Raw genomic sequence first — 61,350 nt, forward strand, 5'->3', positions numbered from 1 at the left:
TGAACACAGTGTCAGTGAATCTTTTTTCTTTTTTTTTAGAAGAAGAAGAATGCGCTACAAATTTTGGAACAGCTCGGTACGATAACAATTACTCAGAATAGAAGTTACCTAAGCCAACTTTTCTTGTATCATCATCTGAATTTGGGGGGGGGGTGGGACCAAAGAGGGACAAGATCAATGGTATGGAAATGGAACCCTTGGAAGTTTGTGGGTGCTACGATTTTCCCCCCTTTTTTCCCCCGATTTTCTCTTGACGAGCACCTGTGTATCTTGTTACCCACTTCCTACCTACGACACATCGAGACTAACATTACTTCAGGAAAGACCTCAAAGTCTAGATAGAAAAGTATATATTATATACTTCATATATTCCAAATGACAATAAGACCCCCGTTGCACAAAAAAAAAAAAAAAAAAAAAAAAAATTGCAGTGCCCCGGGCCAGCCTTGGGCTTGCTTATATTTTTGGTATAGGCCTAAATGCACACAGGACCAAATGTGGGACCAAATTCATAATGAGAGATGAGGCATGATGCCAGTGTATGCCAGCGCATGAACCACATGCACTCCAGCTGTCCTCATACTCATGCACCGCTGCATGCAGAATTCCCTTTGTTTTAAACATATCAATATTTCGAGATATTGTAGCTAAAAAAAAGAAATTAATTAGTTTTATACTGTTCTGTGAGAGACATTTCATCAATTAATGTGGGTTGTTATATTTTCCACTTTTTTAACTTGACACCAGTGTGAAAATTACATTAGTAAATTACTGTCCCATGCACCCGTTTTCATTACATGTCAAATGAAATTTCAATGAATGTTGCTATTCCTGGATCAATTTTACAAAGATTTTGCGAAAGCACCATTACAAATTTTTTCATTTACATGTAGGTTGGCCCCAAATCACCAGTGTAAATGCACAATTTGCAGGCCTGAGTACACACTTTGGGCTGGCCTGGCAGTGTAAACAGGATCTACAAGTGTATGTGCCATTAAAAGCAGTCATCTTAATATGATGTCAACCCGCATTCTACACAATTATCAGTTTTTCATTTGCATGTTTGTCAATAACTGCCTGAAAACCTATGCTGATGGTTGCAATAGCTTGGTAATGCTTCTTTTTCAAAAATACAAAGTCTCTTGAAAGAAACACTAATATTTGCAGGTACACAGAACACATACATTTATACATCCTATACACACAGACAGACATTCAAAACATACAGGATGTATGCATTAGATAATTCATGTTCTATGAGGAACCCTATAATGTTCCACAAAAACAAGAAGGAGATCACACTTATTCGCATTCCTGCATTGCCAAACCTGGCAGCAGTTGAGTTGAGTTGATTTATTGAAATTTACAGGAGTTTGCATAACACAAAGAAAGCAGTACTAGTACTACAACTGAAAATGCACAAATGGCAAGAAGGGAACTAATTGAAGAGTGGCAAGAATAATTTCTCGTGGAAAATGCTCAAAATAAGTTTACCCAAGACATAAAACTAGTTCAAGTAGAGGCCCACTGAGAATATCTTTAAGCGTGGGAAAATATTCTCGTAGACCCATCATGTTTCACTTACCAAATATGACTTGAGGAAGTCATACATTTGTTCAAAACATCAATCGTAAATGGGTGCACTTCCTGCACGAGGAATGGAGGGCAGAAAAGGGAGCTCTTACAACACACAACTCACAGGTGGTTATAATTATCCAACAGCTCCTCAGATGTCAACTTGCCAGCTACTGTGTCACGAATGGCCAGCTCCTTTAGGGATGTGCGCTAGATAAGAAAAACAATAATACACTGCACCTGCTTCCGTCAGGAGGAACCCCAGAGGAACACGTAATCATCCTCCGTCTTGAGAGCTTGCTTTCTCGCCTTGTGGTGGCGATACGTCCGTGTGCGGCGAAAAGGACACCCAGCGAGATTGTGGCTCAGCCTGGTTACATAAGCCCCATATACCTTCCTCTTCAGATAATGAGCATTAAATCTCTACCACTGGACTCTATCCCGCTACCAACTCCGTGGAGGTCACACAATCAGCTATAATGCATTGTCTTCTCTTCCACCTTACAGGGAATCTATACTGGCTGGGGGAAGTGGAAAGTATTGATCTGCGGCCATATGGCCCATTTCACAGAACACAGTCTTTAAGGACACTCTCATATACACCTTGGCATTCAGTGGTATTTGACAAGTCCCTCCTTTTGTTTGAGAAGGAAAATAATACACAGTCTTGTGGCGACACCCAAATCAATATCTAGCAGTATGCAAGCTGTTACGTTTCTTTGCGAGGACAAAGGTTAGCTGGTTACAGAATTTTACATGCACATTTACATGATCAAAGAAAGGATGCAAAGAGACTGCTCAGTGTTGAATACTCGGTTATAACTCTACCCTCTGCCAGAAAAATTACAATTCATAACTTATCAAGCAAGCAAAAAAAGAAAAAAGAAAAAAAAAGTAGTACATATCCTGAAACACAAAAGAAATGCAGAGTACAATGAAAGCTGCTTTTGTTTTCGTTGAATCTCCTCACTTTCTGTCTTGTAGAACTGTTGTTTAGAGAGCCTTATTCATACCCTTATGAAACAACCGACTATCTTATGTTATAACGTAATTGCCACATCAACAGTACGCAAAGTCTTACAATGCCGCTTATCAAGACAGGGAAATTAAACAGCCATGTAGGAGTCAGCAGTATTCCTAAACAAATACAACTTTCACTGCAACTGAACATTGACAAGGTTGTAACAGATAGGCCCTATATCCCCCACTACCAATGTAATCATGATAGAACATGAGATCTCCACTGAGCCGAGCACTGCTATATATACCTGTATAAATGATTGGCTGTATAGAATCATCCACGTTTCCAGATCCTTGATAATCTCGGTTCTTATGAAATCCTTGCATCTATAGACTGTAAACAGAAATGCCGGCACAGATGTTCCTGCTCAGCTCATTTGCATTTTAATCACCTTCAAGAGAAGTTGGCACAGCATACCATCACGCTCAGGGAGACACTCTCAAGTTCCGATCAATAGGTACTGATTTTTTTTTCCCCTCCCTGTTTCTATGCATCATGTCTAATTGCCTAGAGATCCAGATCGGTGCTAACAAGAGTAGGGAAATAAAGTGTCCTTTGATAAGTACAAAAGAAATCAGAGTAATCAGCAAAACATAAACTTCACTATGCCTTGCTCAACTTTGTGTCTCATTGAACTGCTGTATAATGAGCTGTTTTGTTCTTCTTCCTTTTATTTTCTCTTTGTGCATAGTGCACAAACATAGAAATGCTTTTAGATATCTATTCTTAAGCTGCATCTGATATCTGTGGTCTTTTACTTATAAAGCGAATTATCTTATCAACCATTAAGAAAGCAATGCTCAGCCAGGTCATCAGTATAAATGTATTCCTTGCTTTTCAAGTATTAAACTAAATTTAAGACTTGCTTGCACTGTGCTTCCTCTCCTTTGTCTTCTGTTTCTATAGTTCTACTTAACAATGCACATACACAATTATAAAATGTGCATGATCACATAATTTTTCAGCACATGATAACAATACAGAAATAAATGTATATATAAGGTACAGAGTATGACCTAAAGCACATAAGCCAAAGTAGTAAACAAATTTACATAGCACAGAAGTAGATTTAAACAATTAAAAGTGGATGAGAGGAAACAATGCTTTGTATGCTAATCATCAGAGAAAAAAAGTTAATGTTGAGCCCTGACTAGAGCATATAATGCATGTTGGGCCACAAATATTTATGTGTGCCACAAGACATATCAGTGTGCACATTTTATGATTAACTATGATATCCTAGTACTAAATCACAAACATTTAAACTGAGACAATGGTCAAGTAAGGGATTTGAAGAATAAAAAAAAAGAGACTGTTATCAAAATTTGAGTTAGATATTTACTGGGCTTTTGTCCAATTTTCAAAGTGTAAGGATGATTCAAAGTGATTGAAGCACCTTGACTACCTCTAAAAGTGACTATTCTCTAAAAACTGTGTTTTTGTGATGGTCTATTCTTATGGTCAAATATCACAAACATTGTGAGACAATTAATAAAATAATAATAATAATAATGAGATATTGTTGGAGAGCTTAGAGCATGGAGAATTCACATATGCTGAATTCTTATCTTAATATGTGTCATGTTTGTCTGAATAATATCCAATGAACTTTATGATATATGAGTCTACAAAATTTAGTCAATGCTGAAGCAAGGATCTCTTTTATAGAGGTCAAATTCTATCTTAAGTTGATTCCAACTGTGACATTGAGTTTCTTGCACTGTAGCCTTACTCAAGTTGTTCTACTTAGCTGTGCTTTCATTTTCAAACTAAATCTTTAAGATATCAAAATCCCCATAACCAATCTCAATCATCTTAATCTTGAGACTTATGGCTGCGCTTTACGATACAACCCTTCTGAAAAAACAAGAAACAAAATCAAACAAGCCAAACACAAGTGACACCTCACCTCATATCGCAATTTGTGACTGTAGTGTTTGTCAATGCATTAAGTTCATTGACCTTTCGACCTTTGACCTGGTTGGCTTCACCACTATTTGAACTTGACTCGCATCTTTAGGTGATGTACCTGTGGTGTGAATTTGGTGGTTATAGCTCAAAGCTGTGAAAACTTTTGAACAGTACACCACAATACTATGAGTACAGTGATTAGGTAAAGTTCATTGACCTTTTGACCATTGACCTTGATGGACTTCACCAATAGTCCAGCTTGACCAGATAGGTGATGTACCTGTGGTGTGAATTTAGCTCAAAGCAATGGAAAATTATTAAGAGTACACCATAACACTGTGAGCAAAGTGCTTATAATCAGGGAAAGTTCAGTGACCTTTTGACCTTTGACCTTGTATGACTTGCATTTTAAGTTATGTACCGATGGCATGAGATTGGCGGTCATAGTTCAAAGCTGTAGAAAGTTATTGAGAGTACAACAAATTGTTGAAAACGCTGCTGCCAATGCGACGACAGTGACAATGACTGAAAAGTGATGCCTGTTTCTAGCTTCCACTACACAGGCAAGACAAAATGAAAAATACAATAACAAACAAGAGACCTGGGGTCTTGCAGTCACCTGAGTATTGCAACATCACCTTCCACACATTCTTGCTGACTATTACCCAAGAAGAATACAACAAACTTGGATGGACATTTGAACAAATCTAGATGCTATCACTTTAGGGATGCTACAATACTTGCAAAGTTTGGTGAACTCCATTATGGAGTTTTCAAGAAGAAGCTGAAAATTGCCCTTGCAGACTCGAGAATGATATCTATCTAAATAGTTTCATATCTTTGTCAGCAAAAGAAAAAAAAATATATCAGGGACCTTCATCTGTATTTCAATTATTGCACACAAATGTACAGAGCCCCACATACAAGAATCTCTTTTTCTTAATCTGTCCTTGGAATGAGGAGACATGACAGTAGGTCCAAACTGCTTTCATGTTTATTCAGACTAAGATCTCTGATTATTGTTTTATTCTCTTTTGTATTGCACAATTCTTTTATATTCTGCTTGTTTGCAGTCTGACTGAACTGTAGTGGAGAGCTCGACTCAGATTTGCGGCATTTCCTCCAATCGCTCTGGGGCTTAGCCCCACTCAATAAGAAGTCTGATGACTCCAGATGTTCTAAACGGCAGATCAATACACATCCAGGACAAGGAACACTCCCAAACCTTTCCACGTCTCAATAATTACCAGAGTCCATTAAACCCAGTTTGCTAATCAATACGTGAGTAAGATTCCGACACGCGACAGCTGCCCTACGACTCACAGTATGCGATTCATCTCTTCATGACCCTCTAGAACAAATTCAATATTTTCATTGTGTCCACCCAACAACTCAACTGCATGTTTCACAGACTTTTTATCCTGTGAACATTGCTTGGAGCTAAACACAATTTACCTAAGAATAAACTTCTTTTACTACATCATCTGCAGAGATAAACTTTTTCAACCACATCACTTTGTCTTTATGACCATAGCATACTAAGGTACAATAATCATTATCAGAACAGGCTGCTCCCTACCCCTTGCTTTGTTATGAAGAAAATCATCCTAATAATAGACAGTTGTTACGGCAGAATTGATGCAACCAATCAGAGAAAGTCTGCATGAGGTCTGATTCTGAAGCTATTACCGCACCTTGAGGGGGAGTGAATTCAATCCAGCGGGGATGTCAGAGTGGCTGTGTTGGTCTAATAGCCATGCTTTCACTTGCATGGAATTTCTGATTGTACAATGAGACCAAAATATGAACTTTCTCCACTTTTGTATAAAAGCCATCACAAGTTTTCTACAGGGAGAATACATAATAACACAAAACATTTAATATTCATTTGTACCTCAGCAGGGAAAAAACAAAAACAAAAAAATATACCTTTGAATAAACACTGGAAAGTAGGGACATTTTTTCCATGGAACAAAATGCAGAGTTACTTATTACATAAGAGAGGCCATAAACACATCTACAATCATATCACTCTTTCAAAGTGGCCACAAAAATCAATATTCAAAGATTTTAACATGGACATTTGCAAACATCATAAATTTGTCAATACTTGCCATGTATTCTCAAAGTTATAAGTCTGCTTTTTTTGTCAGAAGAATATTAAGTGGTTTTTTTTCTGTATAGGACATATTTTCCTTCAATGAAACAGACTGGCTAGAAAGACTGGACAGATATGCGTGGATACTCATATTTATTTTCTTTGTAGATTACTTCTTCTTCTTTTTTTTTGCATTTTGTCAGTTCATATGATTTCATGTAACATAATCTAGGATATTGCAAATAATTATGTTCCTCTTTTTTTACCTTTGTGCCCTTCTTGTTTATTCTTTTTGCCAGTATGTTCTTTCTATTATTGTGAATAGTACTGTATCATGTGCTATTCTATTCTGTAAATCAATGCACCAAACCTCTGAAAAACAGCCCTGAGGCTGATAGTGGTTATTCTTTTTTAACTGTATCAAAATGAATAAAACAAAACAAACAACAAAGTCACACTTCAGTTGCCAAAGAAGAAAAATATATGTTGCTTTAGAACATCTTCGCTAAAAATCAGTTTGTGTGCTAACATTCACTCACACTCATGACTAGAGCGTGAGATTTGCATTGGGATCACTGGGGCTAAGTTACAGAGTAGTGACTTAAAATCCTAATATGAAATCATTTTTTTTTTTCAAAATGTAATCCACTTTGACCTGCTGCAACAGTCTACAAGGCAGAGTTTCCTGATACAGCGGCTTGAGTTTAGCTAGGTAAGATTTCAACAGACGGATTGCCGTGAATGGATGCTGTGTCAGACGCGGGAGATGATTAATGACGAGTCTGTGACTCACTTTCTAAGATGTACACGGAGAGCGAACACTCTGCTCGATCCTCTCAAAGACTGTCCCGCCTGATTGCAAGTAGCAACTCGTCGTTTTTCCAACCTCTGCCACTCTGACCTCCTGCGTGACAAAGTGCCGCTGCAGCATGCTCCAAGACAGCTGCTGAGGTTTAGACGACGACACCTTTCCACTTAGCTGGTGAGGACGAATGACGACACACCTGTCTCACAGCCACCCTTGCTGGCAGGAAGGCCCCTCCCCACCTTCCATTTACTTCATTTCTCCCAAATTTCTTCCTTTACATCCAGTTTGAAGCAACCTCAGAGTATCTAATATAGTGGCTTCTCTCTTCTGAGTAAGTCATTAATACATCTCCACATTTTTCACATGGCTTTTCATATTTTTTTTTTCTTTCAAGGAAAGGGAAAGCTGTGCTTCTCTCCGAGAAAGGGATACGCCCTCCTTCTAAATGGACAACCAGAAGTCAGGAAGCTGTATATTTACGGTTATAAAGGAGATAAACCATGGCACTTTAACTTTCACATGTGACACATCATGATGGACTTACTATGAAAATCATTGTGGCTAAATAGGAAGAATACGGTAACATCCATCTAATTTGTTGAGCAACAGATGCTAGCTAGAGATTTACTTAGCCTAAACTGTTATCCTGAAAATAAGTGGGCTGTAGTGCCAATCTGCCAGAAATTTGTCATAATCAAGGATTTTTTTTTTTTGAATGACAGCTGCAAAATAATGCACCTGGATGGTTCAGCTTTGAGCACAATGAAAATTTCTTCACAAGTATGATATGGCATTGGTATCTCAATACTATTGTCTAATACACATTGTGACATACAGATTGTATGACCTACAGATATATCATGATTGAAACACCAAAAACCTGGCACCCAATGCTGGTCATTAAAAAAAAATACTAAAATGGCAATTATTCAAGTATATTTCATAAAATCACTTGGCATAATTCTACCCTGAGCATGACAAGGTTGCCATCTTCTGACAAATCTTCAAAGAAAAAAAGCGTAAAGGAAGAATACGATCTTATAATAGATGACAAAGCATAATCATTCTTTCATGTAAAAAAACTCAGTGTCAATCAAGCAATTTTCTAGAAACTCAGAACTGGTAGTTTTGTCATGTGATGGAGACTTTACCTTGAGGTACTGAAATAACGCCATAACTATTCAATGATTATGTGACTGACAGAAAATTTGTGAGACTATTCTGATTAACTTTCAAACTTTGCTGACATAAATCTTGCTTCTATTCCAGGGGTTTCTTACCAAACCAAGGGACTGTATCTTATAGTAATGGTACCAGTGGAGTGAAATTTCACACAAAATAGTGAGTACTTCTTGTATAAAATTTGGTATGTCCACAAATGGAAGGTGGTGAGTACAGGCAGTGCAATATAAAATGAGTACGATTGAGGGAAATGCCGAGTCACATTGGAGAGTAAAGAGATGGTGTTAGGATCTCATTAAATGTTTTAATTGACAATATTTTACAACACTCCATCGTATGATGCAGTCCTGATTAGCCAGAATTGCACATATTACTGAACACTGTGACTCGCTCTTGGCCTTGCATCTGAACATCTTATCAGGTTGTTCATATATCATGTAATTTGAAGCATCGTCTTTTCAGTCTGTTTTACAGCAATGTTAAAAAAAACTATTAAAAAAAAAAAAACAAATACTTGAATACCAGCAAGTCAGAGTGACAACATATGGTGAAACCATGAGAGCTCTAGCTAACTCCATGAAAACATTTCTCATGAGACCTCTCATTCATTTTCCACATGAAATGTCACCACTGCTACATGTACAACTTGTATTACATACATGCATATGTTTATGTTTATATGTCATATAATAATCTCTGATATAATCTGCTCACAGTTTAACAACATATTGCTCTAACAAACTCTGCAAGACAATCTGCAAGACACAAAAGTAAAAATTACAGTGATGATCTCTATATTATGTGAACAAACTAAATTAGAAGTACTATGTGAAGCACATGATAGTTTTGCTTGCATGTGATTTTAGAAATACGTACACTAAAATCTTCCCACGGGATGGCCATGTGATAACATTTATCATAATATGGACCATTGTACTTTCCGTTTCCTCACTGTAATTTTTCTGTATCTTTGTTGATCTGGTGCATTTATGCTCAAAGCAACTTTCTCTTTCATGCAGGTTTCTCATTTCTGGTATCAGTATGCCAAACAAAAACAAAAAACTGTCAGTCCGGTAGAATGTACAGTACATTTCAATTTAATGAAATCTTTCCCAATTTACCCTTTACCCCTGACCTTTGCTGTATTTTCCTCCACATCAATTCATTTCATTTCCCTGTAATATTTCATTCTTGTGCTGACTTTCACCAAACCAAGAAGCATACCCTGATGTCCATGTGTTAAGGAAAAAGAAAAAAAAATTGAACATTTAGACAGACAAATGCTAATTGGGCCTCTTGAAAATACATGTTGGTAGCTGACAAACTAAAATTAATGGGAATTTCTCTGGTTGGCACATATACTTGTACACTTTGCATATAGAATACCTGGTCATAGCATCAATGCAATTCATCATAGGACTTTTTAAAATGACAAATGGTTAAATGAACAGACGACTATAATGCCTCTCATAACCTTTGGGGGCTAGAGATATATGAAAATATAGTGATTTCAAATTCTTTTGATTGCAGTAACTTAAAGAAAATGGCAAAAATGAAAGGTTATGGATTTAATGAAGCACTGTGAGATATAATCACAAAAAAAGAATACTCATAGTATATGTATATATATAGATATATACATATAGTTAGTTGTATTTCTTTGTTCTGTATGGCATTACTTTGTATAAATGATACACACATAGTGATAAAGACATTACCTGAGACAGGGTTGCCCAAGTGTGAGTGAACACTCCGCTATCTTTCTTCCGTAAAGTATGCAACGATTACAGTTCCAATGTTGCTATCAAACACAGGGAAGCAGCAGATATACTACAGGTCTACAACACTTTGTTCTATCTCGACTACAATACACACAATCCTTACACTCATTTCATTTCAAGAGCATTTATCAGGAAGTTCACATGATATGGATTCACATGAAATATAACAATTTATCAATAAGACATTATAATCCTTGATCTTCTTCAAAAGATCCTTCACAGAAAGAAAGAGTGGGAACAAAAGATCCCATGCCGCTAACCTTGAGATTTAAATCCTCCTTTTGCATCATTCATACTGCACAAAAGAGATTTCAATCACTTCTTTGCATCAGTAATGGAAGTTTCCATGGTGCCTGCCTTTGCATTTTTTGCAGATGAATTTACCGGTAATTGAAGTCAAGAAGACTTCTGAAATGTCACATCATACTTCATAAGCTGCAGTCCTGCATCATTTGCTGATCTTTCTAATCAGAATCACACTGTCATTACAATGAATCTTTCAGATCATAAACAAAATTGCATTTTAGCAGCTATTTCTATCTATCTATAGTTAATCTGTCTATCTATCTATCTATCTATCTATCTATCTATCTATCTATCTATTTATCTATCTATCTATTGATCTTTTTTGATTTGAGATTTACTGGTAGATGCAGAAGTTGTCATTATTACCATTTTCATTGACTATATTTACCATTATCATTTATCATCATTATTATTTTGACTGTTGTTATTGCTACTATTTGTATCACTTCTATTACTGTGTTAGGCAGAAACTCTCAAAGCTATATTCATTTTGCAGGACATGTCCTATATAAAACCTTTTTTTTCTAATTATGAAGTAAAGGTCAAGCTCAAGTATTTAAAAAGCCTTTCAGGGCATTTTTCTTGTCTGTTACTATTTTTCCACTTGTACAAATGAAATCATTATGACAAAATCAACAACTTTCACATCAAAATATAAACAATCTTGAGTTGTCAGAAGAAATAGATATAATTACTTGTATGTATGTATATATATATATTATTATGTACATACACTTCATCGTATCTATACAGGTGGAGGAGACTGTTATTTATTAGTAATTTGCTTGACTTGGGTAATGAACGGCCTCTAGGCGGTATAGCATCCGGTAATTCTCCTCTCAAAGGAAATAAATCAAAAGTATCCAAAGTTGCATTGAGTGAAGTCTTGGTATCTTGGAAAACAAAAATCTTACTTTGTTTACCATCTACTTTGTAGAATTAATTGTTAACATCGATTTATGAATGAATGAAACATGAGCTGTAAGCAGTGACTTGATGTTCTTGGAACATATAAAGACATAAGACACTGCAGTACAACAATTTCTAATCTTTATTTTTAAATCTATATTTTTAATTTGCAAACAGCATTTTCAGACATCACGGCATTCAAAACTTGCCCTCATTTTTAATTATATGATATAAAATGTAACATCATTGACTGAAAATGAAATTTTGACATTCAATGGGACTTGTATAAAAATCAGCATAATTATCTCAATTATAATCATACATTTATAAATTAAGCATGTTATTGTATGAATTCTTAGAAAGCTGAGGAAAAGGGATAGTGCTTATCACATCAACCAAATAAGGAATCATTCAATCATATGTGGTAGAATGTAGCCCCTTGCTATGCACTTCTGCTGTTTTGGTCTTGACCAGTCATATGTAATTACTCACACATTGCATTGCTCTGTACATTATTTCTGCATATGCTTTTAAACAGTTGTTACTCAAATTCTTAAACCTTGCTGTGCTTTCTTGACCAATTCGCATGATAACGGAGTGCTTAATTTCTTTGCTGATTGGAGCTAACAGCTGGAAACTAAATATCAATGAATAGAGATTACCTAATCCCCTAATCCCTATTCTATTGCCACCATTGACTTTCCTGTTGGACTGAGGCATATTGTCACTCCTGAGTGGGCTTGCCAACTTTACAATTACCAAGGTAGGTCAAGTATGGATGGATTACGGAATGATGATGAAAAGCTTGGCTAGTTAACTCATTCCTTACAGGAATCTGGTATACCAGGTTCTAAAAATGTAGACAGGAGTGTCTGTGACCTATATTTGTGACCTATCAATATATTATGCTTGTGTTATGCTGACCAGAGAATGACTTTGATCAAAAGATTAGAGTTTCTTCTAGTGATGCTTTTTTTTTTCTGTACTATCAAAACTGTGTATTTTTGTCTAATTTACCTTTTCAGCCATAGAATTGTGCCTGATTTACTCTGAAATTTATAAGTAGACATATATAGCAATTAAGGCTGAGCTCATTAGATTTTGACTTTAGCTGACCCCATTTGGGTTCACTTATAGTGAACGTATAACGAAAGGAGTTTGCAAGCCCATCAGTGCATGCTTTGTTCATAATCTCACATCCGTTCAATATTTCCCATTGTTTGATGGTACATGTACAGTTTAACTGCTTTTGCAGAGGCAGACTACCAACCTACCCATTCCTTGTCAATGGGCAAGAAGAATCTCATTTGGTAGCCTTGAAGGTTCTTGGAGAATTGCGGAAGGAACGGGTTAAGCTAAGTGACGTACTTGGGCATATGTGACTGTGCACCTCAAAACGAACATAAAGTCGCACACACTGATTTTGCGTGAGGACTGAAAATAAGTGAAATGGGTCAACCTAGCCGAACTTGACTTTTTCAGATTTTCTGAAAGAGCGGGTCTTCTTTTATATTATACTAAAATTTGGTATCATAAAACGGGCAGGAAAGTGTGTTTTTTTTAGCAGTTTATCTCGAACTTTTTTGGTAGAATAGTGTGATTAGGTGTGTCTTTAGAATCCTTTTTTCATTTCTGAAAAACCTTGTCCACACTCTTCACTTTCAACTCTAATAACTTTTGAAAATATAGTGCTACTGCTTTGAAAGTTGGCATTGATTATGGACAGAATGTGTTAATGAGGCATGCTCAATTTCAGTTTAATCTAATAATCTCTTCATTGTTGTTACTCTGGTGGTTGGCTTCCTGTTTTTTTGTCCCATTCATCGCACAGCCAGCACGGTTTGGTAAAGATTAAGCGCTTGAATAGACACTGTACTTCAGAGCCTCTTTTCTCAGTTCACACTTTTCCTGAGTTTGTGCTTTCTTTCCAATATTTAGATAGGTTAGGAGAGTCCATTTGATTTGAGTTATACATCATTTTAAAGCTTAAAGTCTGCTCTTTCAGAATATGGTCTTAATTAAAAATTCATGTCTGGCGACTTTTTGTTTGTTTTGAGGTGCAGGGTCACATATTAAGAGTTTAATATAAAAACAGGCTGACACTAGACAATGTGATTTTTTTTTTTTTTTTTTAATCAGAGCGATATGTTTGACACTTTTTGTATCGCTCCTGATATTAGGTGAGATAGATTATCATGAAATCAAATGGCACCACATCCCATCCCCCTTTAGCTGGGCAGAAGCCTTAAAATAATAAAAGTCAGATCCTAGATGGACCCGTTTGTAAGGTGTGAGAGATTAGATGTTGATTGCAGCATCTAATTCTCATGCATTTATGGCATTACATCCGGTACTACGGTGCTTTAGACACAAGAATTAAGGTCATGTAATCTTCTTTAATGGCATTAGTCATTACCGAATGAAGTGGTTCACAACACTTTACATGTCAGCAGTCTACTTGGAATCTATGTTGATTGTACGACATCAATCTCATTCATTTCAATGATGCCCTTGCCGCCGGGCAAGTCAAAATGCGTAGACGAAGATTTGGCACTTCAATAATGCTAATTCTGCAGCTGAAGTTTGAAACTCAAGCACAGAGAGAGGTGGATAGACTGTCTTTGTGGACTCAAGTGGAGAGCTGACTGGGTCTTCGCGTCAAGCGAACGATGGATTGAACGCAAGTGACTCCGTCGTCGCCCGACCGAGCGAGACCGAGAGGATCCACTAGGAACGAGTAGAGTCGAGTCGAGACAGACAGCGAGCGCGCGGCGCACAGCATGCGGCAGAGAGAAAAAGGGGGTAAAATGTAGGGTACACCGTCCATTATTTCTCGTCGACAGGGAAAGGTTTCATCACAATATAAAAAGGAGAACATACAATATCAGTTAACAGTTTAGAAGATCACACTTCACACATACTTCAATATCGAGGCAAAACTTTATACTACTCTTACTTGTTTACAGCCAGCAGGCAGAGGTAGTAGGTAGACAAAGTACCGCGCATGTCGTTCTTTTCCGTCCAGTCGTAGGGGAAACCAAAGCCGATTTACTGTGAGTGTGTGTACGTGTAGTGTGAGTGTGTGTACAATGTGTTGATAACCACGTGCGCGGGCGCAGACTGGTGTTTACAAAATGATCGCGACGTGCTATTTGTTTTTGTTTTGTTTTTCTCTGTTTTTCCTTTTTCAAGAACTCGGTACTTTTCTACTCTGTAGCTGAATGGGAGGGTGGGGTAAGTCAATGAGCCATTTAGAAGGAGGAGGAAGATGAAGAAGAGGAGGAGGGCCAGAGCAGGGAGAAAAAGACGAGGAGGGAGGAGGAGATAGGAAGCCGAGGAGAGGGGAGGGGAGATGAGGCGCAGAGGACGAGGGAGCGGGATTCAATCCTTTGAGGAAGACGGGCGGGGAGGAATCATGAGAGGGAGAGGCGTTTGGAGATCAGTCTTTGGCCACCTTAAAACAAAACAGAGAAATAATATATTATGTTGAGTTTGGCTCTTTCCTTCAATTGTCTATTCAGTGCTTCTGCTTCTTACTGAACCATGCATGGCAGGATCAAATGCCGCGGAAAGTTGTTGTTGTTGGTGGTGGTGTTTTGCTGTTTGTTTGTTTTTTTTTTTTTGGGGGGGGGGGGCGCTGCACCGTCGGGATGGGTGCAAACTCTGGATGGGTCAAGCAGGGTCACGTTTCATAAAACCAGGGAAGTGGAAAGAGCACACCTCCCTGATAAAACTAATTGTTATCAGTGACAACTGCCAAATTTCTGTGACAAATTTGCTCTTAGCCAATCAGATGCAAGGATTTCAGTAGCTTATAACAGCCATGACAACTTGTCACTGCATATGATAACAAGTTTTATGAAATGGGGCCCTGGTCATCTATGGTAGGCGTAACTCCTACCCCCTCCCGAGTTGACGGAAAACAATCTCCGGATGGAATCCTCTGGAAGGTTGTTTTTTTTTTTTTTTTTGCTCCTTAAAAACAGGAAGGGGGAAAATTACATAAAACCAACCTATAAACGCAAATAAAAGACCATGACTCTCTCAGCGTTTCTCCAAAGGTGGGGGTGGTATGATTGATCCCTGACGCCCCTCCATTGGCCATAGCCCTCCCCACCCTCCCACAAAAAAAAAAAAAAAAAATCCAACTGTAGATGTTATTGGCGTTTTGATCATCCACCTTTCCGACAAAAGTTTTTGTCCGGGTACCAGTTTTCCTGCCCTCTTGCTACTCTTCCTTATTACTTTTTTGTTTTTCTTTGATTCATCGCACTGTTTTCATTTTCTTGGGTATACTGTGTCGGCTTCCCGATGAATCGATGTCGCGTCGCGAGATGGACGAGGACGTTCCTTTTTTTATATGAATATTTTATTCTTCATCAATGGAAACATAATATACAAATAAATTTATACAAAATTCTCCGGACCAATTGTATAATCCTTTACATCAATGAATACAAAACTGATACCCTGGTACCAAAACTTTACATCAGTTTAACATTTCTGTGGTTTTGACACACTCTGGTACATTTTTTTCACAATCCATATACATAATCCATATATAAACATCTCTTCTTTTCTAGTTTTACATTACTAATTCCTCAATCTCTTAACAATTTTTTTCTTTCATCACATAATAAATACTATTAACCTAATCACTTACCCAAAAAATAATTTCTTTCCAGCTTTCATTCAATCCAACCTAAAATATCCCGTTCGTTGTAATCGATAATAAATTTACAATCGATATATATTAGACTTTTTAACCACGAGGATTTTCGTCTTTCGCAGATTATTTATCCGCACAATATCGGTACTTGTATACTAACAGTGTGATTAGAGACTAATGTGAAAAATATCCATAATCGATCTGCTTATAGAACTTCTAATTAAATATTTTTTATTATACTATATATCTTTTTCAAACCCTTAAACCTATCTCATATAATTTATTTATTCTTTTGCTATTAAAAATCTTATATTTGGCAGTTTGATATTGCTCATCAATCGGTAATTTAAGCCAATAGCGCATGGGGGATATGCATTACCAAATTGGCAGCTGAAAACCGGCGAGATGGCGATGTTGTCGGCTAACATTTTGCGACGGATTACGCGATTTCATCCTAATCGTGTTACATTTTCAGCAAATCAGGTATATTTCTGTTTGAATGTACTTCAAGTGGTATGTCAGTATGTCAATTATATGTGAATCCACATCAGTAACGAAGTCTTACTTTCATTTATTACACCCTTCCGATCCCTCATAATCATCAAATGGTCATAGTCGTACATAGTCCGTACAGCATATTACTGGCAATGCATACAGACTGTGTAGGCTGATATTGTGTGCACACAATACACAGTCACAGTAAATTTTACAGTATGGCTAATCGTTGATGTTGAGGGGTCTAGAGGCAGAGCTCTAACGTTATCGCGCACGAAAGTTTGTGACGCTCTTATAATAGAATTATTCCACTATCATACCTGAATTTCTCCATGAATATCACGAAAATGCAGAAAAATCACCTCCCAGAATCTCCTGATGATACGATGACGGAGTACCCGAGTAGTTTCTAGTTCTACTCGAGTAGTGCGCTGTCGCCGTTTGTATGTCAGACTTGAATTTCTGTGTTCAATTCTCGGGGTAAATTTATAAATGTCCCGCAACTGCCCTATGTTAGTTTCATGTGCGAAAGTGTCTGCCCCTCTGCGGCTGTAACGTGCTTCGGCTTTCGTAGAATATTATAAACATCAATCAAACAAATTACGAATTCTATCGGCTATGAACTGATGAACGAGACAAGCGAGACGACACGTCTAGGCTACAACATCCTTAATCGGCTTATAAAACAGATTTTAAGCTATGGTTGGTAAATTACAAGGTAAAAAATTGGAAATTTAGTGAAAAAGTTGTTCGAAATAAAGATTTCTTACCTGCTTCCGTCTCATGTTTAGCGGTTGTCAGGTATGTTTATTCCATGGGCGTATCGGCAAATTTTATGCTTAGTCCCACGTGTAATATCAGTTCGGGAAACCCACTCACAAGGGGGGCCCCTCCTTGTAAGTAACCCGTCCCCCTTATAAGTAACGGAGACTTTCATTCATTCAGGTGGATGCCACCTCAATGAACGAAAGTCTCGGTACTCAGTCGCCACGTCTGCACTCAAGCATTGCCGCGCCGCCGCGCCTGGCGACACTCACGCCAGTAATCGCTCGCATTTCAGCATTCGCATGGGTCGTTTGACATCGCATTTAAATCCATGATTTTAGATATGATGCCTCGAACCGATTTTGCTCAAATTTCGTGAGTAACTAGGAAACTTGTGAAGCTTTATGGACATAATCAAGCGAATTGCCGCAGTCCTTTCATTTTCGCGTTGCATTGCAAAAAAGCGTGGAGACTCCTTATAAGGGGTGCCCCGGGGGTTACTTATAAGGGGGACGGGTTACTTATAAGGAGGGGCCCCCCTTGTGAGTGGGTTTCCCGAACTGATATTGCTTGCTATACGCAGTTTCGCGATGCGCGACCATTAAGTCCCTGTGCGAGATCTAATCCCCTTACTTAATAATACTATACACGCACGGCCACAAGATCAACTTCACTTCGGCTGTTATTTTGTGAAGTTGTAATGTGGGTTTTGTCATGCCTGTATACGGCATAGCATAACGTTAGTTCCGGTGTAGAGAAATGGGCATACTCGTGAAATAGGCCCCACCGCTGTGTGGCCGTACTAAATACAACCCTACCTAACCCTAACTTAACCTTGCTTGCCTGCTAACATACGGGTACACGCGCACTGCGGTGGGGCCTATTTCATGATTTTGCCGATAAATGATCCCTACAGATAGCTTGACTGGAGTCTATCTATCACCACAGTGGCACAGACTGTCATGTAGATCTAGACTTCTACCTAGTTCTAATTTTACTAGCTTACCGTACTAGTGGTGACATCAGTGGTGTATATTGCCATTGATTAAGTTCCAACCGTGTACTGAGCACTACTGTTTGACTGCCGTATGCCATGTACACAGTTTAAGCAGCGCCTCAGTCAACACAGCGCAAGCGCAGATCCCCGAAATGCATACTGTAAAACGAGGAATTTTTGCGTGCACTTTAATTTCGTGAATTTCGCGAGCGCCAAGATTCGCGAATTAAAATGCACGCGAAAGTCATTGTTTACACTATTATGCATTGAACGCCAGTGGCACTTGGCGAAAATTTCATGTCACGAAGAAGGCTGCTGGTTCCAATTCGCGAAAAATTCTTGCTGCGAATATATCATGTTTTACAGTAATTCATGTCGCCCCAGAACCCACTGAGAATGCCTGCCGCTCCACCACTCAACTCCCGATTGCGTACAGAATATTGTTATCTCGACTATCGGCTGTGCGATCGCAGCAAGGAGAGAGCTAAAAAGATCTTGGCCTCTTCTCTCTTGGGCTCTCTCCGCTCCGCGATGCGCTTACCAGGTCTTACCTCATTGCTGATTGGCTGAGCCACCCACGACTGCATTGGCCGTGTGTATTGTGAGCACTGTGTCTCGCTTGCTGCATCGCTAGCATGCACAGCGCGTGTAGGCACTGTACACTATCCCGCTCTCGTAACCCGTTTGTATGTACTCTAACAGCCTCGCAGCACACCGCTGGTATTGGGTAGGTCGCTTGCTACAGAAATCAAACATTTTCAACATTGATTTATATGTGCACTTCAAACATCCTCACACATACATTGCACATACTCGCACACGGTAAAAGTAGTATCAAAACACAGATAAATCGCTGGAGAATTCAAGACAAAATATCACGAGGATGAAAAAAAATTGCATGTATGACCAAAACTACTCCTTTGATGACATATTCCTGGCACAGATAGAGGGAAAATTCCATAATATAGGGCGAAATTATACGGAAAATTTACATTGTTTTCCAATAAGCCATGGAGGTGTACATGGTATCAACGTAAAGCTCATGAATGGGAGAAAGTGATGATGTCATTTTCGGAAGGCATTATGGGAGAGCAAGCCGACCAATGAGGGAAAACCTTTCATAGTTGAAAGCGATAGCAAACCGATCATCAACCGATACTAGCTTGCCGTCGTCTGCTATGGTGGGTTTCATGGCATGGTGCGTGCAGTGCGCTGAGCGAGACATGACGTCATCGCTCGTGAACGGTGGGAGTGCAAACTGTAGTGCTGAGTGATGAAATGGCGGAGTACGTAGCCGTAGACTGAGAATATGATGGGTCTACTGAGCAAGTGTCAGTACATTGCATAATAGTGTAAAGTGTGACACTGCACTGTCACTGTGGCCTGTGTATTAGCGTTGTAGTTAGACCCCCTACGCATTGACCACTTTTTGATTAAATACCTTGTATTTTAGAAAATATCTCTCAGTTTCATCTTTGATATACTCATTTCACTCAAATGGTCAAGCAAGGAAGGCAGAAAATACCGCAGATTCATATCCTGGGCTTGCCTTTAGATTGTTGGCTTGTAGACAACTAGTCGAAAGTGCAGAATTCTTGATGACAAATGCAAGTAACATCTTTTTACTGCACGCTGCTGGTGCAAGCTCATTTTAAATGACTGCCCACTCTCCCATTGATAAAGTGAATGGCAAAGACATGTTAACAATGCAATTTAATTATGTGTATTAGCCTATTACTAATGAGGGTTTTCTTTAGTCCTTTTTCCTATTGTTTCTTTGGGTTATGTACCTGTAAAGCAAGCTGCCCATGATTCGACCATAACGCCGTCCAAAATTTGACTGCCTGCTACATGTAAAACATATAGCGTGTGGTCGAATGTTGGCTCGGGAGGGGGGGGGGGTGGTCGAACCTTGGCATTTTTGCTTTATCACCCTAATTTCTCTTGTTTTGTATTCATGTTCGAATATTCCAGCATATTGCACTCCGTCCCAAATGTATTTTTTATTTTAAATGCAAAAAAAGCCAATGTGCGAGGGTCATCGATCTAAATACATTTTGTACATGTACGTGTAGGTGGTCGATGAGTAGTAGACTTTCTATAATGTAAAATTGATCAGCATTAGATCGGGCTCGATGCAGGAACTAAAAATCAATGTGCAATGGTTTTGGCAATTTAAAGAAGTTCAAAATTTGAAGAAAAAAATGCATATAAATGTGTTTGTCTGCCTGTGTGTGTCAGTCTTTATGTGCGTGGTCTTGTGCAATCAAGGACCTGCATGTCTATCCAACTTCATTCAACTTGCCATAAATCATTTTGTTGTACGATGTTTTTTTTTTTTTTTTTTTTTTTGGTTTTTTGTTTCTCCTGGTTTCTTGAAAGGGTTGTTGTATGGCTAATGGCTAATGGCAATGTTACATGGCTAACAGTTTCAGATAGTGCAGGCAGTGTACACGGAGATCGCTGGTATTTGTAAACTAAAAAGCGAGTTGTTTTAAGTGACGACATGAAAGTCAACGTCTATATTGACACTACCCAATGACTGATTTAGTTCAAAATTACGTGAGTGACTGCAAATTACAATGTACAAAATAAGCTGTTAAGTATATCATGTGATTTTTAATTTTGGTGCAATTGGGTTTCTGGAATTTGAGATATCTACCTGGATCCGAAAGTTCATTAGCGCTGGTTCTATTCCAGTTCAAGACTGCAGGCACAAAATGTAGGCTTCTACTTGGGGTTTGTTACTGGGTAAATTCCAATAATTTAGGGTAATACTCCAGGTTTGTATCTAGTCTATGGAATTACATGGAATGACATGTTTGCAGCTGCAGCTGGCTGGTGCCTTCTTCCATATTTATGATTTATTACTGCAATCCTTGTCTACTTTGCAGTTGTGTAATAATTGTACAAATTCAATACTTTAGTATGTTATTTAATACTTTGTTAGTTCTTGATAAAATTATAAATGTCATAAGCAATGCTGTTATGCAGGATGCATGCAGTGTATGTGGATATGCACACACACACACATACAAAAAAAAAAAGAAAATAGGTATGCTACACACTGCAGTATACTCCCTGCCTGTGGGCATTTTGAAGTTCGCTAATTATTCAGGAAAAGGTTTTTGACAGCCAATATGAATATGCAAATAGTGAAGTGATGATGTTATCCCCTGAAAACTTGCAATGTGATTTATACATACAAACTTTTGTAAAATTTCCAGTTTTTCATTCAAATGCTAGTACGCTCCAATATAAATTCCTGATATCTAATTGATCATCATTCTGAAGTTATTCAACCAGAAATTACATGTACAAATTATGTTTAGCAATTTACAACAGAAACATTGAATTTATATATATATTTTTTTGTACATGATCAATGGAAAATTGTGAGGTTATTACAGTTGTACATCATCAGCTCACTAATTTGCATATTCATATCATCTTTACAAGAACTGTTCTACAGAAATTAGGGAAATTCTACAAAATCATAACGTCCCTAATTCTTATCCAATATTGATTAAATACTCACTGTTACACTCATAAGATTTACTCTTTCTTAGGGCAAGTCCAAGATAAGGTCCCCTCAGAAGGCAAAATTTCATCTTTGCTCAATATTAACATGTTTGGTATCATTTTGAAGCTTATGAGTTGAAGTTTTGATTTCCGTGGCGGAAAAAATGATATTATGTAAATTTATGCAAATTTCAAGGGCTTCATTTGCATATATGTGAAACATAGCGTTACGTATGGGACATTTATAAAAATTCATATTAATTCAAAGGAAAGCAACTAATATTTGATTACAGTATGGACATAAGAAGTTCATCACATAGTTTAACGTGGTATGAAAATGTAGGGATTATGCAAATGATTATGCAAATTAGCTCGTGTCCTATCATGAGATGTCCCATACGTAACAAAATGAGGTCATTTTTTTAGGTTTTTTCTGAAATTGCTAAGGTTATTTTAATGCCCTTTTGGAAAGTTCTAATTTATTGCTTAGAGAAATTAAATTCCAGAGAAAAAAGAAAAAAAAGTAGAAGAAATATTTTTTATGAGGCATTGAAATAATGTTACGTATGGGACAAATGCGTTACGTATGGGACATCCTCATACATATTGCATGTGAATGCATGTAGCTAGCTGGGAAGGTCTCTCAGTACACAAATGGTCAATCATCCTGAAGAAAGCATCCCAACATTGTAGCTACTTTTTGAGTTATAGACACTTGAAACAATACATGAACTTGACTGAACAATTTTCAGAAAGGGGGAGGGGGGAATGGCAAAATACGCAATGAAAAGTCAGCATTAAAGGGATGGTACAGTTTTTTGTAGAAATGGGGATTCAGTTTTCAACATTTAAAGAGATGATTGGAAGCCAATTATATGAATTACTTAAGAGCATAAAATCCTAAGACTAGAGGAATCCAAAGTTCATGTGATGGAGATCCAATTTGAAATGGTTGTGATATATATATTAAAAAAAAAGTAAAATGATTTTTTTTTTTAAATTGCAAGTGATACACAAATTGTCCTTATTCAGTTTTCAGTAGTAGCCACAACAAAATTCATGGGTATACATACTGAGGTGTGACTCGAATCAATGACCTGACTGCTAGACAGACATCATATATCTACTCGATCACTGGGGTTCCACGCAGCAGGTATTGCTTATTTATTAAACTTAATATTTCTTGTGTCAAGTTGTTTTTTATTGAAACTAAATGACAAACTGCCCTTCATCAATGGAAGTAAACACTTTAAACTACCAGGTATTCAATTTTTCAGTAGTAACTATCCTAATAAAAATAGGGCATACATACTCAGGTTGGTCATAAAAAATATAGAATATGATTGAATGTGATTATGATGGTAAACATCTGGGGAATATTGTTCCCTTGTCAATCTGGATCAGTATTTGAGTAGTTTCAACTGATTCTACTTCAATGATTATGCAAAATACCCATAAACATGGTTCTTCACACACTAAATCAATGGGGGACAAACTGTCCCATACGTAACTGTCCCATACGTAACACGTCATGTCTGTCTTTAATTAGAACCTGTAATTAGAGCTTTTTGCCTAATGACATGAAACTTACCTGTGATAATCTTGAGTGTTGTGACTTTCATCACAGTGAGTTACAAGTTGTAGAATGATGTACTTTCAGAGAGTTTTGAGGTTGGAAAAAATGTTAAAAAAAACAAAATTTTTCTGGTCCCATACGTAACGGCACATATTTTCCCTTCTAGAATATAATTGTCATGGTCATTTTTCTCAATTTTTTACATGATTATACTTCTCCTAGATATCAATCACCATGATGAAGTTCAATATGATCAAAGGCCATTAATGCTATTTTTCAGGTCATAAAAGTCTCTAAATGTCCCATACGTAACGTGCGCGTTATCTTGGACTTGCCCCTTATCAGACTAACTTATAACTGGACTGAAATTCCTCTTTAAAGATCCAGTAGCATGGAGACACCATGGAAATGGATTTGGAAGGCTGGCTGGCTGGGATATATATATTTGAGAATGCCTTTAGCAAAGTGTGTACTGCTTTCTCGCTGATCTCTCTGTATTACACACACAGCCAAAGAATCTCAACTGGAGTCGACTGATACCAATAGAGCGTACGCTTTAATGCACATGCAATTGCTGATAGGCACTGTATGTGTTTTTTAGCTGAATGTGAAAATTTCACGCATTAGTGATTAAAGATGAAATACTTGATGTAAAAAATTAATACATTATCAGGCTTTATTTTGCACAGAGCTGTTTGAAGTTGAAATTAGAATTAGGGAGGAAGAGTATCGCTGTTCTGTTCTTGTACTGGAAAATTTTTTCTAGATAAAAATCATGAAAAAAAAATGATATAAGTCAAGGGTATACCTGCTCTGTTCCTGTTGGGGAAAATTTTATGTGGATAAAAATCATGGGTGTAATTGTGTGTGGCATTATCCCATATATACCACAAGAACAGTAATCACAGTTTAATAAATTGATATGAATTGATTCATATTCCATGATTCATTCAAATTAGTTCAAAGGGTGATCAGTGATAACCCCGACCATATGCTAATGAGATCTTATTTTGAATGTCAGAGACGCATGAGCAATGTAAGTAGAAAATAGTGTCTTTTCACTTTTAACATGATCGTCTGCATTTTCTAATCAGTGTGATTTATTTTAGCTTTTAAACCTTGCTAATTGAAACTCATGGATTATTTGCAAGGCTGGAAATAGTGTGCAGTTTAAAATCACTTATAAAAAAAAAAAATCTCTGAAATGATCAAGCTAGTGCTCTTGTGACTTACACCCTACAGTTTAGAAGCAAGTTTTGATAATTTGTGTATCATTAAGATGCACAAACAGATGAAAGTCATGCACGGAATTTATAATAATATACCTGACAAATTAAAATGCCATCAATTATCTCGGTTTTCTCTTTACAAAAATCTTAGCCATGCCATAGACATTTCGTGTAGCATGTGTGTGTGTGTGTGTGTGTGTGTGTGTGTGTGTGTGTTTAGAACAAAACAGATGAAGAAAAGTCTTCCGTAGCCTAGAGATGCCCTTTACATTTCAATAACTATGGGATTCTGATGAAACTCCCACAATTCTGTTGATTTTATTTGATTCTACCAAAACAGCAAAAGCATGACAGTGAATTGCATCTTACCAGTTGCGACACAGGAAACCTTTAAGTTGCCATGGATTGCTCAATTTCTCATTTTCTGTTTTGTCTTTGCAGACTTGCTTGCCAAGGACCATTCAGAAGGAACTTGGTAAGTACAGGACAGCTGTGAGTAGTTTTTATGCCTCCGCCACTAAGTGGTGCCGGAGGCATTATGTTTTTGGGTTGTCCGTCCGTCCGTCGGTCTGTCCTTCTGTCCGTCCGTAATGAATTTTGTGGACAGCGTAATTAAGAAACTTTTTGAGGTATCTTAATGAAACTTGGCATGTATGTGTATTAGGGGGTGAAGTTGTGCCTATCAACTTTTGGGTGCACATGCTCAAGGCCAAATGTCGAAAGGTCAAGGTCAAATACGTAAAATTTGACTATTTCCACCATATCTATGCAATGCTTGAAGATATTTTCTTGAAACTTAGTGTATACATGTATTACCTAATTAAGATTCTCTGGTGAAAATTTGGGGACATTAGGTCAAAGGTCAAAAGGTCAAGTAAAAATATTAAAACTTCACTTTTTTCTCTGTAACTTGGAAATTGTTCAAGGTATCTTCATGGAACATAGTATATATACATGTACTAACTGGCAGTAATCATCTAGAGAATGAAGGGTTCATGGGGTCAAAGGTCAGGGGTCAAAGGTCAAGGGCAACTCTTCAAAATTTTACTATTTCCCTCATATTTATGCAATGCCAGCAGGATTATTTTTTTTACACTTGGTGTATGCATGTTTAACCTAATAGAGATTCTCTGGAAACTTCTTTTGTTTTTTCTTTTTTCGTTTTTTTTTGCCTCGAAGGTCAAAAGGTCAAAGATCAAGGGAAAGTGCTGAACTCACTTTTTCCTCCATATCTCGGAAGTGGCTCAAGTTATCTTGAAACTTTCTATATGTACATATTTATGGGCAATTCCGCAGTTAGGTGGACATGACATGGATAAAAGAAATGTGCCTCTTTATCTTACTCTTTAATTTAGGTATTAACTAATGCCATGGATGTTCACCAATCACTAAGGTCTTTCAAATTCAGTAGATTTTATTTTTCATATTCATTGATTTTGCGAGATCTAAAACCATCATTTAAAATGTACATGTGGGACTGGGGATGCTGAAATTCACTTAAATGCAAATTACAGTGGGTTGCTTTGAAATTTTTTCCTCAAATTTTTGCTAAAAGGTAAAAGATGAATACATTTAAATACTCCAGAAGTCATGTGACATTTTGTTGATTACAAAAGGGTGAAATGACCTGCGGAATTACTCCGGACAAATGTAACGTTACTAACCGTAACATTACTAACCATGCATTTGGGGTCTAGCTAATAAATCATCGGTCGAACTGCTAAAAATATTTGTGTGAACATTTGTCATGATGCAATAATTGAAATTAATGCAACATTTTGTTTTAAGTAACTTGAAATTTTGCACACTTTTTGTTTTAAGACATTGATTTTTTTGTCATGTCCTTTTTTCGTAACGTTACTAACCAGCCCTTTTAGTTGCCATAGCAATTCTAATATTTATTGGATTGTACTCATTCTTTTCTATATCATAGACCTAGGAAGGATGAACATGTTTTAAAATGATTTTGACTTGAAATGAATAAATGGTGATTTAGTAGTAAAAATAAATATCTAAATTTCTTTAAATGTAACGTTACTAACCGCGGAATTGCCCTTATGCATGTTCTGCCTGACAGTGATTATCCTATGAATTCTAGGGTCAAAGGCCAGATGAAAATGGTAATAATGTACTTTTCAATACAGAAATTGCACTTTTTCTCCACACCTTGAAAATTGCTCAGTACATAAACTTATGAATGGGTCAAAGTCAAGTTAAAGTCCTTAAATCCCCAAATACATGCTCTCCTATTCATCCAGTTAAATCTAGGTCAAGGAAGGTGAACATTCAATACATTTGTGACAAACTTTTCATTTTAATATTTTGCCAATTTTGTGAAAATGTTATCACACATTGTCCACATGTACTATAGATCTATTAGGAGAATCATGCATTATGGCGGAGGCATACCAGTCGCCTTAGCGACATTTCTAGTTAGCCATAGTTTACACAGTATTCAAATCCGCAACATGACTTAACTTGGAGATAATTAAGTAGACTTCTCTCAAGCAGCATTGAGATGTCATATTTGCAAGTGATGGTAAACTACAGCTGAATTACAAGTAGTGTTCTGATCATTAGATGTCAGAAATAATTATTGCCATCAATGTGAAATCTTTTAAAATGTAACATTCTTTTGTACCTTTCAGCAGTGGCAAGAAGAAACAATAGTTCTTGTCTCTATTATAGTATCCTATGAGGGTTTTAGGCTCACGAAATGCATGATCTTGACTTGTGAAGCTTACATGTACAATGCATGCATGTATAGTTCTCATAGATGGGTGTGGATAAAATGTTCTCCAAAGCAAAAACATCCTCAAATAACCGTATTGATGTCAAAGACCAAGTAAGTTAAATCTATTGTCAATCTGGCAAGAAGGTACAGACATATCAACAATGTAGGTTAATGTGCATTGTAATTATAAATTTGTGTTCAGCGATTGACTACTTAAATTCTTAAGTATTGGCAAAATAAAACTGAATGAAATGGACTTGTGTATGGGGAAGATTAGAATTGTTCCGTTCTGCTCTTTCATCATAAAGTTAATGTTATCTATGACCAAATAGCTTACGCACGATGATATCATAGGTATTTAATACTATGAAGAATATTTATGATGATAACTTTGTTTGATACTGATTGTTTTAGAATTAGGTAATTGATTAAATGGGAAGTAGCAACATTCTTGTCCAAATTTCATGTGCCTGTACATTGTACATCATGATTTATATACTATGTACATGACATTTTCTGTGATATCATCAAAAATATGTGTGAAGACAACAAAGTTATGGTGATTTTGGATAGCTTCAGGCAAAGACTACCCTGTGCTCCAAAGCATACTTCTGCCAATTCATTTGCACAAAGTGCAGGTTGATATTTTTATGGGTGATTATACTATGGTACATGTATGTTGTGATGTCCTTGACTATAGAAGGATCTATGTAAAATTTGATGATGAAGAGATGTTTTATAAGCAATTTGGAAGAGAAGCCAGAAGGTCACACTGCTACAGTATGTATTACATTACTCTTTTACTGTTGCAAATCATTTATACTGTTAGGACGATACAACTGTATTTTATCTCAAATAAGAAGTTGTGATGGATTCCATTGATAATGATTAACTTCAGTGGTTTCAGATAAAAATGAAAAGAAGTTTGTGAAAAACAAATTGGCAAATAATAGAAGTGATGCCATTTAAATGACATTACATTGTATTTAAAAACAAAGAATGTGAGATTTCTGTTTTCTTAGATTTTTTTTTTTAATGGACTTTTCCTCTCTGTCTTGGAGGATTATAACAACTTCATTGTTATCAAGCCATACAGAACATGTGAAAGCAGCCTTAGTTTGTATGCTCAGATTTTATTTGATATTGCTTACCTTTCTAACTTACTGCAGTCATTAGAAATTACTTTTACATGAGAGTATTTTTCCCCTGATAGAATGTCAATACATGACTATCGAGCATTATACGATTTTGGTCATGTACATTTCAACATTGTGAATGTTGTGTGATAAACTGCACTGACTTTATGCTCAAATGCGGATGTTACTATTGTTACTATTGTTACTACTGTATTTTGATTCATTTTCAAATGTTATGCATGACCAGAATGAATATATTAATGGAATATTAGAAGTAAATATGAGTTGCATAGATTTTTTTCTCCCCTCTAGAACAACATCAGACAAAGGAAAAAGGATATTGAGTGTTATTTTGTAAACATATGAGGCAAGGTTTAATGCAGTATGAAAGTTGCTGCAACCAAGAGTAGTGGAATGAGAATGATTCATTGAGAATTTGAGATTCGTAGAGAAAATGTGAATTATCTATGTAACTTTCTCAGTATTTTTTCTATTTTGCTCAAATTTTCGCATTTCACTGCTCTGCCTGCACAGAATTGTATTTATTTGTTTGTTTATTTGTGTTTGCTTGGGAGGTGTGGGGGGGGGGATATATTCTTATTTAAAAGTGGCCAAAACATTCTCGCATTTGTCTGCATTGCCTTGAGTTTGCTATACTTTTGATGAGGTATGAAACTCCCTGGACAACAAAATTAGTCCTATCTTTTGCTTTGTTACAAGACAAATGTATTCCCCTCTCTTTTATCTTTCCATCACTACTTGGCGATATGCAGAAGTGCATATTTTACACATTGTTTTCATTGTGAGAATAACAATTTGTCTCTCTTGCTCTGCCCGGGGCAGGCTCTGATGGCTGCCCAGGAAGATTCTACAGCAGACACTGCCAGCAGTCTCTAAGGTAGGTAGACCACAGTCTTACCCCATCCTCTCTCCCTCGCCACGGCCGAGCGTCTTTTCATGCTGGCTCTTAATTTCACCCCCCAGTAACCACATTAACGGTGCTGACGGGCGACTTGTTGCTTTCCATTCACTGGCTGCACAAAGGATCCCCCCTACCACCGATTGTTGGTAGCTTTATTGATCGCAAGAGTATGGAAACTTGGGGTCCTTCATTTCCATTCTTACAATCATATTGATATGGATCATTAATAACGAAAGAAGGCCACAGCGGGAGTACAAATTGTCTCGCGCATGGCGGATTATGAATAATTCACACCCCTGCTTGGATGCATTAAGAAGATCAACAAGACGACAATAAAATAAGGGAGTTTTATTGATGCCCTCTTTCCCAGTCAGATGAAATAGAATGATATTAATTTCCATCTCTCTCTTTCTCTCTTGGTGTGCTGTTATGCAACGAAGCATGGACAAGTGATGGGGCACTCTTGTGTGGCAGGATAAGCAGAAAGGATGCTGCTCATCTTGCAAGTTGGTCAGAAATGGGCAGAACTCGGGGGAGAGACAATGCAAATATTGTAGCTCTCATGAATGAAATACAAATCAGTCATCAAAATGGAATCGGTTGTCATCGGAAATGAATGAATTGGCAGCAGGGAGCACACAATGGGAATAAATTGCACTGCAGAATTAGCGTTTTTCCAAAACTTGGGAAGGTGGAAGAAACCTCTCCATCAGCTAGATAATAAGTCTGACCCATTTTAAGTGCCCACAAATTATCTTGCATCCCCTTGATTAGGTGTAGTGCTCCGCTATTAGATTAGAAGCGAGAGTCTCTTTTTGTGTGTGGGTAAATGCACTCTGGAAGTAGGCTTGCGCTATCAGTCATCTGAGGGAAATCAATTGGAATTGATGAAGGAGATGGATGCAGCTTGCCGCGGCAACAGGTCTCTGCTTGGCTTGAGACCGATGTGTGAGGATTAGCCTCTAATGTGTCGCTCGTTTGTAATCTTTTACCAGCGTGGTGAAAGGCTCATTGCAAAATTGGCTAATGTGTAATTTTTCCTCTGAGATGTATATTCATTAAGTTTCAATGTCATATCCTCAAATTTCACTGGCGTTTGCCTTCTATTGTGATGGCAAAGTGTCATTCCCGTGGGCCTTCTTGTGTTTAACCACATCTTCATCCCTCCTTTACCAAGCAGAAAGGCCTAGATATAGCGAGCAGTTAAGTGGCTTCTTCACAGTCATAGCAATTATGGCCTTCGTAATTAAAGTACCAAAACTGCCATATATAGACAGACAGTCATGTTCCACACAAAGGGTGTATTTGTGTGTGTGTGTGGGGGGGGGGGGGGGAGGCAAAATAACTCTGCCCCCTGCACCACTGGGCAGCCATGTTTACAAATTGCTACCGATGAAACCACTTATCTGTATATGTAAGCAAAGCTACAACATCAAGGTGGTTATAGCTATGGAAAAATTTCTGTGACAGAATGCATCTGTCTGTCTGTGTTTGTGTACAATATTTTTGTTAACTATAAATTTGAAATAACATAAAAATCTCCTTAAAGCTAGATTTCACCCCCATGCTAAGTGAACAAATGAAGAGAAAGAAGAATTTCAGCATATTAGACATATAGCATAAAGAAATTTTAAGACTTTGAAGGAGTTTCACATCCATTTCAATAAAACAGTGCTATTCAATTGTCAAAACGACATTTGCTAGGTTATGATGTCATTTCCCCATGAGTCTTCTGTTGACCTGCACACAAATCTTTAGTAGATTTCAGTTGTTGTACTGAATTCTAGTAGAAACAGTTGTATCCAAGGCATCAAATTATTGTGACGTTGAAGTAACCTGGCAGTGATGCCTGTAGATGGAAAGTGGTTGCAGTTTGCTAAAGTATTGACTAAAGATACTATTTTTGTAAGATCTTCTGAGCAAACCAATGTGAGAGTTATGAGGTAATGACATTATTACTTTGTGTGATGTACAAATGTGGCTGTGACCTCGGTCACTGTCCACTGAAAACAAGACGCTTGTTCATCTTGTGTCTGATTTTGATTGAAAAGTGTGCCCTTGTGTTCGGTTGATTTTACTTTACTCTGTTTACGAAGGAGAGCCTGGATGATGAGTGGCTTTGCACTTTAAGTAGCATCCTGTTCAGAAGTAGGGAAAAAAGGGTTTAACAAGTTCTTGCAACAGCTTTAACCCAAATAGTGAGTCAATGCCATTTTTGGCATGCAAGAAACAGTGTCAGTTTTCGTTGAACTTGCAAGTTTTATGATAGCATGGTGAAGTAGGACTATTTACTTTCACACTGTTTTAGTGGTGCTCCTTTTCTTTTTTTCTTTTTTTTGTGTCTTTGGAATGTGTAATTGTTATACTGAGGTTTGTTTGTTTGTTTGTTTGTTTGTTTTCACACCCATGCTCACTTTAGTTTGATTCCCCCCCCCCCCCTTGTATGATGGGATTGCATTTCTATAGGCTACGACCTGTGGCAGCTGCACACCAGAGACTATGTGACTGGCAGTTCTTCAGCACACCTTGCAGGGAATTCAGAGTCACAGCTGTTGCCTGTATGTTCATATAAGATTTTCTTACTCTTCCTTATTACTATTAAGTTATAATTTGTGAAGTGATGGAGGCCCTCCTTTCCTTAGATAGTCTTCTCAGGCAATGTTGATCTATTTTGAGATAAAAGAACATCAAGTTTTGTGTGATTTTGCTGTGGGATGTCGTCGGAACAAAACCCTCGAGATGAGCAAATCTGACGTAGTGCCCAATGTGCAGAAAGACAAAAGATATGAAGGTATACAGACAAACTGTGAGACACATGGGCTGAATATGCTTGCTAAATGAAGTTTTATTATTATATTTCAGTAATTCTCCATCATATTGAGAATCCACTGTACTGATTTTTTTGTTATCTTTATTTTTTTTTGTGATTTCACTGCCTTGTATGTGCTTATTCTGTCCTCCATGAGATATAGCATGTTCTGATATAAAGGGTAACCAATTTTCGAGCTTAACTTCCATACCATTGATTAATCTTGCAGGACATATTTATTTGCAGGATTTAGTATGCCATAGGTTTGTAGTACATGTCAAACGTTCTCCAACGGTATGATTACACCTGGTTTCATTGACTCCACAAATTTTTATTCTCTCTCTCTTTTATTTTCCCCGTAATAAAGGTGATGAAGTGAGAGTAGTTGAGACGCCACCCTTTGCAGAGTCTGTGTCAGAGGGAGATGTGAGGTGGGACAAAGGTGAGTAACAGCACACCATTTTCTCAGAACATATGTCTTTGGTGTAAGTAGTGAGAATATTGATCCATTACAGGTTGGTTCAATGTTACGCATGTTCCTTAAAACCCTTCAGTGGTGCAAGATATCACAGTTTTTCCATAGTGAATAGCAGGAAGGTATTATAAAGTCCATCTTATGAGTCATCATCATTCGTACATAGAGAGTGAGAGAGAGAGACAGCGAGAGAAAGAGATTGAGAGAGAGCTGTGTCACGTTTGAAAACATCCATCTGCCTGTTCAGCTTAGCTGAGTCTCTCATTGCAATGGCATCATCTTTGCTACTTTAGATGTGATTGAAGAAAAGTAAAAGGGTGAGCACAGGTAGTTTGTGGGTGGAATGAATAGAGAAATAACTAGATAAATCAATCAGAATATTTAAAATACATCTAGTGAATGTGTGTTCATGAAAAGTTTATTTGTTTAGGCATTTACTACCAGGAAAAAAAAAGATGAGTTGTATATTGTCGCAAGACAACAAACATCAATATTTTTATCTATGTGTCCTTTATGACAGTGAAATGGGAAAATTATCAAACACTTATGAGCCCATTAGCTGGAAATCTAGTGAAGTGATTAATGTATTTTATGTAGGTTAATTTAATGTAGGTTTATTTACCCATTTTAGCCAAGAAAACCGAAATTGGGTCCATTTCTTATGTGATGCTACACATAATATTAATGAGAAGTTCTCGCATATAGTGTATATAAAGCTATAGTAGGTTGTATACTTACGTTTGTACAGCTTCTATTGCTATTGTCAGTGTTGAAGTATTAGTAACAGAGGTCAGAAGCAGTGAATAATTTCATTAATTCCCGGCAGGAGCCAGAATTGCAGCTATGAAATCATATTAAAGAAGTGGGTTGCCAGCCATTGAATAGTCAAATTTCACACAAGAAACTTGTCCGCGAGCCACGTGGTGAGACCGTTGGAGGCGTGATTCTGTACGATTTCAATATCAGGAAGGATTAGACAGGGCTATGAATCCATGTGAAAAGAAAAAGACATCAAGCACCATTCTTGGAAGCTGTGGCAACACACAGCTGTACTTCCCCTAGCTGCCAAAGATTTCCTCCGCCAAGTCGAAGAGGAGAAGCCCGTTGATGTGTGTGTGCAAGGGAGATCGATGTCGCGAAGATGCGGATGAAAGGGCTTCAGGGGTGATGCCGAGGGGGATATGAGCTTGAACCTGACAAGTTCAAGGTGTGAACAGCTGTGGAGGAGCCATGCGCTTCACACCGTGTGACTGCACAGGAGTGTCAGCATTTCCTTCTCGGACTTTTCCTCCAGATGGCATGCCTCTCAGAGACTTGTTGTCGTGATGTGTGTGGAAGTGGCGTTTGAAGTGAATTTAATACCTCAAGTGGGCGTCAAATATCGCAGATCAAGAAGGCAATGTCTGTCTAATGAAGCAAGGGTTGTTTTTCAACTTGGAAAACTAGGTTTTGTGGGCCTCTTTCTTTAGTTATTGAATAACTTGTGTCACCGTGTATTTGATGTTTGTGTGTTTGATTGTGTGTGTGTGTGTGTGTGAGTTTTTTTTTAATGGGGGGCAGATGTTAGATTCCTTATATATGCCTCATTGTGTTGTTGATTAAAAAAGGAAAGCGGTACCACTGGGCGAAAAAAAGAAGTCTTTATATGTGTTTTATTTTCCTATCATAGTAACAGCTTACCCTTGATTCTGGTTGATCTGATTTTGTAGTGCTTTTTATTTACTTGGCAGATACATGAATCAATAATCAACATATTAATTGTGGGCATCATTAGCGAGACAAGATAGATTGAATATAAGGCTTGAATGGTGAACTCCTGAAAATACAAATACAAGATACCACAGTAGGCTTGTGAAATTGATTTGTAGTGATACACAAGACAGTTTGTGAATAAAGCGTGCACTATTTTTTCATTATAGTATATATTCTTTAATGAATTCAACTGTACATTGTGTTATTGTATTTAGTGTGTATCAGTGATGTATGCCACTCTCTGAAGTTGAGAAATGCTTCTTTTCTTCTTCTTTTTTGTACTGTTATTTATTTTTTGCTATGCTCTGTGTAAGATTGACAAAGCCTATACTTTCCTCTTCACATTTTACTAACAAGGGTGGATTTGTTATGTGTAAATATTATCACTTTTGAATTCAAATAAGACTAAGAGGTGATATATATTTGTAAACCACATTTGAAAATCCAGAAGCTAAGTTGTAGCATCTTAGTGGGTTGAGTGAATGTGTCTGTCAGTGTGTGTCTATGATTTATTGTCTTTCCTTAGCAATGTACTTAACTCCAGCAGGAAGGCCATGGTGACACAGTCGGGATTAGGGGGATTAGGTAATCTCTAATCATTATCATTGACAATGAGTTCCCAGACATCTGTGTCAGTCTTTGAAGAAAGCACTCCATCTTGCTTGCTGATTGGTGTACAAAGCACAGTCAGTAAGGTTATATGCCATATTGACAGACCATTTCTTCTCCTGATCAGGAGCGTAGACAAACAGGAACAACGTGTACCTACTCAAAGTGTGCAAGCCAACAACAGACCGTCTGAAGAGCTCAGGGAAATAAGCAGAGATAATTATGGACATGCTCTTTGATAAGTTGGTTTCTGAATGCAAGGCCATGTAGTCAGTAATATTCTTATTTAAAGTGGCCAAGTGATGACCAAGTGATGGCGAGTGTCATCTACTTTACATTAAAATCTTCACATTCTTATTGATTTGTTTAGGGGTCTTAAATGAAAGAAAAAAAAAGTATGGCTGTGCTGTAAAACGGACATTCTTGAATTTAAATCATCCTCAAGCTATCAAGTAGATATGGACCCAGGAATTCAAGATGATGAAATGAATGTATATTCAGTATTTAATATCTGCGTTTTATGGTGGATCAACTCACTGCATTTAGGCCCTACATACGTAGACATATTTTTCCAATCATTTTCTTTTTTGACTGTCTTGCTATACATACATCACAGAAGTCTGCTGTCAGTAATAGTGTTATATTTTTAAATGTGTCATCTTGAACTAGTTGAAATAATTTCTGTCCGATATCAGTGTAAGGTAAGGGGTTGTGTATATACATGTATATACATGTACATGTAGTGTCACATAAAGCAGACTGGAGGGTTTGTTGCTTTGTTATATTAAAAGAAGTATTAATTTAGCATTCTTAATTCAATTGCAGTATACAATGTACAATGTAGTCCCACCTGTACATATATATTTACTTGTATCTTTCATAGAAAAGTAGAAAAAATTGAAGATCATGTGGGTAATTTTTTACGTTGAATGATCAGCTGAGTAAATTTTGATCTTGGATTTTCCTTTAAACTGTCAATGCGTGGTCACACATGATTTGTGACACTCATCTATAAGAAATGAATAATGGATCAAAATGTGTTAGTCATGTAGCCACACTTGCATGAATTACATTGTATGTCATCCCGAATGTACTCTGTACTGTTGACTTTTGTAACTTGGTGTAAGCACTACTCAAAGGTATGAAATCACTGAAAAGATTTTAATGAAAGTTAGAGCAGCATACAGAATAAAGCTGTTTCCATTGAAAAAAGCCAGCACACAGGCTGAACATGATGTATGCTTCTCAATTCTTTTTTTTTAAAATTTTTTTTATTGAAATTGATGTACCTGTTGTGTTATGAGCCTTGGTAATATTCACCAGAATCAAATTTGGATTTTATGAGTTGTTTCAATTTTTTTTTTTCATTCACATCAATTAGTGTTAAATGTTGATATATGAGATTTCTTGCATAACATCTACAGCACCAGAACTACAGTCAACTTGATTATTAATTTAGTAATGTGTCAATTATAGTACCTCCTCAAGTGGTATACAATACAGGCTGCATGAGAAATATGAAAGGGGAATGACAACCAAATATATATGTGGAGTGAATGAATGCAGCAATATTTGTCAAACACACCATTTAATTGCAACTAATTGACAAAATAGAAATGTTGATTTCCAGGAACAAGTAGAGTTAATGAGGGGTGGTTGCTCTGAAATGCCAGGAGTACTAGTAAATAGAAACAGTGGGATTTTATCAGTCACCAGATCTATGTAAAATTAGTATGGCTAAACATGAATGACAAAGGATCAGTCAGCTGGTATAAGATACAATGTAAAAAGTTGTCTTCATATTTAGCATTTGCTGTTTGGTAGTTTGTTTGTTTGTTTGTTTTTCATTTTTGCGTTGATCTTTAACTCAACTGAGTTTTAAATTGGTCAGGAAGATCACAAGCTGTTATGAAGCATTTGATAATGTGAGAGTTTGTATAAAACTCTGTCTTGGAATCCCTGTAAAACTTCAAAATGAATCGCTAACACACACTTCCATACAATGTACCTGCATACATGTTTAAGGTGATGCCAATTGTGTTGTTGTTGTTGTTGTTGTTTTTAGTACTTCACATCTGATGTATTTCTTGTTATACTGTGGAATTATGATGTTAATTGACAAAATACAAATGAAAGGTGGATCTTTCGATACCCAATGGCCGTGAAAGAGCCTTGTATTGCCTATCTAAAACATAATAGCCATTAAAAACTTAACACCTTTCAATGGGCCTCCTGGATTTAAAGATTCAGTCATGTATACATGTTCTCAGGAATACATTAGGCCTCTTTCAGAAATGAGATATAAATGTACAATGAGAATGAATATTGCCTCTATATATATTTAAATACCAACACCATAAAAAAAAACAACTACTTGAACGACATTATCAATAATAAGTGTCCTTTGTTGATGACTATTGCAATCATTTTGTTGCTGCCAGCAAGTTCACATCTCCTTATGATTTCTGACATTGTACTAAATGCTCCGTCAGTCAACCCAGGCAGGATTGCTCAATTACTTACAATATACTCCACGCTATTCTTGGAGTGCTATCAAATATTTATTCAGCATGGTGAAATGGAAAAATAAAATCACCATCATGCTATCCTTGCTTATCGCTATATCAGTAGGCAGATGAGAACACAAACTTGTGTCTTTCAAAGCAAATATCTTTTCTTGCAGTTTTTTTTTTACCTTGACTCACTTAAGCAGATATTACCATACCAGTTATTGATATTTTGCAAAAGAGACGGGCAGTATAGATTGTATCAAATGTCTACATTTAAAACTTGTCCTAATGCTTGCCTTGTCTACGACTACTGTGCCTCCAACTCTGTATGGCCCCTCACCTTATACAGCCACTGCAAACTCCTGAGGAATTATGTGTTTAAGACTTTGCAGATATTGATAACTTGTCTATGATGGCAATCATCATCCACCAAATACATGTTATGTGTCCCCAAGGGCCAGATTTTCCTGGGTCTCTTACCCAAGGACTCCACAGCAAGCCCATTGTCTGCAAACTACGAGAAATTCCATATCTTGCTCATGGGCCTCTGTACTATATGAATAGTTACCGAGAGTGAGAGAAATGAAAACCAAAATGCTTTGTTTATGCTTATCTAGTTCTGGGATAAGTATGTGTTGTCAAGTGTCTTGATTTTGTGCATTCATGTTTGAGAGAAACAAAAAACAAAATGAGTTGTATGAACTCCTCTAGTTCTTGGATAAGTGTGTGTTGTCAGGTGTCTTGATTTTGTGCATTCATGTTTGTACTTATAACTTGAATGCAATGTCTATGTAAGATGATATGCATTGGTGTCAATTTGACCACCAACCTGTCTGTACTGGCCACCTGTCTTCAGGGGTCACTAATGTTTTGGTTGCCATTTTATGGGGATATGACTGTATGTGATTACTTAACTGGTTTGTTGAAATTCTTCTCTTGCATAAGGAAGAAATTAAAGAAGTACTTTAAAAACAGTATCTGAACAGTATCTGATCACAGTATTTTATTTTAACCAGTAACATGTCAATAGTCAGTAAACCTACAATTGAATGATGAAATTCAGTGAATACATCTGAATGCAATATAGTGATTGCAGAAAATTTCTGCTTATACAGTGGAATCTAGTGCAATCTTTCTTTTTTTTTCAGAGTACATTGCCATTGGATAGTAAAGTTGTATGCAGTCAATCAAAAGCTGACTGCTCTTTCAGTGCTCTTCTTGATGTGCAATTGTAACCTCTTCATCTTGTAGATGTCATGCCTTTCCGAGTTATACATGTACCTCGTTTTTTGTCGGCCATTTCTCTCAATTGAAGTCACTCTGAATTTTTCATGTATGTGCATATAGTGTGCCAAATGCTTTGTGTGAATCAAAAAATAATGGCAGAGTGATGAAAGATTTGGGGTGGGATGGGGTAAGATGATGTCTCGTCCCAGTCGTCCTTGAAAGTTTCATCCCTCGGGAGTGAGGAGAGCTGACTTGAGCAATCAATGCCGTCAGGTAAAAATAATTGGTAGTTTTAGGAGCTGCCTCTCCGCTGTTTGGGCCACGAGTCATTTATTCCCATCTTACTGACACCTCATTTAAAGACAAGGCTAATTGAGCTATCCAAAGATGAATGACAAATTAGATAAAGTGCTCATCCTTCTTGTCCCGAAACTAATCATTTTCCAGTCCTTGCCTTTTTGTCGGTCTGTGTGTGTTTGTGTGTGCTTACATTTTGTCTGATACCTGCCGCGTGCTGCATACAAGTCCCATTACCGATCTCAAGGGGCTCGTTGGATTCTCATTTCCAACGCTTCATTTGCTCACCTAAATAATTGATGACATCTTGCTGCTGTCGCATCCTTCTCCCTCCTCCTCACTGCATCTTTCTCTCTCATCCAACTGTTGCTTTTTGCCGCAAGTATAGGGTATTCAAAAACTCAAAGATTTTTACCAGGGTGTGACTTTTTTTCCCCTCTCTCTCCGTACCGGTATATGAATTGTATTTGAGGAATGAAAATGCCTGAGTGCTTTTGCCTCTTTTCATAATCTTGCTATGATATTGTTTTGGAAGAGGAATTGGCATTTTTTGTTCTGGATTGAAGCACTGCATCATGCATTGTATTGAAATTGCACTCACAAGCCACATCATTACACAGTGGCACTCCGTCATACAATTGTACCTCAGAGTACAGAAGGAATCGTGTGCTGTTTCAGAAGAGACTTGAACAGAGACTAAGGTTAAGGATACCATGTTATGTCTCTAGCAGTTGTGGTCCTACAGGGGTATGGAGTTTGAAGTCCAATGTAGATTCCTCATAATGTGAAAAAGGTGTTTACTTCTACACAAGATAGTGACACATTGCATTATCTCTGAAAGTTTGCCACCAATGGCAACGAGAGATGAAATGCTGGCTTGGCATTTGATATGCAAGTCTGTCAACTTATCATCTTTGCTGTTTTTATGTTCTATGTGATTTGTCGTTGTTGTTGTTGAAAAGTACTTGAAAATCAAAAATGTACATTATATACGTAGGTGTATGTGTCTAGCTGAAGTGTGGAAGACAAGGCCGTGAATGCACAAATGTACCTGGCATACTACAATGTACGATGTGTATGTTGCCACCTGTGGGCAGTGGCATTACAATAAATATGCTGCATCACAACTCGACTGGCATTGCTATCAAGGGGAGATTCAAAGAATAAGAATAATGAATGAACTGATTCCAGTAAGATTCCTCTCTAGAAATGTATCATTAATGATTCATGGGGTGAACACAGCCTATGAAAGTCTGATTGTAGCACTCCTCCTTTTTGGTATCCCTTCTTCATCTTTCAGCATACCCTGTAGCTGTGATCAGGTCTCAGTTTGTGGCTTGGCTGTTATCATCTAAAGTGCCTGATACATATTTGATAAGACATTTCATGGAATAGTTGCCATGATGGGATGGTCTCCTTTGCTTCATCAAATTCTTCTCGGGGGCGAATTAAAAAGATGTTGATGATTTTGTAGTCATGTAATGAAACTGAGTATCAATGTGTGATTGGAACATATTTTTTTTTCTTTTTTTAAGTAGCAGATTAGGTGTGGCTGGAAAGAACTGTATGAGTACGAAAAATGTTGTCATGTCGCTGTATCATGCAGGCAATCTTGTTTCCCAACCATGGGGCATTTTGCTCTTATCCATGTGATTAGAAAAAGCAGTGGTTTAGTTTCAGTATCCTCAATTTTCAGTGTAGTCTTAAAAAAATGGTCTCCCACTATGCTTTTCAGAGCATTTCAGAGCTATCATAATGTCACTCATTGTGTGTAAATACGGGAGTGTTGGGATGATTGGGGGGATGTGAGTTGACAGGGGGTTGAAAAGGGGACAGTACTGGGACACTGCTTGATACTTTGGGTGACATCTCATCCCCTTGAGATTTAAACAGAAAATATTTGGTAGTTTTTATGAATCACTTGATGCCAGTGACCTTTCCTTGCCTATTTATTCAAGTTTCTTTCTGTATCGTAATGATCGCTGAGGACAGTTGAGGACTAAATGTGTATTTCCAACTGTGATTCTCATCTTTTGCCCTTTCAGAGGTTGGTGACTTTGTCGCTGAAGATGAGGTGGTTGGCGAGATAGAGACAGACAAAGTAAGTACACCATGTGTCACTCTGTTTTATAATCCCCTTACCCATACAATGGACTCAGACAGTGGAGTGCATTATGAGCGTATCAAAAAGCTTTGAACAGTGAAATCAACCTTGAAGACTTTCTCTGATTTGAGATACCTGTAAAAAACAAACAAACAAACAAACAAACTAATATAATACCACAAGCTTATTACTACTCATACAGTAGTTGGTAGATAATTTGGAGGAAATGAAATATTTGGGTCTGGAGAAATGAAAATTGAAATTCAGACTAAGATATCCAGACTCCCTTACCATCCGAGTGCATTATGAGCATGTATATTTTAGAAAGCTTCAGTGAAATCAATCTTGAAGAATTTCTCAGATTTGAGATACCTGTAAAAAACAAATAAACTAACTATAAAAAAATCACAACTAGCACATTACTACTCATACAGTAGTTAGTAGATAATTTGGAGGAAATGGAATATTTGGGTCTGGAGAAACGAAAATTGAAATCCAGACTAAGATAATAATACTGGTAACTTTCACTGATAGCAGATACTACTTCATCAGCTTGTTGGCCCATGCGTATCTGGCTATTGTGATGGTTGCAAACCTTGTGAGATAAAGTGGCACAATATGTACTATTCACAGTTTTTATACCACCACAACTATGACATTGTGCCCCAGGGTGAAACTTTGTGGAAGGGTGACATCAGAAAGTGAACGTAGATTCTTCTATCCCTTTTTTGTACATCATGCTATTGAGAAATTTTACTCATCAAACTGCTGGCTAAGAACTAAATTGTGTATTTCGTTTTTGGAACTCTTGATATAGAGGAAGGCGGTTGATGGAGGAACACCATTAGGGTCAGATATTTGTCTAAAGATATGTTTTCATTTCAATCGAGCCTCATTACCCATAGACTACGTGAATACTTTAAACCAGACATTTTTGCGTGCAAGAAACTTCTGCGAATTTCGTGAGGGGCCAAGATTCGCGAGGAGCCAAGATTCACAGAAATAAAATGCACCCAAAGATGTGTTCATTACACAATGCACTGAATGCCAGTGGCAATTTGCGATAGTATCATGCTGCCAAAAAGGCTGTCGGCTCCAATTTGGGAAAGTTTCATGCTGCGAATTTGTTTGGTTTTACAGTAATCATTGATGAAGGACACATTTTGAACATGGGAAATTCAGCAGCATACAAATGGGAATATCAAATGTTCCTGTAAGGTATAGTTTCCACATAACTCTTTGACAGTGTGTGTCTGAGTTTACTACTACCACCGGACATGTGGTATTCCATTAAGCACAATACCTAAATAGTAATCACAAAAAAGACCAAAATATTTACAGTGTAGGAAAAATGCGGAGCAAATTTAGATGCACTACAAGTATGTCAGAGGTCTCTGCAGAAAAAGTGCATGAACCTTTGGGGGAAAAAATCTTCCTGTTTCAGTGCTCTGTGCTGTTAAAATAGCCTGCAGATTGTGTGTGTGTGTGTGTGTGTGATTGATTTACAATGAACGCAGAGATAAGCTTAGTTCCTGTAGAGACTTCTGACCTTGCAAACATTATCAAATGTTGGCACTCCTGATATACAATCCCAGTAATGGATATCAAGGAGAGTCAAAGTCAAGAAACAGAAGAGCATCTTAAGGAAAATGGTAGGGGTAGGTAGATCTTAAAGGAAACATCACAGAAGTCAAGGCCACGAGTGCTCGAAAAACCTAGTTATATCTACTCATACTCCCACCAACTAAGTTACTCAAGTAGCATTGCTTGTCCTTCATTCTGATTATAAGTTCAGTTGATTTGCATTTGTCTCATTGATTCAGTAATAGTGGTGTTCTAATTTCATTTTTTTTAATATAAAGTTCTACCAGTTCAGCCAAATTTATTTCTTTTCCGAAATGTATATGGAATATACTTCATAGTGAAGAATAGTCAACTATATCCTTTATATGATTTTGTTTGTAATTCTTCAGTATTTTCGTGCTTGATTAGTGAATATTATCAACTATTTTCTGTGGATAGACATCAAGAAATTTCAACATATTGAATTTTATGAGATTTCTTACTTCCCATGGTTTCAGTTTAATCCATTCTTGACGTTTGGTTAACAAATTTTAGTAGAATAATCAGTTTCCTGAAGATTTCAGATGTGGGCATCTGTTTTACGTCAACTCAAATCATGGAAACATATTTCCAATCCAAAAGGACATGGCCAGATCTTGCCCACCAGTACACTTTAGGCTTTCACACAATATTCTTTATATTTTATGTGTCCCAGCACCACAAAAAGTTGCACAGGTTTATAGCTTTCCAGGCAGACACATACATGTACATGATTTGGGGCACTCTTTGGACAGTACATTACGAGATTTGAGGTAATTTTGGTAAATTTGGGGTTTGGGTATTTTCTGATGTAGGTGCCCTTTTTTTTTAAGATTTAAAGCATTTGTGAAATGTAAGCAATCTATTTTGCAAGTTTTGTAGACTTCTTCATTTTCCATTGATGAGGCACATTGGAGTGTGCGTGAAAACATTGCACCCAACTTATAAAGCTGTCAGCCGTAACATTGATACTTTATAATGATAATGGCTAGAATGTTCTTATGAATGTATGAAGTTAAAGGTTCATATAGTTCCTTCACAGTGGTTACCATGAGTTCTTCATTTCCTTTGTGTTCACACATGGCAAAGGATAGCTTGGTAGTCATCCTTGAATCAGTCTTTACTGCCACCGTCCCCTTTCATAAAAGTAGCATTCCTGCATGTTTAATCTTACATAATTTATCATGGTGGGTTAGGTGAATCCAATATTTATGTTTGATTATATCATTCTAAAGTTCAGAACTTTCTCTTTCAGAATTCTACCTCAACTCAGAATTCTTCCTAGCTGTGTTTTTCGTTTCTTGCAGCATGGTCATGTATGTGATAAATCACTATGAAAGCATGATAAAGTTGCTTAACGACCTCATTTTTTAGAAGTAATAATTTTCCAAATTCAGAGGCTTCCTCAAAACCTGTAACTGTCCCACTTTGTTTGTTTGAAACCTGAATTAGAGACAGAAAAAAAGCCACCCACCTCATGAACATTCTTGACCTATGTTCATCCATAATTCAAGATCAACTCAAGTTTATTTATGTATTTTCATTTTGAGCTATTGTTTGTCATTTCTGAACTTTATTACATTTGTCTCTTCCTACTGTTAATGAACGTGATGTCAATATTTTGTTGTAAAATACTAATATGATATCGACTGGCCTTGAGGGGGATACAACATTTATTGCCTGAACTAGAATTATATTGCCTGAGTCGAAGACTCAGGCAATACAATTCTAGTGAGGGCAATTAATGTCGTATCCCCCGAAAGTAGACAGTCCATATCATTATTATTACTCATTTCAGGCATCTTGAGCAGCAAAATAAATCATTACAATGTAAATTTTAACAATTTTCCACTCAGCGCCAGCTCGAGCTCTACATTACACTGCGCGCTGCATCCCTATACACAGCTCAGGTATGCGGCGCGCGTATAACAGCTAACTCACACAGGCGCAAGGATCGTCCCCTATTTTTACATGTTAGCCTGTAATAGTGGAATTTTTCGCGGTGTTGAAATTTTCGCGCATTTTGCGCAACCAGACACTAGCGCGAAAATAGAAGCGCGCGAATGTTTTTGTTTGCCATATGTACCTGTACTTGGTGTCTTTGATTCCGCGGAAATAAAGACACGTGAAACTCCTCTCACCCGGCCAAGCGCGAAAAATTATTTGCGCGAAAATAACCACTTTTACAGTAACCTATGGGAATTTGCCTTCTGTCGCGAAACTCGGGTATGCGGCGCGCGTAGAAACAGCAAGGCTCATACAGTAACAGCAATCATCGTTTAGTTTTACGTGTTAACCAATGAGAATTTGCCCTTCGTCGCGAAACCACTCCACAAGAAACTGTCATCAACAGCAAATTTTCCTCATTGGGAGCTCAAGTGCCCGGATGCTATATTCCTCTTGTTTTTAACACGCAAATCCCATAGGCGTTTGCCAAAGAGGGGAATATGGAAAATTGCTCCTCTTCTTCCTGCTGGCGCGTTATCCCACGCGTAAGACGAGGGGAATACAATTTCGAAGAACCACAGCTCAGATGCCTGATATGGGTAATAATAAGTATTATTTGCAGAAATGCAGAAATAAAGTTAATTCTTTTTTAGCAAAGTCACATTATCTTGCTGTTTTCTTGCCTCTGATATACGATCTATGACTTTGTCAGGGTAATTTGTTAACAGGTTATATGCAGGTAGTATTACAAATTCAAAATACAGTTGAACCTCTCGTATCCGGACAAGTCGGGACCGGGGCTCATCCGGATAAGGGATTTGGCCGGATACGGGAGACTCAATGCTTTATACATGTACGTGTACATATACATATTATGTGCATACACATGTACTGATGTAGCCCATTGTAGTACCACATGTAATGTGTATACTGCAACCTTTTCATTGTTACACTCAGTAAAAGACCCCAAAATAGAGGTTCGTGTTTACAAGAATGAAATCATTTTCTTTTATAAATTCTTGGGATGATTTACCTAACTAATTATTAAGAAATGTATCAAGTAGATCTTGAAAATAAACAGTACGAGTCGACGAAACTACGCTTCAAAATTCGATCATCACGGCTCGGCAAAGTCGACTGTAGGTCGCCATTGTTAGATTGAGTTGGGAATCCCCCTTTCCTCCCGAAATTATATTAAAAAAAAAAAAATCACGGCAAGATTGCGTCCGTATAATAGAGAGATCCGGATAAAGGGAGGCCGGATAAGAGAGGTTCAACTGTACCTTTTTTTTTTCAATAATTGGCACTGATAGGTTTATGCTGCCATGCATTGCAACAGATTGTGTGCACAAAATATGATGAGGTTGAATTATGTTTAATTATAATTCTATGCATAATTTTTTGTCCTAGCTTGTTTTCAGTCTTAGGTGTTCATCAATTGGCAAAGCAGATGACCCATACTGATGCAACTTATGTGTTTCTTGATAATCCTTGAAGGAATATCATGGAATAGATCTACTTGTCCCACTTTCAGCTTTACTGGAGAAAGTAAACAAATACAGACAGGATTGGCTTTAGGCAGGAACCTTTCAAGTTTTATCTGGAATTAATGAATTTTGGCCCTAACCTCAATGTTTAAAATGAATGATGGTATGAAATTTGATTTAGACATGCAGTTTAGTGTATCTTGGTAATGACATGACTCTGACAATGTTTATTTCCCTGCAGAACAATTTGCACATAGTAGCATTTTTGTATAAAGACTGCATGTATTGAGTCACTTTTGTGTTTCTTATCATAATTCTTCTGAAATGGCAGGTAGCCTAGTTCTATTAGTTCAGTAATTAGTTATTGCTCATGAGGGGACTGCAAACTGCAAGCCCTGCGTTGCAGCAGTCCCCTCCATTTAAAAAAAACTTTGTTTTGGTACTTTGATAAAAGTCGCAGTTTATTTCTGTCCATAGTATTTTCTCTTATTGTAATGTTGCACTGTTTTGTATAGTTATGTATATGGAAATGTTATACTGTGATTTGCATGTTGATGGAAATGAAATGAAATTATGTGAAATACATGTCTTTCTGACCATTAATTTGTCAATCTTTCTCTCTCTCTCTCTCTCTCTCACTCTTTTTGTCACCATAGACATCTATCCCAGTGCCGGCACCATGCAGTGGTGTCATCCTGGAATTTCTGGTTCCCGATGGAGAGAAAGTTGTCGCCGGACAGCAGCTCATGAAGATTCAAGTCTCAGGTAGACAAAGAGAGAGAGAAAGAGAGAAAGCAATCATTTATCAGATGTCCATGCATGGTAGTGACTGCTGCATGTGTAGTGATAGGTGATAGAACCTGGTGGTACTGTAAAAGTGGAAATGTTCACAGTGTTGAAATTTTCACACATTTCTTGCAACCAGAAACTAAAAGCATGTGAATATTTTTGCTTGCCATATGTTCCAGTAGTTAATGTCTTGATTCAGCCAAATCAAAAACAGGCAAAACTCTTCTTGCCTGGCCGAGCGCGAAAAGTTATTCACATGGAAATATCCACTATTACAGTATGTGACTTCCAGGTTATCTACGAACTTTATAGTGTGATTCCTATGGAAGGGGATTTTGTGTGTGTGTGTGTGTGTGTGTGTGTGTAGTTTTTCACGCTCAGCAGGGTAAAATTAGTTTTGTTTTTATTTCCATGGAATCAAAGAAATGAACCATGAAATCATATGCAAATGTATTTGCATGTTTTTGTTTTCATGCTAGTTGCATGTTGCGTAAGATGCGTGAAAATTTCCCCTTTTACAGTGCATTATGCACGGATCATGAATCAAGCATATGTCCAGAATTATTTGATGCTTTTCTGTTTCTAGGGTTTGTATAATGTTTTTTTCGGCACTACATGGTAGACTTTAACAAAATATTCTGGTCTGACAAAGAAAGAAAGAAAGGAATGAGCACGAGATATTGGAGTATTCTTCCCTTTTTCTCGTACATATGTGTACCAGTACTTATGGAAGTAATATGATTGTGTGCCTAATGTACGCCTGCTAGTAGACTGATCATGGAATGACTTCTCTCAAGACAAATTATCAAAAGGGAGTTTGAAGTTTGAAGAATCTTACAGGTAAAACAAAAGATGACGGCGTTGCTGTAAACGCTACCTTCCTTTAAAACTATACGCCTTGAGTAAGAAAGCGAAAAACGTGCAAATGTGGATACTGCAGTATCCTATTTCAGATGAGAGATGCATGGTTTGAAGGTTCAGCTTCACTCGTGTTCTTGGAAGGTCTGAAGTGGTTGTCTGTGAAAAGTGCAGGCACTTGGATTCATGATTCCTCCAAGGAGGATGTGGCTAAATGCTGAGATGGTGAGGCCACAGAAAAGAATTGAGATCAGTCTGTGACCTTGAAATAGAGCTGCTAGATATGTCATTTATACGGACTATAAACAGTCAATCCAAATAGCACGGCACAATACTGTATGCTCAGTCATACCAGTACATTACTTGAAGCTATGTCATGTTTCGTAGATCTTGTCATTTTCTACTAATACCATAAATTTCTTCTACTCTGTTCAAACCACAGGAAATACCAGTATGTATAAATAGAACATTTGAGGTAAATGATGGACCAAGGAATTACAATGAATTTTTTCTTGCAGTTTCAGTAATACAGATATATTAGTATGTATATGTACATTGTACTGAAGTAAAATCTGAGAACTAGCCGATAAAGTCTGGGAATGATCTTGTTTATTTATTTTTTTTGGGGGGGGGGGGGAAGGGAGGGGTAGGGAATTTTTGAGAATTTATGAAGTGTTGATTTGAAGAGTTAGATATTCAATGTCCCACGTTGATTGTATTAGCCAGCATAATAGAAATGATAATTGTCCAAAGTGTTGCTGAAGATTAGGAACTCCGTGAAGTATGTCAATGAGTCATAAAACAAGTTTATTTAATAGTAGTGCAATGTTGTGATTTTCAAGAATTTGGCTGTTTGACAGTTATATCACCAAGAAGTTTTCAGTCATATCATGAACAAACAACAATGTTTTTTTCGTGATGATCTCCCATATGTGTAATGGGGTCTCATATCAAGTATGATTCTTTTTGACTTTCACTGCCAAGTGCTGGATACACTGGAATATATAGAATAGTGTACAACTGTGTGTGTTCATTGAAGTCTAGTACACTCATTTGTTTGTTTTTTTAACCATAGTTGGAGTGATTTGTGCGCGTGTATGTGCTTATGTACCACTTTTGTGTCCAGGTAATGAAAAACATCTTTAAAACCGCAAGCAACTGGTCATTCATGATGCTTTTTTTGTGTGTGTTGTTAAGGTGATGCCCCAGCCAAGGCTGCAGCACAACCTGCCGCAGCGCCCTCAACTCCTCCACCTGCTGAGGCTGCCCCGCCCACCACGCCTCCACCCCAGCCTGCTCCAGGATCATCTGCAGGCCCCATACCAACCACACCCCCTCCTGTTCCACCAATGCCAACATCACCTATCACATCAAAGCCAGGTTTGTTAGTGTCCTTATTGGTTTGTTCTCTAGATTCCCAAGATGATGTCATTTTTGTTGCCATTGTTTTTACTGATTTCTAGACAATTACTTTTCCTAATTTGTAGACCTTTCTGTGACATAGTTTTGTAAATGGTATGTGTTCTGCTACATGACATTCCCCCAAAATGTTACTTTCTCTAAATAATGATGAACCAGACACGAATTATCACTTATAGAGCAGATAGTATTCATTCTTCTGCGCATTAAAACTTTTTGTTGGCATTTGGTCAAGCTGATTGGGTCCATATAGAGTCTACAATGACTTTGTATATTCCATTTGATTGTGATAACATACAATTTCAAAAACCATACCTGTGAAAATAAGGTTTTCATATCCTTTCCAGGCAAATCCTGTTTTATGTCTCCTATTGCATGTAGTGATGAAAAAAAAACCAAACAAACAAAAACTTTAAGGTGTTTGCTATGAAGTGATGGTCTTTGATTATTTAAAGTGAATGGTCTGTGAAGAAGATCTAAAAACATCTAGTGTTTTGTCAGGAAGTTACAATCATATGCATGTAAGCATATTACTTGTAGTGGGGTTCATAAAGCCATGAAAACGTAAAGCATGAAAACAGAAATGTGTAGTTATGTGCTTTATTCTCTTGCCACAATGGTTCTATGTTTTGAATGTTAGAGGCATGTTTGGAATTTACACCATATTGATGATGTATAGACAAGTCAATACTTTGATTGAAAGAGGCATTTCCGTCAAGAAAGTCATAAAATCTGTAGCAATTTGCACCCAAAGCTGATGAGTATTACATCTGAAAAAATTTTTTACAATCATATGACTAAAACAGCTATTTTGAGCTGCTTGCAGGAAACTTGATGTGACCGGTCGACACTTGAGTGGTTGTAACATTACACTGTATCTTCATGTCTGTATTTCTCTTGAGTTCCCTCTGAGCTGTTGCTACATTTCACTGTTTTCTTTCCAAATAACCTTCTTTTTTTTTGTCCGATGGGTTTGTTTGCTTTTGAATTATTATTTTGCAGAATTGATGGAAGAAAGACAGAAGTAATTTTTACGTTTTAAAATATCAGCGATTGAAGCAAGAGATTGCATGACCATCTGAATGGGGGTGAATCGTTCTCTGAGAGGCATGTAGTGGGCATATAGTTATCTAGTTCTTTTGATTGTGGCATTGTTTAAAACTTTTTTTGTTCCTTTTGCAGAAAAAGAAAAACAAAAAGTGAAAACGAGAGAAAACGAGGAATGTACTTTTCTGACATTGGATATTCAGAAGTTATCTGGAGGTAGTGTCGCGGAAAGAAATTGTCCTGTGAACGAAGAGGAATAATATCTCTGTAGAAGTGAAACTAGAATCAGCTGATGTGTCATGCATTTCTTGTCTTGTTAGTCAACTACTGAAAGGTCAGTGACCTATACAGTGTACCCTTTTTATTCGGCTTGTTTGTTTTGTTTGTTTTTGCTGCGGGTGAACTGAGGTCTGAGAACTTTTAGGGCAGGCTATCTTGATTGACAGGGCATGTTAACTGTTTAAGTTTTCTTCTCATGGCTGTGTGAGTAAGACACGCCAGACAAATGAAAGTCTAATGACATGGGGGAAAAAAAAGAAAGAAATGCAACCAACATTTGAAAGGTTAAGTATGGTCACATTTGGAGGGGATTGTAGGTGCTATGTCATCTTGCCATTCAACCCATTTTGCCACTGCAAGTTCATTTACATTTCTGTGAATCATTGAAAAAGATCCTCTACAAGTTTTTTTTTGACTCCTGCAGATGAGTTCGAGTATTTTTTGATGTATATTTTCTTCGAAGGATAAAGTCAAGGCTGCTTTTATCAACTTTCCCATGTTTGAAACACATTTCAATACCCCCTATCCAAAGTGCATATTGCATACGCCTTTCAGATCGTATTGTGCAGTTTGACCCAAGGAGCAGAGATGTGTAGTTGGCAGTGGTTGGTGTGGACAAGTCTGAGCTAAAAATATGTTTCAAAACGACATTGCATTTATCAACCCAACCGGAATGTGTTTGCGATCACCCCCTTTTTTTTTGGACATTTCAGAAATGAGTCTTCAACCCCTTAATCAAAACAGCTTTAATCAAATGCCCAAAACTCCCTAAAAGTGCCAGAAGTGAGCTGATAAATGCACCCAAGGAGACAGCAGTTTTTGAAAGTGTAGCACAAGTGTCAAAACATTCTAACCAATCAAAATATGGTCAAAGTGAAATATATTGAGGTTATTGCATGTTGCAACACTCAAGTAATACTACTGGATTAGGAAAAAAAAATACCAAAAGACAAACAAATAAATGGACTTTTTTGTGCTTGTCTCAATGATCGGAAATTAAGAGCTTTACATCTTGGATTTAAAAGTGTCATACACCTGTAATTTGGGGGAAACTTTGAAGCTAAAGACTAGTTTGCACAGACCAGTAGAGAGTAACCTGTGGGGAGAGCTTTTTTTTTTAAGTGTACATATTTATGGAGGACTACAATTAGCTCCCAGTGTATTATGTTTGTATGTTTTTGACACTGACAGCCAATGAACTGCTAAATAATCACAAGAAAATCAGTGTGGTCACATTATCTTACATCTAAAAGGGGAGGGGACGGATCTAAAGCTAGGTCATGTTAGGAAGATTTGAATGTTCCGTGTGTGTTGCAGAAGTACCTTCTTTTTTAATTCCTCTGCCTTGAAGGTTGAAGAAAGCATCTTTGAAAAAAAAAATCATTTTAAAACCATGTTAATACCATTCTTCTTCTTTGTGTGTGTGTGTGTGTGGACTTAACACCGCTTTTGCCGTACTGTAGGTGTTTTGCTACCAAAGTATTAAAGTAGCACTAGGGAATGTAAAGGGTGTTTTCCATTGATAACAACAGACAGTGGAGCTGTAATATGATCCTACCGGGGAGTCACTTTTTCACAGATAGGTGGAGAGGGATGGTTTGAAAGAAAGAGAGAATGGTATAGGCGTTCCTTTGTTCTTGTTGTTTTTTTTTGTTACATTTACATTACATTTTAAAAACTTTTACATCCTGTGCCAACATGAGGGAAGCTCCAGAATGCCTCTGTAAAGATACAAGGGACATTAGTGGGAAAGTTTCATTTCTCCGTTTAAGACCAGACGTGAGATTGATTCCAAGATTCAACACATGTTGACAGAAATGCCTACAGCTGAAGTTTCCCATGTTCTCACAGATAGGCTACTGCCTCCCACCGCCCTGAAATTATTTTCGATACATTCACGTTCTTCAAGTACAAGTTTTTTTGCCCCTTCCATATGCAGTGGTTGAATGATGAAAATAAAGTCAGTGTAGTTGCTGAGGAAATTTAGCAGCTGAACCACGCATTGCTATTTAGTATGTGTGTGTGTGTTTTGTTTTATTACTTTCTCAGTCAAAAGAGATTGTATATATTTAGACTATGTTTGCACTTTAGCTCCACTGGAAGGATTCTGTAACTTCCCTGAGTTGCGATACCCAGTGGCTTGGTAAAAAAGGGGTGACTAAACCAAGACAGATTAGATATAATGGGATAATTTGATAATTGAAGATAATAAGTACAGGTTCTCTGAGCCATTTCTGGGACTGTCAGTTGATAGGAGGGCTTTTGTCGCCCTCCAATCTTGCTGATTACAAGCATCCTGTGAGGATAAAGCTTGCCTGACATTCTCAATTGTCAAGCCCAAACACTTAGGAATCACATTAGACAGTCAGTTCAGACATTCTGGTCGGCATTAATCCCGATAAAACCAGGGGTCACTGAATGTACTCGGGGAGAAATAAGAAAGTACGAGCCTGGGTCACACGATCGCCATGAGGTGGCACAATCACGTAACAGTTGCGAAACAAATGCTTTTCCCCCCTTTTTTTCCTTCCTTTCTCGTCATCTAGGATTGTCACTGAGAAATCCTCCTAATCCAGCTAAATTCTGTTTCTGCCATTTTCCAAAATCAGATTAAGCTGAAATCTTGGTGCATTTTGAAGCAACTGTTCCCTGCGATCTGTGTCAGCCAGATTTAACACAAATCTCATTTTCTGCTCTCTCTCTGACAGTCATTTGTGAAGGAATAAAAAGTCTGAAAGTTTCAGAAAAGAATCGCTTGACTCACAAATGTAATCAGCTTGGACAATAGTCCTTATAATACCGGAAATTCCTCGTTTGAATCCTAAGAATGGTTATTCCACAAATGTCATGATCAATTTTTGGTTGTGCCTTCCACGGTCCATGGTGCTAATCCTTATTGACTGAAATAACCCCACACAAACTCACCTCTCTAGGACAATAAGCATGGGCATTACGTAAATTGTGATCTGTCATACGATTGTAGATGTTAATACCCATGATGGAGGCAATAATACTCATTTATTTTTGTTGCTGCATTTGGCATAAATTTATGTCTCTGCATGACTGAGTTGTTTGTGTGTGTGTGCATTTGTTCCTGCATGTATAAGTGTGTGTGTGTGTGTGTGTGTGTGTGTGTGTGTGTGTGTGTGTGAGTGTGTATGGGTGTTTGTTGTCCAGGACGTGACAAATGATAAAGAAGAAAACAGGAGTAAACCATTTCATGCATGGACAGTTTGAACTAAGACTTAAAACATATGCATAGGTAGCTCTGTAAGTTTGATACATCCAGGTTATCATGCTAAAAGATATTGTAAGTGACAGGCAGTTTAAAAACATGTATTCCGCCAAACAGTGTTCATTGCCTGTAACATGTGATTCACATGCTTGCTTGTGGAAGTATGGTAGGTGTCCAACCTACCGACCGGGTCCATAACGACCGGCCGCGCATTATAATGGCATTGCGCGTACAGAAAGAAAATGTACGCATGGGACTACGCGCAACGGTGTTCGATTCTTCACTGGGCTACGCTACCGAGTAAAATGTGGCGAAAACAACTAAGTATTCCCTCTAAATTACCGAAATTTAGCAAAATCGAGTAAGGTTTATCGTGTAACTACATATAACTAGGCCTACCTTTGCTGACTCGTTGTTAGATGTAGAGTATCCTTCCGTAATAAATTTGACGATTTTGACCGCAAAATTGTCACCGCCGCTTGTACGATCGTGCACACACGTTACACATATACATGACATAAACATTTTGTCGCCCGCTACGACCGTACGAGTTGATGCAGAAACGAGAAATGAATGTGAAACAACAAACCGACTCATCTAATTTATTTCAATTATGATGAAAAGTTTCCTAATGAAAATCAAGTCAAATTCATCAAACAGTCCTTCAAAAGTAATATCGAAGGATTCGAAATATATTCAAATATTATTGGGGAAAAAATGACGGCTAGAAAAAAACAGCGGCCTGTCGAAAAAAACGCATTTAAGTGCCCTTTATACGCATTGTCAGGGTGGTCGGTTGAAATGAGCAGGGCAACTGAGTGCGGAAAAAATGACACCCCACGCGTTCGAAGCCGCCATCTAAGAGCGCGTACCTCAGATCGCATTTTCAGTGCGCGCTTGTGAATCCGGAGTATTTTCTCCACACGTGAGTAAAATTTCAGTCAAATTGTGAGATTTTTCACGTTTCTATTGATAGAAAAACGTTAGGTGTCCGGTATTATGAACACCCAACCATACCATGTGTGTACTGACATGTTCACACATGGCATTATACCCTGCATATCGAAGAGATTTACCTTGTATTCTGTGAGCACTAAGGTATGGTTTATGATTCATGTTCAAGCATGCAAACCTGTTTGTATGAACATAGATTTTGCTTGAAATGAGATGATACCTGTGTAAACAGTTATGAGACAAAAAGGCATGATAAACATGATCACACAAGCGATTCGTGCATGAACTGCTTTAATATTAGTGTACAGCTTTAGTCCATAAATGGCATCTAATAAAACCAGTGATATGCAGATAAAAGAGAGCATGCAGTAAATGATCTTTTGTAGTAAGGAATTGTTGATACACAACATTCTTGTAGTGACCTTCATGTATGCATGTACCGGCGGGTAGTCATCCTATTGTTGAACTCAGTTTGTAAGTAGCTTGAGACAATGTATGTTGGGGTATGTGGGCAGGTGTATGCTGTATCATAAGGGTTTCACTGTGTTTCAGAAATTTTAGTAGTAGTTAGCACTCAGATTCCACCCAAACTTGTTAAAAATACATGCCCTCATGCACTCCTTCAAAAGTTTGCCTGAGGACATCATGGTACCAACAAGTTGTTAGCTTCCCTGTCTTTTACCTTCTGCCATAAACTTCCAATATTGGCAGACATTTTTGCCTTTTCTTCTACCTACCGTCTAAGTTTACGGTGGCACTTTGCCGTAGACGCAGCCCCCTCTGATTGAATCACATCCCTTCCCGTAAAGTCTTCTTTTTCTCATCAATCACTTACTGTCTTGGATTATTCATTGCAGGCATGTCTTTGAGGGTGATTTCCAGTCTTCAGCAAGCCTGGAGTTTGCTTTTAATGTGAATAATTCACAAATCTTTGCTCACACATCTCCACCCAAGCACCCTCATTACGCTGTGCCTATCAGCAGACTGCTTTTAGCCTTTCTCTCTTGTCGCAACCATTTTTATAACTTTTGGGTCAAGATTTTATGGCAACTTCTTTGCGATTAAGATTTGTGCACTCAGGTTTTTATTACCGTATTTCTCTTCGATCCAGACTGAAGCGATAGAGCTTGCATAAGAGGTTTCCTGGCAAAACTTGTGTGAATAATTGATCAGGTCTAAGTGCTGCTTTCCTCTTCCTCGTGAGAAAACTGTGCTCAGAGAAGCAAAGGTTAATATGGCTCTGTGTGTTTCTGTTTGTGTGGTTTTCTGGTGTGTGTTTGTACACCAAAGAAGTCCATTTATAAGTTTTTCTGTCTGTTTTTAACCCTTCTTAGGCTTTACTCTACCTTCTCCATTTCTTGAGTAGAGAGTCAACTGGGTTTCCTTACCGACTACTTTTAGCAGAAGTACTGACCCTACACACTTTCATCCTGTAGATGTAGAAAGGAGGAGTCGGTTGAGACTACAAATTTGTTCCACTGTCAGTTTTATGCCTACGGTGGGAAAGGTGCAAAAAAGTTGATTACAATTTCAATTCTTTCTAATGATGAAGGGCAATGCAAAAACCAAGTTGAGATACTGAAGTCACCACTTTTAATGGATGCTGTGTGTACGTAAATATCATCTGTTTTCTCATTTTCTGCTTTGGTTTTCAGTGTCACATGGTTGTGATAACACCTATGATACTCTTTTCTTGTTTGTACTGCAGTTCACTGGCAATACTGTATTCTTAACAGTAATGATACAAAATGTACGCAAACATTGTTTTTTTTTGTGCAGAAATATTCTTTAGCTTTAATTGGTTTGGTAACTCTTTCTGTCTTGTGGGCAAGATGTTGACATACAATGTCAGTAGGATTTGAAGATGGCAGTTCAGAGAGGATTAATCTGGCTTTGTGTGTTGTTATCTTTCAGTCATCATTCGTGTGTTTTCCTCATTTTCTTTCTTTCTTTGTTTCTTTGTTTCTTTTTTTTTTGGGGGGGGGGGATGGGTGGGGGTCTGTCACAGCCTTGAATGTCATTCACCAGCAGCAGTTTGCATGCCTTGTGTATTCACAGAGAGAAAATTATGCTAATAGCAACCATCTGGAACCATCTATACACCATGCCACTGCCATGGTGTGTAGTTTGTCATCATCTTGTGCTGACGTCAAACAATGAACGAGTCAAGAATGTAGGACTGAGTAAAAAAAAAAGAACAAAAGATGTAGTTGAATGAAATAGGGTATTCTTTTGATAGCAGTGCTTAATAGTGTGGAATAATCTGCTCTTTATGCATTGATGCAACTTGTTGATTTTGTGCTTCTTTGGCTTAGCTGTACAACTTCTTGAGCATTATGCTTCATTTGCTGTGTACACACCACAGACAAAATGGGATCCTTCCCCCCCCCCCCCCCATAATTGTCATGAAGGAATTTTTTATGACTTTTTTTTTGGGGGGGGGGGGGCAGAAAATGTTGAATAACTCACATTTTAGATATCAAGTGCGTGAAATGTTACTTCATGTAGGTTCATAATCGTTTACATATTTTGTAAAATTTCCTCAACACCGTGTGCCATATGACCTTTTTGCACTCAAATTACCATGGTAATCACTGAACGATTTCTGATATTATTCTTTTTGCGAAATTTCACGTACCTGATGTTTTTGCAGATTGCTTATATTCAAAGTATAATTTTTTTTTTTTTTTTTTTTTTTTTTTTTGGGGGGGGGGGGGGGGAGATATTGCTGCGATTTGATTTAACCTGAGGATGCCGGTATTACATTTGTATGACATCGTATACCCTGCTCAAGTGTTGGTGATTTAATAGTCTGCATCCAAATAAATGCAGACAGTACTAAAAAGATTGTGTTCACATAACCATGGGAAATCCACACTATGTTTTACAAGTGCCCATTCTACAAGGACATGATTTTTCAAGCGATAATCATGTCTTTTGCATTAGCATGTCACTGTGCATCACCGTGCAGCTAGTAATGTTGGGGATTGATAAACATGCACATCAGGCAGCACATAGTGCATACCACACATATGGGAAGTCAAGGAACCTTATGACCAGATTTTCCTAATTTTCTTATATGGTGAATGTATCCATGTATTCTAACTTGAAGAATGTAGATAAAATTAGTTCAGTAGAAATCATGTTATCATTTTTGTGTTGTTTTAATGATTTAGTATTTAGATCTGTATACACAGTTTACTGAAAGAGGCATTACATATTTCAATATAACAAACCCAAAAGACAAAAAGTTGTGTATAGACAGAGTTGTTGGGGAGACTTCACAGTACAGAGATCAGTCTGAGTTATATTTTGTCCATGGCCATTTCTGTTCAGTGGGCATACATCATGTCTGATCAAGTGACTGTGTAGAACCTTTCATGTACTCTTTTCTCTTTTAATTCATGATGATCCACAAGTACCGCTGTAAGTGTGTGGTGTATGGTATAGGCATAGCCATGTGAGATGATGTCACCACTCATGTATTCTTGGAAATTTGCCTGAAGAGAATTCCATTTTATGGAAGCCTGCATGAATATGTCATGGATCTGCATTATTTGTTACACACTTGTTGTTCTCCTTGTTTATTGCAGCTTCAGAGGTACCCATTCAAGCTGCCTCTCAGCCAAGCACACCGGTGGAGTACCCAGCTGGCTTTGCAGCGAGGACAGAACAGCGGGTTGGTAGTGATGCTTGGCAGTTTCACTTTTTACCAAAAACATTGATTTTTTTTCCCTTTTTTTGTTGTTGTTGTTGTCTGAACAATGTTTTGAGGATGCAAAATAGTGATGTTTTGACGTGGTACAGCACGTATGAGTTGTATGTGCCTGGAATTAAATTGCAATTCAAATAAGATAGTTTCAAACTTTCAGATTTGTTTTACTTTAGTTCTGTTTATTATTTTGGTCTTTCTATACTGTCACTTCATATCTTCAAAAGTCACCCATCGAGTACTCAGTAATGCAGATTGAGGAGGTCCAAAAGTGCTCAAGTGAAACATTTAACATGTGATCTTTAGGTCTTGTACGTGTTTCAGTCAGTCAAGAGTCTGTTTTGTTTCTGTTTTCACACAGTTGTCAAAGCTGTGCAGCTTATTTCTGTGTTTTCAAACTCACAGTAACACACAGTATTCCACAATGATGGACCCATATGGAAAGTATTTGATATATTCTGCTGTAGTTTTTTAAATGACAATAAAAACCAGATTGCTACTTTTGGCACTTTGTACTTCAGTAGATTGAAGAAGACACTGAACATCTATGAAAAGTCACTCTTTCCTTTGCCATACTGGTTGCATGCAGGAAAAAAAAAATATATAAATGAAAGTCTGTACTGAAACACTTCTTATTGCTGTTGTTGTTGTTGGGTTGGTTTGTTTTTCAGGTGAAGATGTCACGCATGAGGCTAAGAATAGCACAGAGACTTAAGGACGCCCAGAATACCAATGCTATGCTGACAACCTTCAATGAGCTGGACATGAGGTTAGAAGTACCGTCAGTTGGTATTAGTAATGCTAACAATGTCGATGCAAATTTTACGACTACTACTGCTAATACTACTGAAAATAAAATTACATTGATGATGGTATAATGAAAATAAAAATGATAATGATTGTAGCCAAGGTAATGATTATAACAGCAGTGACCATTCCTGATACAGTCTGACCTCTGTGATCCAGCCATCGTGTTTCCAGATCACCCTATTATCTGGACGTGAGCTAGCGCATTATTGTCTTAGCCTTGTCATGCGTGCTCAGAGTGAAATGTTACTAAAACCAAACACAAAACAACAATTCACTTGCAACATGAAAGTCGGAACATGAATGGGGGGTTACTATGACACAATGTATATTTTACACTGCCGTACAATGCTGTCATTGAAGGGAGTGTGCCACTGGTCTGGTGGTCTGTTTAATTAGATGGTGTTGTTACCGTTGTGGATGTTGTTGTTCATGTTTCATGGATTTTTACGAAAACAGAGCCCTGAGGAAGACCGGCAGTTAGTCTATTTTAAATCTGTATGATTGTATGATATTATTTTATTCATATACTTGATGTGTGTGATTACTTTATACTGTTTTGAAATGTAATAGTTTATCCTGTTTATATATCTCATGCTGATCAGGCTACTCTGGATAAAGAATTGCAATAAATAAATAAATAAATGGTTGTGGGGGAGAAACCTCCCATATTTGGTACTCGTTGCTTGTTTGTTAACTCAAAGAAACAAAAACAAACAAGAAAGAGTAGTTTTTACTCATACAGCTAACTCTGCGTAAGTCGACCTTGACGGGGAAACATGTTGACTTAAGCAATATCAAACTTCTACGTATGCCCCCCCCCCCCCAAAAAAAAAGTGTCCCTATCATAGAACGGGAGTGTCATGCGGCTACATCTGATTCAACTTGTCAGGATTGCAGATTGCCCCAGTGGACATGAGCATCTTGAATGCAAAGGTTCAGGTTGCAGACGCAAGAAGATTATTATCCCTTGATTTAAAATGTCATTAAGGCGTTCATGAAAAGAACATATGCGGGAATCCATTCATCTGGACCCACATTGCGCTATCTGTACACCTCGAATAAATCCTTAAATTACGCTGTATAAACATGCTCTGCGATACAATGTGCATTGTACATTAACACAATATTGATGACTAGAAAAACAGGATATGCGACGTGAAAGTGCCTAGAGTATTTTCATGATTTAAAAAATATATATATATATATCTTGATGCTTTTTGCCCAATGTTTCGAATATGACAATACATCTAATTATGTCCCATGTTTATGAATCTTCGCATCATCTACGTGATGTGGAGCAAGAAGGAACATGTGACAGGCACAAAGAAAACCTTACAAAACAGACAGATCTGTGAGTACTTGTGATTGAAATGAGAAGAAAAATGACTGAATAAAAAAGAGAGGAAGAAAAAAGAATGTGCAGCATCATACTGTCAATGCTAATGAATAGGTATTAATTAATTCAAATAAATGTGTTTATTTCGTGCTGACTTACATACACCATTATAAGCATGTCCCAAGCTGATTTTGAGCAATGGAATTGGTTGTTCTCGTACAGGAAGAATAATACTTATCTTCGGCAGTTTGCTGCTCCATCTTAATGTTGGTCTTTGTTAGGCATCTTCATATATTTCTGATTGTTTAATTTTGCATGATATATAATCCTCTTGATTTGTCATGAATTCAAAATGTAATGTTGAAGACATCCTCCTTCTCCCATACCCTGTACCTAAATCCAAAACATCTGCTACTATAGATAATCGCTATTGCTGCACATGTGCGCTGTGCGATT

The 61,350-nt window shown here is 37.5% G+C and overlaps 1 protein-coding gene across 1 annotated transcript; it reads left to right on the forward strand.

Moving 5' to 3' along the window:
* Positions 1–16,656: 16,656 nt before the first annotated feature.
* On the forward strand, positions 16,657–59,517 carry LOC139744149 (dihydrolipoyllysine-residue succinyltransferase component of 2-oxoglutarate dehydrogenase complex, mitochondrial-like; the record flags this gene model as incomplete). Its single annotated transcript, XM_071654601.1, has 10 exons — positions 16,657–16,743; positions 25,286–25,319; positions 29,558–29,612; positions 32,103–32,194; positions 32,813–32,887; positions 41,361–41,416; positions 47,112–47,220; positions 49,300–49,482; positions 58,630–58,715; positions 59,420–59,517. Coding segments are annotated over exons 1-10 (866 nt in total), but the record flags the coding sequence as incomplete, so codon positions are not given.
* Positions 59,518–61,350: the final 1,833 nt, after the last annotated feature.

The sequence above is a fragment of the Diadema antillarum genome, unplaced genomic scaffold, assembly GCF_040938485.1.
Source record: "Diadema antillarum isolate AM-2024a unplaced genomic scaffold, OU_Dant_1.0 seq00001140_RagTag, whole genome shotgun sequence".
In the NCBI taxonomy this organism is placed as follows: domain Eukaryota; kingdom Metazoa; phylum Echinodermata; class Echinoidea; order Diadematoida; family Diadematidae; genus Diadema; species Diadema antillarum.